This window comes from Symsagittifera roscoffensis, unplaced genomic scaffold, assembly GCF_963678635.1.
Source record: "Symsagittifera roscoffensis unplaced genomic scaffold, txSymRosc1.1 SCAFFOLD_394, whole genome shotgun sequence".
Lineage (NCBI taxonomy): Eukaryota > Metazoa > Xenacoelomorpha > Acoela > Convolutidae > Symsagittifera > Symsagittifera roscoffensis.
In genome coordinates, this window is record NW_026971213.1 from 1 (window position 1) to 53002 (window position 53002).

General features: G+C 41.1%; 1 protein-coding gene across 2 annotated transcripts; it reads right to left on the reverse strand.

The window, feature by feature from the left end:
- Positions 1 to 3887: 3887 nt before the first annotated feature.
- LOC134856258 (patronin-like) lies at positions 3888 to 30178 on the reverse strand. Of its 2 annotated transcripts, none has more exons than XM_063872603.1 (22): positions 29975 to 30178; positions 29588 to 29806; positions 29414 to 29496; positions 29032 to 29306; positions 24174 to 24431; positions 20758 to 20848; positions 20340 to 20380; positions 19168 to 19414; positions 18448 to 18952; positions 17846 to 18007; positions 16954 to 17127; positions 13109 to 13677; positions 11662 to 12890; positions 10503 to 10802; positions 10016 to 10185; positions 9441 to 9563; positions 7097 to 7264; positions 6549 to 6726; positions 6125 to 6205; positions 5720 to 5838; positions 4930 to 5144; positions 3888 to 4627 (listed from the first exon to the last, which is right to left on the reverse strand). In XM_063872603.1, exons 1-22 carry the CDS (start codon positions 30152 to 30154, stop codon positions 4525 to 4527), a joined length of 5490 nt encoding a protein of 1829 aa, XP_063728673.1. In that variant the 5' UTR covers positions 30155 to 30178; the 3' UTR covers positions 3888 to 4524. The 2 variants fall into 2 exon arrangements, with proteins under 2 accessions (XP_063728673.1, XP_063728672.1); XM_063872602.1 differs by having other exon boundaries at positions 6549 to 6729.
- Between the last annotated feature and the right edge of the window lie 22824 nt (positions 30179 to 53002).

Genomic DNA, 53002 nt, shown 5'->3' on the forward strand with positions numbered 1-53002 from the left:
CACTGTTCAGACCATATGAAGCTTCTAATTCAAGAACGTAACTTGATTTTGAATAAAAATTTAAAAATATATCAAACCGCTGAAAAGCAAGCGACCCAATTAGATGTTTTCAATTTGTTCACCAAAAATGAAAAGTTTACAGAAAACGCCGGTGCAAAGTAAGTTTGTAAAACCCAATCGGAATTGGATCTGATAGTACACCCAAAACTGGACCAAATATATGATTATTAAACTGCGATATTGATTCGAAAGAAGATTTGATCTTCCATTTGTTGCTTGTGAATTTTTTCACGAAGTCTCAAACAACTAACCCGCATAATTAACAACATCAAAACAATTGATGAAAGATAGATCCAGCAATCTAACATTGATTGAAAATAGACTGGTATTTCAACCTGCGATTTTTCAAGACTTAATTGGATAAGCCAGTTTGTTGCAGAACAAAAATTGATGCACGTAGAAATGAATCGCAAATACTCATTACCTCCAAACTATTGTTTTTCAAAATACCTTCACTTATACATTTCTATAAAAATATCAGCGCTTTTCAAACTTTTTGAGCACTTTTTATAGTTAAAACAGATTTTATAAACTGAGCGATTGGGAAACCGGAAGAGATATTTTTACGATCACAAATCTGCAAAAACGAAACGTGAACTCCGCAGACACGATTATCAGACAGTTTGAAAAAAAAATTTGCTGAACCCAAACACACAAGATTCTATGACTGCTTTTTTCCTTGAAGCTACAAAATCGAGAGTTGTGAAAAAATGTAATTTGACGCGGTTTGAATTTCGAATTTTTGCTATTTAGTCAACTCTGGGCAATTTGAATATTATGACTGTTTTTTTTTCAAAACAATGAATCAGATCATATGAAGCTTCTCATTCGAGAACGTAACTTGATTTTGAATTGATATGTAAGACATAATATCAAATTGGTGAAAAACAAGCTACCCAATTAGTTGTTTTTATTTCGTTCCTCAACAATGAGAATAGCACAGAAAACGCCTGCGCAAGGTAAGTTTGTTAATTTTAGATCGTACATATTTGATGGAGATTCCAGAAAAATCTGAACTTGAGAAACCAAGAGTCAAAACGCAAAAAAATTTACTTCGTGTCCTAAAAAAATATCACTAAAAATTACACCGACCGTAATACGTGTCTTCATTACGTTCAATGACACCTAAAAAATATCCCAACACTTGGTTGCGTGTGAGTTGACGATTTTTACAGAGGCGAAGCGGTGTTTTTCATCACTTGCGATACAACATTAACATAAAAAAACATTAGCCGAAAAAAAAATTATGAATGTTGAAAAAACTAGGTGAACCAAATTTTTCATATAACTCGATAAAAAAAAACAACTAAAAGCCCAGCTGAAACTGGAAGTACGTACTTGATATTGAATGAGTTTGACATACTGATTCGGCACGGAAATTGTGATTGCAAAAATTGGACTTTGAAAAAAAAACTTAATTATTTCTCTTCTTAATAAAAGTGAAAAGTAAAAAATTTTGAGAGAATAAATTTTCCCAACGAGATGTCATTTCACTAACAGAAATTATCGCAAAAACAATTAATAATTATCGCAACCGGTTCTTTCAATTGAACTTTTTATCTCAGATTTGTTTGGGTAAATTTACAAAAATTCAGAAAGTTTCTGAAAAACGAACGAAAGAATTTCCAAAATCAACCATTTTTTTCTGCAAAAGGCAGGTTGTGGCCGCTTAAGGAAAGAAGATGTCCAAAACCGGATTTCTCAATTGAACACAACCTGAGAATTGGTCCGGTAGTTTCGCTGAAAGTCAGAAGTTTCCAAAAAACTTTATCTTATTTGAAGACCATAAATGTTTTCGTAAACTAACTGGGCACAGCCAATTATATAAGTACGCTTTCAGTAACCTGTTCATCCGATTAAAACTATGATATCAGATTTAGAAGAAAAGTTAGCAAAAAAAAAGTCCAAGAAATGGTCAACAAAAAAACTTAGACAAAGACAATCATAGCTTTTTGTGGAAACTTACGGCGAAGCCGGTTATGCAGGAGGGATTCAAGCAACCTGTAAGTTCGATTGATTCCAAAATTTCATATTTGGGAGGTTAGTTCTCGAGAAAAGTGAAAAACTTCAAAAACAACGGTCGAAATATCAAATTTCAGACTTTTCCACGGGCCCTATTTCTTGGTGTCCAAAAAATTTGGTCGCATTGGCAAATGAGGTTCCAACAACACGTTCTTTGAATTGGAACTAAAATCTAAGATATTGCAGGGTAGTTTTCAAAAAAATTTAAAACGGTCAAATCAAAATTTCGACTTTTGCCAGGGCAAAAACTTTTTGTGTAAAATCTTTTTTGTGACAGCTAGGACAGGGTAATTTTCCATTACCCGTTATCTCCATTGAACCAAAAATACCCGATTTGAACGTGAGTTTCCGAAAAATGTTTAAAAGTTTTACAAAACAGTCTAAGAACAAAAAAATAGACTATTATGAGGGCCATAACTTTATGTGTAAAAAATTTGGGCGGAGCTGCTTGTGCAGTGAGCCTTTCAAAACAGTTCAATTCATTGGAATCAAAAACCCATACTCGAGAGGGATACTTTTGGAGAAAAAAAATTATGGGTCAAATATACCCCAACAGACTTTTTCGAAGGCCGTAGACAGAAGGGTCAAGGAAAAAGACTCTACTAGAATATGCAGGCAGACAGTGGAGTAGACGGTTTTTCAATTGACACCTTTAAAAAAACAGAAGCTTTAGAAAAATTGAAGCTTTGCAAAAAGTTAAATTTCCAAAACCAAAAAAATATAAATTTCAACAAACCGATTGGTTAACATACAACCAGCTTGAAAAATGTGGAGAGGAGCGTTTAAATTGCGTTTCTCTTGAATTGAAATTTCCTCTAGACGACCCAAATTTAGGTCATTAAGCCGATGAAAAAAGCCGAAATAATTTGGGCCTGGGAACTTTTCTAAGAAATAAAAAACAAAAGAAATACGAGGTCAAGGTAAGGTCAACAATTTTTAGGAGTAAATCAAACACTGAAAACAAGCTGAAAGAAAAATGTGCGCAAAAAAAATCAATTCCAAGATGTGAATCTTACGCCGACAACAGATAAGCAGACAAATAATTGGCTGACAATTTTATTTGAAACAGAATAAATCCGGTTTGAAAAAAAAACAAATGCTGGTCAGATTAGAACCCAGGACCTTTGCCGTCCCATTCGTTACCTCCAGGATAAGTTGGCCGAAACCCTCAAAATTTTGAATAGATTATGAAACAAGGTACCTAGAGATGGGTCGAGACAAGTCTTGTGAACACAGCTGTTTAGGAGAAAAACAGTCTTGTACCCGATTTCAAAACCCTTGCTTCTCGCAAGCGTAAAACTGAACTTTCTTTTGCCACAACTACATGACATACATAGCCGAGCAGTTAAGATAACTCGGAGCCCTGACACCAGCAACCTTGTTTTTCATTAGAATCCAGTATTACGTCTTTTCACGTTTTTTCTTGCAATCGACTTTTTTTTCTTAGTTCGACCAAATTGATTTTCTGAGCTCTCCTAAATCACTCTAAAGACCCCATTTTGATCATAATTTTGAAAAAAAAAACACGCCAAAAAAAGGCTTTTTAGGCAATTTTTTCTGAATTACGCCACCAGAACAAAAATTCTGAGTTACGCCACCAAAAATGGATATCTCAAAATAATACAAAAGGAGGACCCTTTGGGTCGGCAGGGGGTCCAATTCCTGAGGGGGGGGGGGGGGGGGGGGGACGTCCGCAACCTCCTCGCCTAAATCCGCTGGTGATCAACACGATTGTTTCTCAGAGATAGGCAAATTATAGAAGTACGACAACTAATACACATCAAGTTTAAAAACGCTTTCACGGGAACTTAATTCATCAAAATTGATAAAAGACTGGAAATGACAAGAAAAGACTTTCAACCATAAATAGAAAAGGGAGTTTTCAAATGCTGTTATTGAACTACATCTAAAACGAAACAACACGATTTACAGATGAAATTATAACACATTCTTTAATGATACATTTATTCGCATTTCGAAGTGCTTGGCATTAAAATGCCTCAAATGCTCAATAATAAAGATTATTAAATTTTCAATTTGATAGATTATTTACAATTTAGGACAGGGAAAGAGCAAGATTATTGCACATCAATTTAAAATTCACAAAAGCGTATTTGTGCGATATAAAGATATGGCATGTTTATTCTGCACCTTAAGAAACGCAAATTGTAGCATTGAAAACTTTCAACGCAATGCAAAAACAAGGCATGAAAAAAGCATTCCACTTTTCGAGTTAACAGTTTCTATTCAAACTAAAGCTGAATTTTTTCCAGTTAATTCCGACTGGATGTCAAACTCTTGTAGCCGTTCATTACTCTATAGGTCAAAGAACATTGGAGAGTGGTTTTCATTTCTCGGGCTTAACATTCCACGTGCAGCAAAGCTCCTAGGACTAACTACAACTTTTTCTACTTTCTGCCGTTAATGTTGTTTTGACTGTTTTTACTTCTTTTTCCAGAGCTGGTTCTGGATGGTGAAAGCATCCACAGATACAGACATGGTCTTGGAGGGGATTTGCAGGAACCGCTTGCCCCCACTGTCGTATCTTGAAAGAAATATCCAGTAAACCGTTGATAACTTTTCATCTCTTTTCAATTACCACAAATGCTGGTTAATTTTTTCATTTAACGATCAGAAGAAAGCAAATTTAAGCTGACTTGCGACCAAATCAGAAAGCTTGAAAAATCCCGAACAAAAAAATCCCTTAGTAGAACCACTTTTTTTCAAATTTTAACAACAAAAAATCACACAAAAACATTTCCTTATAACTTAAAACTACTTTTCCCCAATTTTAGTTTCAAAATTAGAAAACTCTCCTTAAGTACTATTTCTATTTTCAAGACTAACTTGTACAGATCCTGTATCATATGTAGTTTCACATTCTGCGGTCCCATGCCTGTCACTTTTGTAATCACCCCCTCCTCACAGTCTCCCTCGCACAGGTAGATGGCTCTAAATTTGAGGGCGTGATCTCGAAACAGAATCAGAAAGTGCTTCCCGCCACTTGCGTCTACCACTATGTTCGGATCACCAGATGATATTGAAGTGCACGAGTCGATTTGCTGAAACATAATAGAAGTTTTAACATCTGCGCAAACTTAAGAAAACTGTTTTTTAGACTTGTTTCCATCTGATCCGTACACACTCACATGTATTAAAGTTTATCTAAATTTACGAAGCTCATTACGAGTTAGATAGGGAATAGAGCGGTTAACCGGTAATGAAACTTAAACCCCGGTTAAACTATTGTAACCGATGAAAATGTTACTGAAACGTTACTGCAAGTAAACAGTCGGTTCTCTTAATGAACACTCAATGAAATTAACGATTGAAAGACATCTCCATCTGCTTCCTCTTTCTTATCAAAAAATTTGTTAAAAAACATCAAAATTAACAAGCATCCAAATATCGAAATATCATCTAAAAGTTCGAAAGACTTAAAAAACTATCAGTAGTCGAAACAATCATATTTTATAAATTTCTTTGTGGTCGGAACTTTCTGTGCTGGCAACTGGTTATTTTATTCCTAGGAATTCAACCAAACTGCTCAATCTATTGGTTCCTTCTACCATTCTCTTTTCTTCTAAAGTATGCCGTCCATCTAAACTCTTACCAACTGTAAGTAAATATCTCTTACCTGCAGTATTTTGTTCTTCATGTCGCTGTTGACTGCCCCGGGGAACACAGACTGAGTGATTGCATTCTGGATCTTCAGTTTGTTGCTCTTCGAAGTAGGCTTCACAAACAACTTTGGACCTTAACAATCAATAACTTGACATATGAAAAACTTCTTTTCAGAAAATCTCTAATTAAACAAAAATTGCTGCTACTGAGCAGCCTCTTATTAGTCAGTTTCCAATGACTTTAATGATTTTTGATCAAACGGTTTTTTCGACACTCTTTAACGGTTCAAATGAATAAACATTGAGTTCAGACTTGCAAATGGGCTGATTTAGTTAATTTAAATTCGATTGGATTACATGACTTAAAAGGATATTAGCAACAATTTTGCATTGATTATTGTTCGAGTTGGATGTCTTACCGTTGTACTCGCTGAACTCGGATCTTACTTCCCAAGTGTCCATGGCAGACGAAACAAGAGACTCACCACCGTCACTCAACACTGAAATTAGACTTAATTAACTTTTTAAAAATAAGACTAAAAAACAGAATAAGACTAAATTGAGTTTTCAGACTCTATTAATTGTGGACACTGTTAGGATGAGTAATACAAAACACCTCAGCAGACAGTTGAAAAACTTATTAACTCAAAAACTTCAACTTCTTTTATATTTAGTGGAACAAAATACTTTTTCGGTGTCAATTCAAAAAATTTCAAAAGACATCAGCAGAATCAGCATAAATGAACACTGTAACACTATTTTACTTCGCTCATTGCCACGTATCAAAAAGAAAAGAAAGACTGGGAGTTTTATGATAAGGTTTGAGTTGTGACTTTAACTCACAGTTCTCGACAGAGTTCTTCCTACTTCTTGTCAATTTGAAGCCACTGTCTCCATTTCTACTGCTAGTACTTCCGCGTCTGCTCCTTGGCAACTGCTGTTGTTGTTGTTGTTGACTCTTGTTCGTTGGTTTGGCTGTAGTAGATTTGGATCTGGGTTTAGAAGCAGGGCCGCTTTTTGCCTGCTAACATTTTTTTCAAGCGCCTCAATGAAAGAAACATAGCCAACATACAGGCGAAAAAAAGCCAATGAACTCAAGGAAACCGAAAAAAATATATAACTCAAATGTCAAAAAAAAACAGCATTCTATGAATTTCATGAATCTTTTATAATTGAATCTTTTTGATAAAATTTATTTTGAAAATACAAAGCCTAACCGGTTATTTGTGGAGCAACAGTAAAGATGAATTTCGCTCACTATGGGACTTTATTTTATAAAAGCAGCCGGATATTAATTATTAATGTTTGATCACAATATGGCTTACTTGCCAGAGCAACAAACATTGCGCAAGCAACAACACCAGATTAAACTGGTTTTCTCCTACACTAACTTGCTGTGCTCTCCCTGTAGCCCCTCCCCCTCCGCCCACAAGTCCTCTGGCTTGCGGTGTTTTCGGTGGGGCTCTCCCACTTTCCTCCAACTCCTTCTCTGCTTTTTTCTGCAGATACTGAGCCATGATTCTCTCGCGTCTCGCCTGGGCCTCCAGTTTCTTCTGCTCCTGAAACAGCTTAAGATTGCAGATGTGTTTTCTTATCAATCAGAAATTCCGGTGAATTTGCAAGACGCACAAACAGGCCCGTCCGAAGTCATCATAGCGGATAACAATAAAACTTCAACGATTCACTTTCCATTCTAGAAATAAACTATTGTTTTGTTTATTCGAGGACAAGGTGATAGCTATTAATATAAATAACAATAATTTCGTTTCTGCAAATCACAAATCCTTATTTAATAGCTTGAAAGAAGCAATAAAATATGATTTGGTTTCAGAACTATTTGACCCAGGAAAACGGCCAAATGACAACTTTCCCTGTACTAAATTGCCCCACATGACATCTGTATCGTTTTCCCTCAAAATTAACACGGTAGTGGAATCTTTCATGTACTATTTAGTCCTATCGAGTACTATTTAGGATCAGTAAAGGCTAATGATAAGCTCGAATTTTTTTACTTACGAAAATACTAATTGAAAATGATTCAAATTGTTGAGACTATAATATAAATTGAAACATCTTTTTGAGAATTAAGCGCAATATGATGACAAAAATTCACAACTAGCGCCAATGAAACAACGAATCATAGCATTTGTTATCTTAGATGATTAGATGAATGCTAACGCAAATTTTATTTCAACTTTAATTACAATGAGACAAATAACGTTGACGTACACGATTCTACAAAACAGCGAGCGAGAAAAACTACCAGGCACTGGTGATGCTCAAGATACCGTCCACACAAACATCGAATGCTTGCCGTCACAGCTGGAGAGGAACAAGAGCCACCAAAAGTGAGCACAGCATGATGTTTCGACCAGAAAATTTGAGACAGAATATCAGACCAACACAGAAGTCAAGCAGCAAATCACACATATCAATAGCAATTTCCTTATGTTTGCCGAAAACGAAAAAAAAAACGAGAAATCTGTCCAGCCATCCTTGCCTAGTCGGAAGCACTGAGAAACAAAACTTGTCTACTTCCGCACCATTTAATGAAGAAAAGAATTTCAATTCCATATGTATATACTGAACATTCTTCTATCTACAGGGGGTTATGAACACGGAGCGAAATTTAGTATTTGCTGACAGGGATATCGTGCAATCCCTTCAGGTTGACAATTCTCTATAGATAGGCGATAAAATGTTTCCAATAGGCCGGATGCAGTTTCTATGGAAGCTTTTAACAATATACATTCAAACTGACTACTTTTAGATACCTTGTAATAATGCTATACCGCCTAATCAAATTGAAGAGACATTCTAAAAATCCTCAAGTACTTCTGTACTGTCTCGAAAAATCCGCAGCCATTAGGGATTCTTCTTGATTTTGAGCCAACCGCCTCTAACCACTTCAAAAGTGTAAAATCAAACTCTCCCATCAAACGCAAACAGAATGCAAACAAGAAAATTTCAACGATTATTATAGTGACTCTTTATGATGTATATGAAAAAAGTAGTGTAACGCCACTGTCGCTTTTCTCCTAACGCAAAACCAAATCCAATGTTCTTCCCCATATTCGCCCGTTTAACAACAATAAGCTTGAGCTAGTAAGCCGATAAAATTATCAGTCTGTTATTTTATTCTATACGGCTACTTGTTTATCAATTCAGATACCAGACCTTTAGAAAAAACGTTTAACTGTTTAAAATAAGAAAATTAGTCCATTTTATTTATCAAGTTAGTAAGAAAGACTCTGTTTAGTATAAATAAAGGACTTAACTCACAAAGGTTGCGCAACAGCCCTACTCTACAAGGGTTTTGACACCGCTATTAGTGGAACATTGAAGAAAGTTAGCAGCTGAAGTTTCTTTTACTGTTCAAAGACCAAACCAGGTAACATTTCAATAACTCATAATTCGATTAAACATGTTTTGTAAGGTAAAAAAATTTTCTTTTCCTAATGCTTTTTCTAATGCAAGTATTTATTGGCAATCTAAAACGCTTCCAAGAAACCCAGGCGCTTAAAAACCCCTGAATGAAACCATCTGAACTTCAACAGTTTGGCGTTAAGCTGAAAAGCACAATAGCGACTCTTTATATAGGCGTTGACACTAGAATTCTTAAAAGTCTTTTTAGAAGTCTCAAAAACCCAAACACAAAGAAGAAAAACACAGATACCCCAAAAAGAGAACGAGGGTTGAACACATTTAGAAGTTATGCAAAAAAATTATGCACACCTGGGCTTGTGCTTCCATGGTCTGTCTGCGGACACTCTCTGCATTGGCATCTTCAGTCGCCTTCCTCCTCTTTTCCAGATCCCTCTGCTGCTTCTCACGTTGACGCCTCAGAAACTCCTCCGCCTACGTACAATTAAAATTACACTATCAGTAAACAAAAACTTCAATCATTCTTCAGAAACTACAAATTTGACAACAAGTAACTGTTTCAGTTGTAAGCTAGTTTTATCCGCAACTAGTTCTGTGACTCCGAAGTTTGATAAAACAATGAAGTGTTTCTCTTTCAATTCAGCGATAGGATTAGAAGAATCGGATGAATCCTTTTTTAAACTAAATTAGAATAAATTTCAACGGTTTAAACGAATTTCTGATTAACGTCTTCCTTCATTCTCTTCATTCTTATTCGAAGCTTTGGTACCAGATATCTACCAAGAAAACTACACAGAAAATTTTCGCCCACACAGCTTCCGTGTTGCGCTACATTTCGTAATAAGGCATTAGCAAGTAGCGACAGCTTGCTCTGCTGCGCTTACAGTTGCACGTAAGCTTAATGGTAATATTAATATATTTTTTACCTTTTCTCGTCTCTTTCTCTCCTCTTCGTCCTCTGATTGGCTGATCTGTTTGCTCTGTCTTTGATTGTCTCCCATTACATCTGCAGATGGTGAGTCTATTTTATCCACATCTATCACTAGAGCCACGCCACCCATTCTTTTTTTGGATATAGGGGAGTGGTAGTCACATTCTGAAACAGTCCACCGAATCACCTTTTGCTATACAAATATCTGCCATCATGGTTCATGATTGTACGAAAAAAAAAATATTTTTTTTGTCGCAATTTAGACAATTTTTTTTTACAGAAATGACCATTTTCTCTTCTATGGCATTGGTAACAAAACTCTTTCAAAATGACTTAAAAAAGCAATTACAGCCGAATATTGAATATAGTCACCACACATCCTCCCTCTGTACTCCTATTTTACAAAAGACAAAAATATATCCTAACTTTCATTTACCGATATTATTTTTGTCATGCTATCACTATCATACAAATTCGCGTACCTTGTACAATTTTCAGAGCCTCGTCCACAGTTGTGCTCGAATTTGCACTTGAACTACTTGATTCTATATTCGGATTTGAAGCCACACTCTTTACTTTTCGACTGTTACTTGACATCGGTTCACTGCTTTTCGCAGCCGATAACTTAACACCGCCATTATTTCTCGTATTTGGCGTCGATGAAGAGCTTGTAGGCGTTCTCTTGTTTGTGGTTAGACGAGGTTTCGGCGGCGCGAACTCCTTGCTGTTGGTGTTCGCAGATGCGAAAAAATTGACAGAGAAAGCTTCGGCTTTCTTGGGAACTGAAACAAAATTGAATTAACATCGATTTGCTTGTCGTAGAGTAGACGATTTTATGAGTTCGTAAGCTTTGTAACAAAAAACATTAAATTACTACTGAAAAAAAATTAAAAATTATATCGAGACCGGTCATCTTTTTTATTCTTGGGTCTTTTCACTCACCCTCCCCCAAATTTGAATTTCAGTGTTTAAACATAGCCAATAGACATGCAAAGGCTACAGACATCAACCCAGCTGCACTTCGCAAACAAGTGAAAACATGAAGTTTTCTCGGTGACAGCCCTGCACAACTGTGCCATTGACGCTTACAGACACCAAACACTGAATAATAAATAGGAGAATACATGCTATTGAACTGTCAAAACTATGCAAAAAGTGGCACTTAAATGAACACTTTAATTTGCGAGTTAGGTTGGCAACAGTGCAACAGAATTCCAGTGCAACAGATCAAGATTATAGATGAGCAATTTATGCACCAAATAAGCACTTTCATTTGCGTTTTAGATTTTAAAAAAGTACATTACGCTGGCTTTTCAAACTAAAATTCGTTCACGTTTTTCTGCGCAATCTCTGCTTTCATTATCGAAGAGCGTAATCTGCCTTCCTTTTAGCTAATGAATTTGAACTGAACTTGAAAAAACCACTTCAATGTTCATTGGCACTTAAAAATTATTCTGTCCTTGCAATGAAATTTTGCATGCTGAACAAACGGAGTACTGTGAACGTATTATTGTTTTCACAATATTTATCATCGTATCTTCACGAATTTAGCCACATTATCCTTGCTTGTCATTGAAAAGTACAGCACAACCATAAGCCTGAATAAATCTTTCTGAATTTAATTCTATTCAAGTAACTTACAATTTGAGGTATCGATTAGCGGAGGATCCTTTCCACTTTTCTGCTGAGAGGGACTTGTAGCACCACTTTTGTCAATTGCGTCTCTTTTTGAATCCACTTCATCCGAGGTCATTACGTCATTCTTATTTGACCTTTTGGACTTAACGTGAACTGGACTATTTTCGGGCGTGACCTCTACACTTGAACTTATTTGAACTTCTGGATCCAGGGGCGAGATTGCACACGATGACTCAAATGTATCTTTCTTTTCAACATTCTTTCCCCGGGTTCGCATTTTGGACGTTTCCTCGGTTTTAGAATCCTTCTCATTCTGAGATTCCATTGATAGTGTTTGCGGTCTTTTTGGGGGATTACTACTTGATGATACTTTTCTTCCCTCGCTACGAGGTGAACTTTGGATGAAATTATCATTACTACAATTCAAATTTTCATTTTTGATAGTTGGTTTAGGACTGACAACAATCGGCCTTAGACTTTCATCTGGATTCAAGTTATTTCCCTTCGAAGTCTGACTATGTACACTAAATTTACGTTCACTACTTGGAATGTTACTTTGCGAATCGACCATTTGTAAGTTTTGATGACTCTGATTATCCGAACTACTAGTCGGTAAATTTTGGTTTTGATTGTAGGGCAAACTTTGCTGGTAATAATTATGATGAGATCCGTGCAGTGTTTCATAATGATACTCTTGCTTATGTGTTGTCTCATAGTTGTGATACAATTCTTGTTCATGCACTGCGTAAGGCGGTTGCAAAGCTTGGCCTTGAAAACTTCTCATCTGACCTTGATTTGGGATGTTATTACTCATTTGACCCTGATGATGAAGGTTATTTAATTGCACGGATTGGCCCATTGGAATACTGCTACCATAAGGATTAAAAACTCCTTGCTGTTGTTGGTTTTGGTGTACCGGATACTGCTGTATATGACTGAAAGGCTGATGACGGTTTATAAGGGAAGCATTCGGTTGCTGGCCAATTTGGTTATGATTTATAACCTGTGGTAACCTGTTAGTGTTACTATTAATCAAATCTGGATGACTACTGTTGTTATGCCATAAATTCATTTGGTGTGGTTGGAATGTGTTTGGGTTTCCGAAACTGTTCAATTGTTCTCGGCTACTGTTTCTGCTTATACTTTGCCCATACTGTTGGCGCTGTAGTTCCATTTGCATCTCTCGTTCTGAATGTAGTTTTCGTGTTTCCATTTCGGTTATGAATTTGTGTCTAAAAATCCTCATGGTTAAATTCCATAACACATACGTAAAATAATTATTTCGTAAAATAACTTACCAATGAACAAAAAATGACTAAAAGTCCGCAAAATAACTTTCATTCGATCAAAATGGTGAACAAAAATTTCGGCGAATAACTGATTGAGCAGAAAAATTAAAATTTCCATCGAGTAATTAGATGGCCTTAGAGAAAGAAATATATATACTCACTTTAGAGTTTGCAGCTCCCTCGCTAGTATCTGATTCTGTTCAATCAACATATCTCTCTCGAGCGAACTCGTCAAGTCCACTGAGCTCCCAGCCCCTCCCCTTTTTTCATCCCCTCTCCGCGCCCCTCTTATTTCCCCATCTTCCATCTGGTTATTATGATAGCCTTGCATCTGATTTTCAACAAACATATGTTCTCCCCTCGCAGTCGAAGGCCGACTTAACGCTTTTGTTCTTCTTAACGTACTTTGATTTGAACCAATTCCACTCGACAAACTATCTAACTCGTCTCGCTCCATGTAATAACTCATTGGCCGATTACCATTACTTCTACTGTTCAAATTGCGAGTACTAAATTGCGATATCGGAGATGAATCGTAATACGAATTGTGATTTTGATTGTGTGTTTGAAGATCGATTGAAGTTTGAACTTCAGCTGAAATCTTACGAGTCAGGGGTGGATCTTGGTTAGTATACTGAAAGTCGGAGTTGTCGAGATTTGTACTGCGTGCTCGTTGTCTGCGATTCGCGAAGTTCTGACGTTCGTTCGGAGTTCGCTGTCTGCGAACGACCTAAAACATAGTCACAGAAGCGTTTAATTAGATCCAACCGGAAGTAGGCAGTGTCAATGAAATTAAGACGAGCGGTGGTGAAGTGGTTGTTCGAGTACCACCACCTAGATCAGTGCACTTTCGAAAGCAGAGCTGACCTCCATACACCGAAACGCAGGGGCGGATTTAGGGGGGGGGCGGACGCCCCCCCCCCTCAGGGATTCGACCCCCTGCCGACCCAAAGGGTACCCCCTTTGATACTTTTTCAGAAATCCATTTTTGGCGGACCGACCCTAAAATTTTTCTAAAGGCGCCTTCGGCGCCAATATATACTAACTTTGAGGGGGAGCGCGCGCCAAAAAAACGCAATTTTTTGCCAAAATTTTTCAAAAAGTGCCCAAAAACGGCTTTTTTGACTGTTTTTTCAAAAATTTGCCTGCGGCGCAGAAAATTTTGCCAAAATAAGGGCAAAAACAGTGCTTTGGGAGAGCTCGAAAAATCAATTTGGTCGACCTAAAAAAAAAAAAAAAAGGTCGTCAAAATTTTGGAAAATTTTTCGAAAATCCGCCCCCCCCTCGAGAAAATCCTAGATCCGCCCCTGCCGAAACGGCTAATCATACAGTTCAATAATTTGGTAGAGCAAAACAATTCAAGTTAGAAATTGAAAAGACCTAAAATGTTTTTTTTTTTTCATTTTTCTATCGCAAAATCAATTCTGTACTCATTTCTAAACTCAACAAATAATTTCCAAAAAAATTTGCATGCAAAATTTTTATTTTTTGTCTCTTATGTAGTAGAGTTGCTCAAATTTTGAGAATTTGCATCATACAGTCAGCATAATCTTAATTTGTTTGTTTCTATCGGTACCAGACGCTTCGTCTATTTCAAAAATACGCATAATTAACGTACGGCAAAAAAACGCATCAGTTTTTGAGCGCCCATTGTAAGAAGTAATTTTATGATATTATTTCATGATCTATTTTTACTACATGGCAATCTCTTCATGCAATTTTCCTGAGATTTTAAAATGACGTTGTAATCTAAGCAGGGTGACCACTTTTTTTAGAGAAAAATAGTTACTATGAAAATTTTCGAATTTTTTGCCGACCTTTTTTTTTAGGTCGACCAAATTAATTTTTCAAGCTCTGCCAAAGCGCTAAAAAGTCCGTTTTGGCCAAAATTTCTGCGCCGCAAGCATAATTTTGAATAAACAGGCTGAAAAAATGCGTTTTTTTTTCGGCGCGCGCTCCCCCCTCAATATTAGTATATATTGGCGCCAAAGGCGCCTTTAGAAAAATTTTAGGGTCCGTCACCAAAAACGGATATCTCAAAATAGTGCAAAGAGGGGACCCTTTAAAAATATTAAAAAACAGAAAGCTTTGTTGTAAATAGTGACCATTAAAAACTAGTGACCAATAGTGACTGGTCACTAAAATAGTGACCAAGTGGTCACCCTGAATCTAAGGGTATTTATTGCAGAGCATTAGTGCTTGGAAACAAACACAAATTAATTTTAAAAGAATAAAAATTGACAATTTTGTATTTTATCGGAAAAAGCTAAGCATACAATTCCTACAATAAATAAAGACAACATAAGATTGGAAAAAAGTATAAGAAAAAAACTTGAAAAAATTTGTAGAATTTTATGAACATTTTTCAACTTTAGAACTTCGAAGAAAAAATATTTCAAGCTGAAGCTCTCTGAAATTAAAAAACAGTTTATGATTGATACATTTTTGATGAAAGTAACCCAATTTAAGAAAACTGGATCAAAGGGTAAATTTTAGCAGATATATTCTAATTGAAATCAAAAATTGCATATATACCTAAGTTCACTCAAAAAATCATTAATATGTATAAATGCACTTCTGGTACTTATTAGTGCATTTTAAAATTTTTTCTTTAGAAAAAAAAACAAAACAAAAATCATCAAAATCTATGTCAGTGAAAATCACTTCGTTTTCTTTATACTTAGAAAAAAGCTGGTCATACAGTTGTCATATATCATTAAAGAGGCGAAGTTTTGCTTTGCAAACACTTGCGAGAACACGACAAAAAGCAGCTATAAAGAGTGCAATAATAAAGATTAGAAATAAGTCTCGAAAGAGTAAAAATTCGGCTACCTCTGAGATTCGAACCTGCGACCAAGAAATTAAGAGTCCTACACACTAACCACTCAGCCACGGAGTGTTAATAGCCACAACAAATAAAGCAGACAACAGAAACTATGCAAAATCCAATGCTACAGTGAAAATTGTGAAGTAGCCGAATTTGAATACTATAAGTGATCACTTTTATATGCTAGTTAGGTTAGGAAAAAAAAGAATGTTCGTAATAAAACACATTGCTGATCGCAAGTGTAAAAATGCTAATCATAGCTTTCTGATATGAAAAAAAGCTGGTCACATAATTTTTGATACATTTTTTAAATGTATGGGAAATTGTATGAGAATCGTATGACTACCATTTTTGTCCGCCCGGGAACTTAAAGTATTTCAAATTTTTAGACCGATTTTACCTTTCGTATTTGAAGAGCGTAATTTGCAAACGAATTTGAATTGAAATTTTAAAAAGATCTTAAGTCAAAGCGCAATTTTTGAGCGACAAACATTTAAAAACGAAAAAAGAAACTTCATTCTTGATTGGAAAGCTCTATTATACACAGTGGCGATACACCACTTGCGATACAACAAACATTAAAACAAGAAACCGAAAAAAAATATGAAAAAATTTTGTCTTTTTAAAAGTTCATTTTAGGCAAACACGACAAGCAAAACATTGGAATATTATATTAACAACGGAACAAATTTTACGAAGAGGAAACAAAGCCGACAATCTTTGAGCAGACATCAGTTGAGCCGAAAAAATGATTTAGTATCAGAAAAATTTAAGTCCCCTGAAACTACAATGAACAACACTTGCAACTACAAATTGCTAACAGCAAAAGAAAAATCCGTGATGTGGCAACTATGCTGACAAAACTTAAGCAGACAAACAAAAAACCAATAATTTAAATTTTACGGAAAAAAATTCAAAAATTCGATTACAAACATACTGGAAAAAAACAAAACCGGCCGGGACTAAAACCCCAGGAAAAAATCTAGTTCCCGATTACAAGACACTTGCTCTCGCATGTGTAATTTGGAAAGAACTACTTCAGGTATGCAAGTATTTCACTTGTCGTGATACAAAAGATACGCGTTTTCTAATTACACCCATTACCAAACCTTCTGCCATAAAAAATGAATTAGGTGTTTTTTAAGTGGGCGAAAAACAATCATGCGACTTCTTTCTTACCTCTGATCCATATGATTCGTACCCCCCTTCTGTCGTCCCTGCCCTTCTACAATCCACTAATGATCCATCACTCTCTTCCATCGGACTCCCACTCTTATCTTCCTCCTCGTCTTCTTCACTTTCATTCACATTCTGATCACGCTTATCACCACTGCCACTTCTGTTGTCGTTCGCCTAAAATTACAATTTATTTATATTTATAAGGCACAAAATCTTAAAACCTAACCTATGAACTACAATGGAAGCTAGCCAACAGACCTTGGATACAAACTACGAAATAAAGGAACTGCAAAAATAAACAAACTTCTCAATTCTAGATCAAATTTTATCAAGCTGAAACTGATTCAGAAATAGTTATTAATTATTAGTTGATAAAAACTGATAGAAGTGTACGCCATAGAACTTCACGGCAAGGTTAGCTACTGACCATTTTTTCAAGCGAATTGAATTTCTGCAATTTAAATAAAAACTGCAAAACTATTCAAAAAATGAAGTTTATAAAAAATGAAAACATGTCAAGAACAGATTATTCTGATTTGTGCCGGATTTTATGATTTCATTGACTACTACTATACACATTTCTCCACGAGTGTTTCAAAAATGGCTTTTCTTGTTTTTTTTTGGCACGTTGGTCTGATATATACAGCTTGAAAAATTTAGTAACAGCCACCGGCCGTAGCGTTAATCCAGGGGGGGGGGGGGGTAAGTTGGAGCAAACAATTGCTTCAGTTCGTTTTATTAATTGATTACATGGTGAAATTTTATAGGGAGCGAACGAGAAATTTTATAAAATTTCACATGTTGAAATTTCATAAGGAGCGAAATAATTTAAATCAGGAGCGAATGAGTAGTAAAAAGATAAGCAGTCGTAGATTAAGTCATAGATTCTCACCTTGATCACGCGCATGAATGCGGTCTTGCCTATCTCCTGGCGATGTTTGGACCTAGCAGCCTCCAGTTTGGCCCTCTCTTTCTGGATGCACCTTCTCCGCTCCTCCATCTTCAGTTTGATTGCACTCATTTTAGCACTGCTGCTCACGCCGTACTCATTAGCCTAAGACATCAAGCAAACGTAGTTGAAAATTAAAAATTAGTGCGAAGAAAAATAGATACAAAATTAGTTGAAAATTCGTTAAAAAAATTCAAAGTTTGTTGAACACTCTTTGAAAACGGTTCAGTAACAACGATTGAACTTCCAATACTAGACAAAATAACTCGACTAGATTTTATTCAACTGGCAACTTAAGAAATATTATCTCCCTAAACAAAAGTCGGCATTCAATTCGTTCATCAAATAACACTAGTTAATAGAAAACTACATCAGATTTTAATAAATCTGGATTCGAATTTTATTCAGTGTAATATAGTAGAAAATTTCAGTGTTTATGGTAGAAAAATTACTCTCATGATTTTAGGCAATATACCCAAATCATATTTGGTAATTTCTAGACACTCACTCTGTCTTGCTATTCAGGTAAAAAATAGCTAACTCACCTGTGAGCGTACAGATGACGTCATCATTGACACTTCGGGCTCCGAATTGACATCATCCGAATCATCGCCATGTCCACCTCTGATCGCCGTAAACATCCGTTCATCTAATGCACTTTTCGGCCTTGTTACCCGAACACCGCCATCTCCTTTGTTACTACTCATATTATTACTTCTTAACTTCGACTGGTTTCCAAATGATGTAACATTTCCAGCATTGGCATTATTCCCGCTCAAAGCTCGTGATCTTTGCATATTTTTTGGTATTATTTCAGTCGTTGTTCCAGAATGTTGTTCGTTTTTCATAGCCGAGAGAGGTTTCGCGTCTCGTTCGTACATTTCAGTTAACTCGTGTACTGACGTTCGGGGATTCGATGGTCTCGTATTCCGCTTCGAGTATGTCTTGCCTCCCGATTCAATTTGACTTGAAGACTCCTCCAATTTTCTGGTCTTAGAAGAGTCTTCAGTTTTCGGTCCTCGAAGTTGCAGAATTGTTGACAGATTTGATCTACGATAATTTGAATTAAAGTTATGACAACATAATTTGAGCATCATTTTTAGTGCTCCGTAATCGAACTGAAAAAAAAAAAACACCGGAACACTTTTACGATTCTTCATTTTCAAACAAATTATGATTCAACATACCACGATTTTCAATGAAGTTGATAAAAAAACTGAAAAAAAATTCACTTTCAGCTTTAAAAACTTTTTGCAGCAGTTAACCTCGACGATGTTTGTGAGTTGGAACTCATAGTTCCAAACGCCGAATCTTCCGAAGGTACTCTCGGATTGCGAGGACTTCTCGCATTCTCTACTCTCCTACTTTGAGGTGATATTTTGTGTGACCTCAAATTGACCTCTGAAGGGGGCGACGGTAGAGAGGGTGAGACTGTGTTTGACCTGGAAGGGTTGTTCTGCTTCCATCTGGACTCTAGTTCGAGCAGGGCATCACCAGCCGGATCAGTAGACGCTAAAACAATCAAATTAAGAATCAAATATATTGCTAGTGACAATTTCTGCCTGTTTTCCAATTCACAACAGGGAATTACTCGTCTTCGGTGTAAAAAAAAACCTATTTTAACCAATCAGGAAGCATCTTTCAAACTTGCTGAAAAGTTAAACTACAGTTTTAATGCTACTTTCCGAGCATAAAAAACTTAGCAGGAGCATAAACTTTCAGGAGTATAAGTCACGGGCATTGAAAAGGGTTCTTTTGCCCCTGCACCTAGTAAACGTTCGTATTCTGACCCGATTTCAGATCTTAATTGTGGATCTGAAATGGGTTGAGAAATGCTAAAGTAACGCTTCGATGCTGTACGAATGGGTTAATTTTGACCTAGCTTCAGATCTGAAATTTTGTTTTTCATGGTTATTTCACATCTGAAAAAATCTATTTCAAATCCAAATTCACATCTAAAACTTTGTTTCCGATGGTTATTTCTGATCTGAAGATATCAATGATTCTGACACAATTTTTGCTATTTTGGTTAATTCTTTACTTAATAGTTTCTGCTAGCTACCAACAAAAACTTAGCAAAATCTCTAATCGGAGACTGTTATAAAATGTTTCCCCAAGTGATTTTTTCAGATCTGCAATAGCCAATAAAAATAAAATTTCAAGATCTTAAATAACCGATTCTTTAAGAACCCGAGCGTTATTGTAACATTTCACAACCCATTCAGATCTGAAATTTAAATCTGAAAAAGATGATATCAGATCTGAATTACATTTACTCGGTACAGGTACCAAAAGATAAGTGATTTAAAAAAATCGTAAGAAAACCCAGGAAAAAATCAAGTTATACTGTCGCTGAGAATGGAAAAATTCAATGCTTCATTAATATGTTATAATGTGCTACGAAACTTTCCCTAAAAGTACAAAGCTAAGTAATTACCTGCGTTTCTGACAGCCGCGAAAGAATTCATTGATTTTGACCTGAAGCAAAAGGACATCTTTCATCTATTTTCAGAACTCGCATTATTTTCTTGCTTCAAGAAGCAGATTGTCTCGAAAAAAGTTACAGAGCAAACTGCGGATTATTTTGTTGACTTTTCTAATAATCACAAAAATTCTGTCAAGAAAATGTATATTTTTAATTTTAGATTAAAAAATTATAACATTTCCATACAGAACATAGGAAACAGTTAGGTTATAAATAAAACTATGATTTAGTTTAGAAGCTTCTGTGCACAAACGATGCAAAAAATTTGATCAGTATTATATACAACTGACTTCAAATAAAAGCACTTTTTCATTTTGAATCTTTTTCAATACTGACAGCAAATAACTAAACAGAGATAACTTGATCTTACCTCAGGTTAGCGTTGAACCCATTAACAAAATCTGAATTTTCTTCAGCCTTCTTTTCTTCCCAAGGTTCGTTCTCTGGGCTACTTTTCAAACCTGCAAATAACCCGATATAATAACTAAACAATCACTAAAAATAGCTAGGAAACAAAAATTTATAACCACAATAATGAAAAACTGCCAACTTTTTTAACTGATATGCAATAGAAAAGACTTCATATTCACATGGTATTACACGGTATGGAAAAAAATCTCACACAGCTAAGTATGTTTCGCATACAAGATGTATTTCAAACCATTAAGTTGAAACAGCAAAATTAAAAGCAAGCTGCCGCGCTTTTACTTGGCTCAACTTTTCACTTATACCATTTCAAAAGCATATTTATTCACACCAACCAGAAATGAAACTTAGGAAGCACTTTTAACTCATGGTTAAAGTTTTGCAGTAAGTTTTATCTTTCAACTGATCCAAAGAATGGACTGCAAATGTAGATTTGAGTTGGTAAACGCCAGACCATTTCATGAAACAACAACCTTTTTATTCATAAGACTTGCAGACTGCAAACAGAAACAAAGCTTTAAATACACGAAGTTTTGGATTTAAAATGCTCAGATTTGAATATTCTAATTGCAAAAATTATCGATGCAATTGAACGTTTAAAAAGTTCCACTCCAATGGCAGTTTTGTTAACAGTTTGACGCAATTCTTGAATATAGCGAATGGTCCGTGAAAAAAAATTATCTTGAGAGCAAGATAAAAAGAAATGTCTTCCAAAAGTGAAAAAGCAAAACGTGTCTTTTTTTTACACAGAGGCTGAGCGAAGCTTCGCAACACTGCACTACAACACAAACACAGCATTGCGAGCTAGCAGACATAAAATGAGACGAAAGCCACAAATTTCAAACAATTGCGTCGAACGATGTTCAATTACAGGCAAGACAAGAAACTAAAAAAACTTTGAGCTATAAAAATTTTTAACACACAATCCCTTAAAACACAAAAAAAATCTAATTTTGCTTGAGCCAAAAAATATTTCAAAAAAAAATAGTAAAGTTGGTAAACTTACATATTACAGATTGAATTTCATTTAAAATTTAAACAAGTTTGAATCTAAAGAAAGATTTTCACAATATCAAACTCAATCAACTTCAAAGAAACTAAAACCCCGTGAAAACATAGCCAACGAACATTTGAAAAGTGTTCTTGAGCTCGAAAAATAGAAAAAAAAACGAGAATTTTCAACGATGACTAGGGAAAATCTTCATAAAACCAAAAAGTCGAAAAAATGACTACTAATGTAGAACGAATTTTAAAAGATTTTTTTAATGCACTTTTTCAGGTTTTTGTGAAAAATTCACGTTTGTTACTGAAGAACGAGTTTTGCCTTAATTTCAGCAAACTAATTTAAATTGAAATTAATAGAACCCAAAAGTCAAGCTGCGAAAAATCGAAATTGAGCAAGAACAAAACAAAGTCAATATAAGTGTCTTTACTGGGTTCATCGATGCTTAAACGCCAAAAAAATGTTAAATATTAAGTTAAAATTGCTCTGAGATTGAGATATACTTAATCTTTTTCGTTTAAATCAAAAACAGTCACCTTTACTAAAAACAACTACAACAAGCTCATTTTTAAAGGCTCTTAAGATTTTGTAAACCACAGAAGAGACTGATCTGTTGTTTGTTGCGCGTCCGGCATGCTCTCGCCGAGTTCGAGTCACGTTGGGACCTTCTTCGGCCGAAGCCCCAAATCTACTGGGATCAATTTTGTTCTGTTTTGGGGACAACTAAACAAGTGTAGCGCAGTGTGGGGAGCAGGGCATCAGGAGCAGTTAAGAGGGACATTTGGCTCTATCCTATTCATGTAAGTATTAAAGTAGGGGTTGCATCCTTATCTTATTTGGGCGAGGGTGTGCCTAGTCGAGTGAGGAAGGGTCTGTTCAGTTTTCGAAACTTCTGGGGGTTTAAGGGGAGAACTTAAGGCGGGGGGGGGGGGGGGGGGGGTCTTCGTTTATGGCTTTTTGCGCTCGGTTTGTGTGTATATTCTTTATAACTGTTTTAAAACTGCTGTTTATGAACGGTTTCAAGTGGCTAAAATCAGTAAAAATAGTCACACTCGTTTGCTTCAAGTTCCTCTTTAAAAGAGTTTAAGATGTTCACGCGTTACTGACCGAGCGGTTGAAAATGAGTACGGTAGAAATGTAGGGGACTTATTGGCAAGTAGGTCCTGAGGACGAATTGTGAGGCAAGGAATTTGTGGCGATTTTTGACGTTAATTAGTCAGCACTCTGAATGTAGGTGGTCAATGGGGCTAATATTAGTACAACCAGTCACTATCCGCAGAGCCGCATTTTGCACTGTTTGCATTTAAAGTATGGATGTATCGTCCGCGGCGTGAGACCAAGCTATAGCGGCGTAGTCCAGGATTGGTCTGATTTTAGTTTTGTCGGTAATATTTAAAGTCTCTTTCAATTGACCCCAGTTTGAACCAGATAGAGCCTCAGGACCGATATCCTGCGTTTTCTTGCTCCATGGCTTTCCTTGCTGTGCGTTTGCAGTTTTCGGCAAAATTTAGTGAAGGGTCAAAAAGGACATCAAGATTTTGGGGTGCTATACACCGGGCAATATTGTTTCGCACATTGTAACCTGAGGTTCAGAGTTAAACTCTTTATTATGCGACGTATAAAGACTTAAAGAGCCCTTTGTGGAAGAAAGTTAGAGCGATCTGCTTGTAAAAAAAAGTCGCGCAGAAAAGTCGTAAGATAATTACTTAAGGTATCAGAGGCATGTTTTATGTCGCGTTATTGGACGAAGGGGTGTAAATCATCGACATATGTCTGAACTTTGACTTCTGGAGCGAAGTTAGGGCATCGTGCAGGTAAAAATTTGAAAAAAAGTGGGCCAGAGAACCAGTTTAAACCAGACAGCGCCTTCAGGACCGATATCCTGCGACTGCTTGCTCCATGGCTTTGCTTGCTGTGCGTTTGCTTTGCTTGCTGTGCGAAACAAATAGACTTTTTTCGGCTCATTTAATGGATCAAAATTGCATCAACTTTCATAAATTATTGCTCATCAAATGTCAAAGCACATGCTATCAAAAAGCCGTAAAGGTGTCCCAAAAGTAGTACCATTTGTGTGATTAAAGTTGAAGAAAGAACCCTCGCACTATTACACTACTCTATCATGTGTTAACAGTACGGAAAATTAAAGTGGCCATGTTTAAGTTACATCTGTTAATCAGATATGTCTCCTGGTGAAATGATTCAATGATTTTGTTCTATTAGTTGTCTTCCTGAAAAAAAAGTCCTGATTAAAAAGGTCCAATTTTTGTTTGTCAAGTTCTTCTCCGGAAAAGAAATTATTCATTTTTGATTTGATAACACCTACTATTCGCAAGCGCAATGGCAGAAAAAACACTAACTTGTTTGTGACAAATACTGTGATCCACTAAGCGTCTCATTAGGTGGCGTCCCTTTCACTGCTAAATACAACTGCACCAATGCATTAACCACATGCACTCTCAAGGACAAATTAGGGTAGACTAGATCTTCCACAGTTAGTAGCCACGGCTGCACGTTTGAATAGTTCTCAGTGTATAACGGGCTCGAGATGAAATCACAGACTAGTGATAAATTGTGTACACAGTCTGAGAAACTCATCAAATCGCAGAATCTCCCAGCTGAAACAGTTTAGAGAATTAATTAATGGTTGCGTAATTCTCATTGATAGCGTAATGTTCATCAGTTTTCTTTGTCCATATCTTATCAGCTGCTCTCAAATAGTTATTTAAACTTAAGCGTCAAAGATAGCATCAAGGGCAGATATTAGGCAATCATTGACCAAGAAAAAAAAGACGCTGATTTTAGTCCCTTCTCCAGAGATCGCGGCTACTATCAAGAATTTCGCGTTCTTGGAAAATACGAGCCTGTTAATCGCAGCCATTGGAAAACTTCACGCGCTCTCAAGAAATATTTCTTGATCCACGTTACTTTTATTTTGTATAAAGAAATAATTTTCATCAAGTAGCTTAAAAGTGTGAGCCATGTCGGCTCTTCAACCAACCTCATCAACTGAGACATGACCAATTACGCTTGAAATGAAGTACTGGGTCAATTTGCAAGATTTCATAACTACTAGCGTGTAACGCACCTCCGGTGCTTCGAATTTTCAACAACCCCAAAAACTATTGTTTGAGTGTACTCTGACAGCACCCAATTACAGGGTTCGTAATTACAAATTTTGCAAAGTTTTTTATTCAAGTTTTTTATACAAATTTTGAAGAACCATAAAATTTTGTGAAGTTTTAAATAAGTTCTTCAAAAAATTTAAAAATAACTAAGAAACGTCACATCTAGTATAACTGCAAGCATTTGATCAGTCGCATTTGGACGCAAGATTTGCAACTCCTGAGAGTACCCTTAAAGTACCCAACTACAACGTTGGGAAATTCAAATTTTGAGAAATTCCACCTCAAATTTTCTAAAAAAAAAGTATTCACATGTCGAATTCTACCAAAATTTGCGCAGTTTTTTTTTGATGGCAATATTCGCAATCTTTGGAAAAACACAACTACAGAGTTAGGAATTTCACTTAAACGAATTATTTTGTAATATGAGTTTTCTGAAAATTTCCAAACAAATCACAAAAAGCGTCTTATCTCTTTAACAAAAAAGATTTGGGCATTCTTAACTGGAAGCCAAATTTGCAACCCCTGAGATTACTCTGACAGTCCCCCCCCCCCTCCCCCACTACAGGTTAGGAAATAAAAATTAGTTTAGTTTTCATGAAATTTTTTTTTGAAAAAATCACAAAAATCTTCATATCGGAAAAACTACAAGGATTTGGGCAGTCTAATTGGGTGGCAAAACCCGCAACTCCTGAGCGTACCCTGACAAAGCCTCCTTACAGAGATGAAAATTTCAAGTTTTGTGAAATTCTTATACCTAAGTTTTCTGAAAAACTTTGAAAAAAGCAAAAAAAAACGTCATATCTCGAAAACTACACGGATTTGAGCAGCCATAATCAGACGCAAGATTCGCAACTCTTGAGGGTACCCTCACAATATCGAACAATAGGATTGAGATCTTCAACGTTTAGGAAATTTTTAAAATTTAAGTTTGTGAAAATTTTTTGAAAAAATCATGAAAACGTCATATCTCGAAAACTACAAGGATTTGAGAAGTGAGTATTGGAGGCAAGCTTCGCAACCCCTTAGTGTACCCTGACAGCACCCAACTACAGGGTGAGAAACTCAAAAATAGGAAAATTTTTAAATTAAATTTTCTAGAAACTTTTGAAAAACCTCGAAAATTGCCTATCTCGTAAACTGAAAGGATTTGGTTATTCATATATGGAGGCCAGAATCGCAAAATCTGGGAAAACTCTATCAATATCCTACTATTGGGTTGCTAATTTCACATTTGATGAAATAAACACTGAATTTAATTAGGAAAATCGGAAAAAAACCTCAACCATTGCAATATACGATATAGCTTAAACGTGAAAAAATTCTGTTGTTAAACATGCAAAAATAATACGTTGAAAAAGCTTAAACATGGTGAGATAGTGAAGCCCGCATTTAAATATATAATAGATAGATAGATAATAGATGAAAAATAAAAAAAATTAGGCGACGGTTAGACAGACAATCAAATTAATTAAAAAAGCAGGTATACAGACAGACAGACAGACTTAATTTGGCCTCGAAAAAAAATACTGAAATATTAAAGACTTTGCGGAAAACTAATTGAAAACTTTTTAAGCATTGCAATATATGATATATCTTAAACATGCAAAAATTCTTTCAAAAAACATGCAAAATTATTATGCTTAAACATGGGAGATAGCTGTCACTCGCATTTAAATATAGTATAGATAGATATAGATATCGATGGATAGATAGATATAGATTACACAGAGGCGAAGAACACGACTAAAAAGCAGCTCTATCAAGTGACCTAAGAAAAAAGTAGCAATAAGCCTCGAGTTTGCAAAAAATCTAGGCTTAGCAAAAACTCGAATTAGCAAAAATCTGCGATCTAGCAAATTTGAGTCTCACGCACTAACCATTCAGCCAAAAAAACTAGCCATCAAAAACTAGCCATCAGCAGCTACATATGCTAATTAAGTGCCAATTCGATGCAGCAAAATTAATACCAAAAACAAAAGATACAATTTTTCATGAAATAAATTGCAAATCATAAAGCCACATAAAAAATTATGCACAAATTAAGCATTTCAAAAAATTGCGAGATAGATTGAGTTAGAAAATTTCTGGGTGATATATTAAAATAGGTGGTAATTTTGAGTGTAGTACATGTATTAAAATTGAGAACTATAATGCATCATATAGTCATTTCATTTTTCATCAATTATACTACTACTACTAAGATAGTTTTTTAAATACAATATTCTGCCATATGAAATGCTATTATTTACACTTCAGTTTTACACTTCTTTTTTTTTTGCGTCAAAATAATGTGATTCGACTTCGGCCCTCACTTCCAACGAAAATCAAGTGGCAGAAATCATTTGCCATTAATTAGCCATTGGAACCTAGGCAATCAAAAATGATTACCATTCTAGTCACATTTAAAAACTAAATATAAACAAACTAGGCAAACAAAAATACATTATCAGTCATATAGTGAAAACCAAGAGGTCCGTAATCGCAAACAGCACAAGCCAAAAACTATTGCTCCTGATGGCAGACACTAAAGTGGTATATTGTCTATATGGTTACGCTGATGGGTCGCCTCCAATTGATAATTCCATTCGACCTGCCGTTATTTGTCCACCTCTCGACAGCATTGCCTACGCGTTCGACCGCATTAATAGGCAGCTGAGCCGAGTGTAAATGGCGTTCTTCATCTCCGGCGTGCTGGTTGCTGTTTGCATGGCCACACGAGATGCAAGGCGGTCTAGGAATGCGATGGCCTCGCTTCCCCACTCGCCATAGCAAGTGACTACCATAGGAAGGCACTCCCAGCCAAGTTCCCGGCACTTCGCGTCGTTATTGCCGTGCTTTCTTGATGCCGCGGCCGCTGCTGCTGAACCCCTAATAGCGATCGCTCCGTCAATGTTGGTGTCGTTGAGCGGATTCACAACTGTGATGTCCAGGGCTGCATCCTTCCCGAGATTCCACGTTGGCACGAGCACGTCTGCAGGGCGCGTTTGATCGCGAAACCCTGCTCCCGCTTCTAGAATGGGATTCAGTTGTGCTCTGCGACAGTAGTCGGCAATAGAGTTGCGCAGGCCATTGTGTCGTCTGCAAACATCTGGGCCCCGTTTACATGTTAAGGCGTGCTGGGCAAACTGGTCAAGTGTCTCGTTTGGGCAAAGAGGGCACGTTGAGTTAGATGGAAAAATTTCCAGTCCTAGCCGCCATTTGGTGAGAACATTAAACTCGTTGGGTGATAAGCCTAAGCCTAGCGCTTCTGAGGGCTGCGCGCGGATCCAGTCTCCATTGTGAGGTTCAGTCAAGGATGTTAACTTCACTTTTTCAGCAAGCGTGCACGTTTCTTCTAATTCGTGGAAACTGTGCTCGTCAATCAAGTCGGATAACGGTTTCTGGCGAATGAGCTCTGAAGTCGAACTGAGGGGTTCATGGTCTCCTATTCTGCTGTTGAAAATTTCAAGTGCGCTTTCCAGTTTCTGAGCGTCAAATGCGGCACCCATTGAGAATTTGTGTGAGGCTATGAATGCAGGGCTGCAGTGGTTTTCAAGCGACCGCAGGCCGAATCCTCCGAATCGTATCGGTAGTTGTGCTTGTGTCCATGCTCGATCCGTTGCGTTTATGACCACGCTCTCTTCGAAACATTTCCTGACACTTCTTTTGGAAAAAAATGGCTTTTGAAATAAATCTAAATAATGTGCGAAGTATAACAAAAAGCGATCGAGCTATTCAAATTAAACCTACCACTTATTGTAATATATCACCAATTTCTGAAATCGAGTTTTTATTATTGTTATGTTTTTTGAAACAAATAGCTTTTTCGGTTCACTTGTTATATTAAAAATGCATCAATTGCGTAAACTTATAAATATTCGAATGTCAAAGCACATTTTATCAATAAGCTGTGAAGGTTCAACAAATTGCCAACTCGATGCAGCAAAATTTGTTGCTTTAAGTCGCATCAATATTTGCGTCCTAGGTTGGAAAACAAAGAAAATTCGTACTATAACACTTTGCTTCGCAAGTGTAAATAATCGGACAGGTGCCGAAGTCGAATTCGCTGGTGGGAGGGGACTGTAATAGTGTCATTTATTTAGCAACTCACCACTGAGAGGGACCACATTCGGGAAGTAAAAACAAATCACAGCTAGCAAACTTTGACCATCCGATATCCCATGGACTACGTCATCAATCAAAGCCACCCCTCCCCTTCCAGCACCTTCATCTCCAGTTGTCAGTTCGTCTAATTCATCAAATTCACTCCAGTGTTTCTCAAGATACTCATTCACACCTGTGGCTGATTCGTTCAGCCAGTGGAGAATTGTAAAATCGACTTGCTGCCAGGGTAATAGCAAATGGCAATTCGAAAGAACCTGGAATCTGAAATGAAAATTTTCATAATAAAAGATTGTTCTAAAAACTTTTCAGCCTCTCGAAAAAATAATCTCGTCGAGACAAAACTGCACATCGATGCATTTAATCTTTACCTGGACGCTGATATCTTTTCACATGTTAGGCTGATTCGAATATCCAGTCCCATCAGAGATTCAATCAACACACAATGTGAGGTCTGAAATTGACAATGCAGCATAGTGAATGAGAACAAAAAAAAACAGTTAAAACAATCAAATGTCCATTATACTCAAATTTAATGAGAATACCTGATCTAATGGCACGTGCGTAAGCGATTGGACATTAAAGTTTGCCTGTAGCGATACGCCTCGGTTGATTAGGAATCGACATAGACCTTGAAAACCACTCTGATTCCAATGAGACGGCGACAGACCGAACAGAGATTCACACGCCGCACCGTATATTTGACCACTCACAAACGCATGGCTGAATTCATCAGTGAAAACACAAGGCAGAGAAGAGCCTTCCTGTAATCATAATTAAGCTAGGTATATTTTGAAGGCTACTTGAGCGTACTTTCATATTGAACGAAACCACCACGCATTACTGGGTCAAGCTAATTTCATTCTTCAACTTTTTTCACCCAGTAGTTATCTTGATGCACTTAGAAGAACTGATAGGCGTTCAAAACTTACTTCTATGTATATGATGAATTCATTCAACTCATCTGTTAGGTGACTGAAACACGCATCTGCATCTAATTTTCCAAAAAGCCAAGTGAAAGCCAATGCAGAACGCCTGCATGCCTCATTGTAGCGCGATCTTCTCGAAACAGTTTGCTTTCCTTGCTTGTTACTTTTGCTGTTCACATTCATCACATAGATGTAAAAACATTTGCATGGCCTGAAAACACGCAGAAGAGATGGGTGAAGGTGTGCCATTCTGCCAGATGACACAGCACAACCTTCCCGCGACAGAAAAAAAAGTGACTAAAGGCCTTATGAACAAAAAAGTGTTGCGACGGAGGGTCAGAATGTTCTAGAATTTTTTTTTTTTTAATTTCGATCGGAAGAAATAGAAAAAAGACGGCCATTTTGAATGAAAAGACGAAAATCAGAACCACGATAGAGATTGTGAAGAACAGTCGTGCAAGAAAATTACGAAGCCTCTTATCGTGGCAATAACACACGATAAGAACCTTAGCGACGGATATTTGTGGAGACGGAGGCTTCAGTGGGGGGAAGAGAAATACCACGGAACCCTCCCGGGACACGAAATATAGGAGATAAGAGTGTTATCTCAAGAAAATCACGGGAGCGGAGGCTTGGTCCCCCAGAGACTGTTATATGTGAAGGGACGGGGTAAACTAACTTCAACAGTTGCTGTAATGTCCTAGATCTTAATTAACACCGTTATTATTTAATATTTCAGAGCATGAGTAGATAGAAAAAGGGAAAGGGTCAATCCATCTCCAATGGATTTAATATAGAACTGTCACACAAAAACATATAAAAATAGGTTGTTCGAGCCGTGTTTTTAATGACAATCACGTAGTCTGAGGATCCGAGACTCAGCTATGTGGTTGTGTTCGCATGTAAAACGTAAAACCAAACAAAAATAGTGTATAACCAAGAAAAAGCCAAAAATAAATTTATTTAAAAACAAAAAAAGTACAAAAAACAGTAAAAAATCCAAAAAAGACCAAAAACAGTAAAAAACATAAAGTGACAGTTTATATGTTATTTCCGGACGAGATGTGATCTGACCTTCCTATTTGTTGTTGTTTCAGATTGATTTATATCGTTTCTGATAGAAAGATTGTGTGTTTTGGTGAAGGGTTGGGTACCCTCCCTCGAGTGTAATTTGAGTGTTTAAGCACGTTAATGGTGATTTTGCCGGTGACCGGAGGGTAGAGTGGCAGGCTGATCAACGTGTTCCACACTCAACAGGCACATCAAGGACAACATCCGCAACGACTGTTGGGTATCGTTGAAGCAATTTTAGTATCGTTCGGGTACTATTTCCTTACAACTTAAGTGGTGGGGGGCACGATTGGCGCGGTCCGATTGTACCCTCCATCGATTACAAATTTCCGAGTTAAGGGTCTTAATTCGGATATTTTGGTGCAAAGGAGGGTATAGTACTATTCATTAACGACTATTAATAGATTATTATCCTTATTATATATTACTTATCTCCTATTTAGACCCAAGAAACACCCATTTTTTGTCGAAAATTACCAATTTTTGACAAAACTGTAGAACCCCAAATTTTCGGATATCCGAGCTTTTCCGATAGGCAAAAAGCTTTTATATAGAGAGTAACTACGTAGTTCGATCCCCTTCACTAAAGAAACCGCGTGAGCAAAGACTCAGGAGAAGTTAGAAAAACGAAAATTTTTCGATCAAAATTTTGATAATTTTCTGTATTTTGTCAATCTGTTTTGGGGATCGAGTTTTTGAGTTTTTAGAGTTAGAGCAATAAAATTTTTTGCGTTAGGAGCGTGCTAGCATAACGTGCTCGGTTACTAGAGAAATTTTTGGGCAACCCTCCGAGTAGCTCCGTGGATAGAGCTAACGACTTAAGGTTTGGAAAAGGAAGGAATCGGAGGGTCCAAATTTGATAGTTTTTGGCCAAATTTTTGTTTCTAAACCAATTTTGGTCCGGTTTTTTGTATTATTCCAGTGCCGTACAGGGCTGCTACGCTCATTTCAAGTAGTTTTAGGCACTTTCGACCGGAATTGCGGAAAAAGTCTTTCAGAACCTATATAGGTGGTAAAAAAAGGCCATTTTGTTGAACGCGTTTTTGGCGATTTCTCAAAGACTAGTGATCCGATCGGGATAATTTTGGTACCATAAGTCGACGTTTTTGACCACTTTTCCGAATCGCAACCGTTTTTTGGTTGATTATTTCGGAAAAGAAAAATTTTTTTAGAATTTGTTGGTTCGGAGGGTCCAAATCACGGGCAACCCTCCGAGCGGCAGAAAATTTTATCAAAACATCTTTTTATTCAACTGGGAAGGTTGACCGTGTCAGCCAACCTAGCTTTAAGTCAGGTAGACCGCTTTCAGAGGCTTTACTGCGGTGATATTACCCTTTTTTTTGATTTTGGGGGAACCCTCCGAAGTGACCCTCCGGAGTCAGCTAAACCCTTTAGCAACCCTCCTTAGTGGAAAATTTCCACGAGATCACCCTAAGAAGTTATAACAGCTCCCCTTAGAGATCTTACCTTGTTTTGACGCTTTTTGAAGGTAGTAGGAGAACCTTCTAAGCGAGATCAAAAAATTTGAAAATTTTGGAGGTACCCTCCGAAGTAACCCTCCGGAGCATATTAAGCATCTTATTGACCCTCCTTAGTAAATTTAGGGGGACCCTCCGAAGTAACTTGGGTGATTAAGGTACCCTCCGAAGTAACTTGGGTGATCAAGGTACCCTCCGAGGTAACCCTCCGGAGTGTCTTAAACCTTCTAACGATCTTCCTTGTTAGAGACTTGAGTAAAATTTCTGTGGCAATTTGGGAAACGGAAAATATCCATTTAATTAAGATCATATTAGGATATTAGGCGTGCTTATCAGGATCATAAGAACCCATTCTGACCCGGAAATTTGTGATCAACTTTGGATTCTACATTGGGTGTATCAGAAGTACCCGAACAAAGAAATTTTTTTTGATTGTGATTTTGGTTGTGTGGTTGCCTTGAGCTACTTAATAGGAAAGTTCGGGCAATCCGGGAACAAATAAAAGAAGACCTCGGTGAGTGTATTAGGCAAATACACACTCACTTGAGAAGAAAAGTTGTTCCCTGCTCTCGTGCACTTGGAGCGTTCCGGGTGTGGGGGAGCTTTTTCATAGACTTTAGAAATTTTCGATCAGAGGTTGCCTTGAGCTACTTGGTAGGACAGCTCGGGCAATCGCAGGACACCTAAAAGAAGACCTCGGTGGGTGTAATAGGCAGACACACACCCACTTGAGAAGACTGTGTCCTGGGCTTCGTTCTTTCGGATCGTTCCGATTGGGGGAAGTCTTTTTCTTTAAGACTAAGTTTTAATTATCTATTTCTGAATCATCACTGCTTTTTATCAAAGATTGTTTAATTTTAACAAAGCAGTGACTTGATAAATTGTGTGGCAATAAATTGATACTGACAAAAGGTCGCTGTCACCTGTAGGATATTCTTATCTGATTATCGATTGTGTTTTGTGTGTCGATTATATCTTGTGGAAACTTAGTGATACTGTTATACTATACAACCGGGTTGAGTTTGCATTATATCAATACTGGGTAGACCCTGTGTGTAACTTTAGCTGAGTCACTAATTTAGTCGTGAGAGATCTAAGAGACATTTTGATACTGACGGAATCGAGTAGGCAGCGTTAAGTGATTTAACTAAATCTTGTTTGTGGTACGTTTGCATTGCCATCGAATTACGAATACTTTCATTTTGTTAAAAACTATGCAGCGCAGGGACTCGCTAGGATCGACTACTAAAATTCCCAAGCTAAGCAAGGGAAGCACGCGGAAGTTTAGAACTAGGCGTAGCCAAACCTCGTTTAGCAGCGCTTCCGACGCGTTTGCTGAAGACGAATCGACTAAAGGTCAACCTGATCTTTCAGTGAGCGAAATGAAACTAAGGAGCGAGAAAAACCTCGATGGCAATCAAAGGCGGAGCGCCGAGGCCGAGCCTGCGAGCGAAACGCTGGTGGATCCCTTTGACGAAGGGGAGCGAACGCTCATTCGACCCGACTTTGAGCCAGACGAGGTCCTCGAACGGGAGGAAGCCGAGAGGACAGAGGAGACCTCGGAGCGTCCCGAGGTCGAACCTCGGGAGGAAGTGTTGTACAGGGGAATGTCCAAATCGGAGACCAAGAGTCACAGGTGGAGGGGAGAATACTCACATTCGGCTAGTACCCACTCATCTCTGGCCAAGCAGAGCAACAACGCGATGATGTCGAGTATAAGCCCGAGTGGAGAACAAACGGGTTCGAAGGCCAAGAAGATTTGGAAGTCCTTGTACGACGAACGCATGGCGTCACTACCAACTGTAGGTTTGACTTCCAGTGATGACTACCCGGAGATAACCCATCCGGATGTGAACTTCACACCGTGCCCAAGGAATGATATGAGCAGGAAGGCGTCATCAACCTCGCCGACCAGGCCCATGTCAGATGGGATAACGATGGGAGCGTCGTCAATCTTCGACAGATTAATGACGTCGATGAGCAAGCAAAGAGGCGGTGCGTCATCAAGCACCAGGCTGCAGCCGCCGTTGACCTCATCTTCTATGGGACTAACCCCGTCAATTGGGGCCACTGGCGACATAAGTGACATGTTCGCTGGCGTAATGAATGGTCTGGAGGAACTGAGACGGGACATGACTAAAAGAATAGATCAGGTGGATGAGAGAGCTCACAAGGGTCAAGAGAATCTGAGAGATGAACTAACGCACGTGAAATCGCAGGCGAGGAATGATCTAGCTCAGTTGATTCGCAACACCGATCAATGCCTGGCGGAGAGCCTGGCACAGGCAAACAAAGAGTCAGAGGAAAGAGAGGCTAGGATGACAAGAGAGATCGAGCGGTTATTGAATGATCATGATAATACCTACGCCCAAACGATGACTGGCCTGGAGAAGAGGTTGGACGCCAAATCTGACTTGATGATGCGGAAGCTTGACGCGATCCTGAATGGGAGAAGTTGGCAGGAGCATTCCAACTCAAGGGAGCGCTCACAGTGCCAGAACCCAGCAAGGCTCGAGAACGAACTACGAACATAGAAACAAGGAGCGGCCAAGGGCAGCCCCGCAGAGGCCTGGCTGGATGAATCCAGTCCCGCCGGAGGCAGATGCCACCCCGGAGACAAGATTGCCAACCGTGCCACAAGTCAGTTCAGTACCAGATCTGACTACAGTCTCGCAAGACACAACGATGTATGCCTCGATGTTTGAGCCTCTGAACAGATCTCTTGAAACATTCATCACCAAGCTCTCGAAGTCAACCGAGAGAGGAGAGAGGTCAAGAAGAACACTGAAAAAGCCGAAGTCATATAAAGACGAGTCAGACGGCTGCATTGATACTTGGATAGAGGTGATGAAGTTACACTTTGAGGAAGAGAATCTCTCCAAGAAACAAGAGTGCAGCGCGCTGACGAGCAACCTGGAGGGTACTGCATTAAATTGTGTAATGGCGAAAAGAGCCAATGAGCGAGACAGCGCTCGCAAGATATTCGACATCCTGCTGAATTGTTTCGGCTCTGGAGTACAAGGGCACCAGGCTATGGTGAAGTTCGAGAAGAGGCGTCAGAGAGATGAAGAATCAATAGATAAATTCTTGGACGACCTTGAATTGCTCAGGAGGAGAAGCAACCCGGATGAGAGAATATCCGAGCGAAACTTGGCGATTGCTTCGAAGTTCATGGATGGAGTAAGGAGTGAGGAGTTGAAGACGATGTTGGCCACTCACTTCACCCTGTCGCTTGACCAGGTACCCACGCCTGACGACTTGCGTATGAAGTCACGCGAGTATTTACTCATAAAACCGAGGGCGCAAAACCGATACAGCAATTATGGCAACTATAGCGGGACAAACACTGGTGCGAATTCCAGTTGGTACAAACCTCGCGATGACATGGACAAGAGGAGGTCGTGTGCGAATTGTGGTTCGATGGACCATCACGTTTCTGCGTGTTCTGCGTACAAACAGAACATGAAGGCCATAGGCTACTTTCTCGAGGACGCCGACGCGACCGACGAGGATCATGAGGAGTACGTCAGAGGGCTCATCATGAAATATGGTCCGAGGTGTTTCTTCTGTAATTTGGAGGGACACTTCAAGTCGGATTGTACTCAATTTTGGGACGCAGTAGCGGACGCGAAACATCCCCGCCACGAAGAGGCGCTTTCGGGTGTCAAGGCCAGTCGAGCACGTCTGATGAACGAGGCTGAATATCGGATAAAGGAGACGACACCGAGCACCTTCACGACCAAGAAGGTTAAGACATGGCCTGACGAGGTGGTAGCCTCGAACCTCGAAGCAGAGTCGTCTAGTCCACTCAAGGTGGATTACGGCCTGGCGGCAAGGACGGCGCTGCAGAATGTCAAACAGGACCTTGCCACGAAAGAAGTGGAGCAATGGGTAAGGTCGGATCTTCGGGAGAGTCTTAATGTCCTCGGTAAAGCGACAAAAGTAGAAGACAAAGAGGAGCCCAAGAAACAGGGACTAAAACTGAACGTTATATCTGGCAAGACTTTCGGCATGACGAAGGCGGGGACCAAAATAATGTCCATCATCTCAGTCGCAGGGCACCAGGTGGTCAAGAACTTGAGTGAACCATCCGAGATTACACTAATCCACCTGGACATCTATGCCGACTACCTGAAGGAGAAGGATCCCAAACTGGACTCCAGGGCAGTGCGAGCGCTGCTCACAACGGGAGGTCCGAGGCTGATGAAAGTGGACGGACATTATATCGATGTCTATGGCCCTTACCCGATTCTGATGAATGTGGATGGCATCAATATCTACACGAAAGCTCACATAACTGATGCGAACGATCAGGTTGGCCGGATATACATTGGTCAAGAGGAGCTGAAGGTCAGACGAATCGGACACAACGCGATGCTCGAACAAGATGCGGTGCATATTGGTTGCGAGGCCGATCTGGCCGCACACGTTCTGGACGTGCAAGGCAGACAACTTTCAGTAAAGGGACTGCTAGACACGGGAGCAGTGGTTAGTGTCATGCCAGTCAAAACTTGGACCGACATGGGTTTCGAAAGATCGGATCTCATACCGACAAACATCAGGTTGGCAGCTGCCAATCAGGGAGCGATCTATGTCGCCGGACGAACCCCGATCATCTCACTGCAGCTCGGAGGAAGACATCTTTGGATGAGCTTCCTAGTAGTAGAGAATTTGGATGAATCCGACCAGTTCATCCTAGGAAGGGATTTCGTTCGCAACTTTGACGTCACGATTGATCTCAATGACGGATTGATTAGGATCAAGGATCCTGAAAGAAAGTATGAGAAAAGACCCCTTAATAAGATCTTAATTAATCAGGCCAAGGTGCCGATTTTTCTGGATCGAAAAGTTAGATTAAAACCGAACCAAGCCGTAGTAGCGACGTTTAGGATGAGGAACTTGAATGAACTCAGCAATGACAGACAGGTGTGTCTGGTAGCAAATCCAAACAGTAAAAGCTCGGCTATTTTAGGAAGAAGCTTCTCACTCACTCAGAGCGGACTGTGTGTGAGTGTGTTATTGAACACAGAAGCAACAACAGTGACAATACAGAGGGGAAAGAAACTTGGCTACACTTTGCCTCTGAACACAGACTTTCTGAGTGTGGAGAACTTGAAGAAGTTTGATGTAACTAAATGTCCATTACATGCGAACCAAGAATGTATAATGAAAAGAGTAATTGAATTGAAATCTTCTAGGAAATTGTTTTCAATGAAGTCGGAAACAGATGATGGGCTGTCTAGTTGTTCCAACTTTCCTGAGAGGCCGACGGAAGCAGAGTTAGCAGCGAATAGGCCTGTCCTACCTGAGATAGAACATCTGAAGGGTAAAATATCTGACAAGGAACTAGATTCGCTCAGGGCGGTGCTAGATCGGAACGCAGACGTTTTTTCAAAGCATAAGGCCGATATAGGTTGTTGCAATTTTGTAGAGCACGAGATTGAGATAGAAGAGGGCTCGGTACCTCATAGGGAAGGGGCGAGAAGAATGACCCCAAACAAGTCAGAAGCGTGTAGGAAGGAAATTGAAATGTTAATGGAGTACGACATGATTGAGCCGTCGAAGTCCCCATGGGCTTGTGGCGTGGTCATGGCGAAAAAGAAAGGGGGACAACTCAGATTTTGTTGTGATTTCCGTTATCTGAACGCAGTGACTATAAAGGACGCATACCCGATTCCCCGCATCGATGAGAGCCTATCCAAGCTGGGAGACGCTAAGTTCTTCACGACGTTGGATTTGGGCTCCGCATTCTGGCAAGTGCCACTCAGAAAGCAAGATCGAGAGAAAACAGGTTTCGCGTGTGAGCTGGGACTGTTCCAGTGGAAGAGGATGCCATTCGGATTGTGCAACGCGACGGCCACATTCCAGCGACTGATGGCCCAGGCACTCACGAGCGTCACTAAGAAATACGGGAACCTCATTATGTGTTATGTCGATGATGTCGTGATTGCAACACCAACCTTAGAAGACCACATAGAAAGGTTGGAGGAGGTGTTTTCTTGCATGAAGAAGGCGGGTCTGAAATGCAAACCCTCTAAGTGTGAAATCCTCAGGGATTCCATAAAGTATCTGGGCCGCCTGGTTGACAAACATGGAGTGAGACCAGATCCCGAAGCGGTTGAAGCGGTGCTGACCTGGAAGGCACCTAAAACAGATACACAGCTGATGAGTTTTCTGGGATTCGCAAATTATTATCGAGAGTTCATCAAGGGGTATGCTGACAAGATATACCCCATGCAGAGGCTGATGAGAAACAAGGGCAAAAAGTTCACCTGGACTGATGAGGCACAAGTTTCATTTGAAAACATCAAGCGTGAACTTTGCGAGGCACCGGTCCTCGGCATGCCAACAGAGAAGGGAATGTTCGTGCTGGACACGGATGCATCAGTGGTTGCGATATCGGGCATACTTCACCAGGAGCAGGAGTGGAACGGGAGAACGGTTCTTCGTCCGATAGCCTACGGGAGTAAAGTCCTGAGTGATACTGAAATGAAGTACGGCGCACCAAAAGCGGAGATGTTTGCGGTGATCACTTTCGTGGAAAAATACAGTGCCTACTTGGGGAGTGCTCCCTTCAAGTTACGTGTGGATAATCGTGCCCTTGCCTGGCTGAAAACCTATTCGATGGACCAAAGCTATATTGGTCGTTGGATTGTGCGCCTGGATGGATACCACATGATCATAGAGCACCGTACCCGTGACAAGCACCAGAACGCAGATAGCCTCAGTAAAAAGAATTTTATGAGCGCCTCGAGGAGAAGCAAGCTAACCAATCAGAGATCAAAGACGGGTTTTCCTTTCTGGACAAAGAAACCTACGACAAGCTGCCACTTACTAGGTGGTTAGACAAGTCAGGACATCCTATACCTGGACACCCTGACCTTCCAGTGGAGACGGCCGCGGAGATAAAGCTTTTAGCCAGAGGCGAGCCCGTTCCGTTGGATCTGCTAGTCCGATCCAACTTGGTACAGCAAGAACTGACCAGGCTGGGTATAAACAGCATCGCTTTATTGAACAAGACGGTGAACGTGGCGCCGGAGGTCATGGGAAAACTCCGCGACTTGTTGGATAGGGAAGTGGATAGGCATGATCGTGAATGGATGGAGACCATGCAGCGGTTGACTGTCACCGAGAGAACAGCGAAGAGGCCAGTGTCCATTCGCAGCCGAGGCGTTGAACGGGATTGCAGGTCGATCGTCAACCAGCTGGTGACCTCGATGCCGAAAGAAGTATTGTTGAGAACTTCGTTCACTGAATATGGAACATCGAATCAAAACCAAGCTACTGAGGAAGTCAGGATCAGGTCGAAAGCTAGCTTCACGAGGAGAGTGCACTTCACGGATGCAAAGGAGGAATACGAGCCAAGCCCAGATTGTTCGTCCGTGGACGAGACAATGTCCGGGGAGTCTGACACCTTCGAGCCAGTCAAGGACGACTTGTCTGAGGAGTCAGACACCTGTGAGCTCGTGCAGGACAACTTGTCCGGGGAGAGGTTGACTAGACCACCTAGGGGCAGAATTCTGTCCGGGGAGTCGGGTTCAAAGCGACCAATGGACAGAGTTTTGTCCGGGGAGTCGAGAAACATCTCAGGCAACTTGGGGTATGATGTTGGAGAATCAGTTGACTCAAGTGTTGACTCGGGACCCCAGTCCTGGGACAACACGTCTGAAACAACTTCCAATTCCGATGTGTCAGAGATCGCAATCCACTCCTTGTTGGTAGACTGGAAGCAGCGTGGGCTGGACCGAGAAACACATCAGGATCCAGACAGGGACAGATACACCTCAGATGAAGAGGGCACTGTGATAGATAATGCCGCGGACGAGCTCGAGCTGATAGCAGTTTCAAAACGCCCAACCAGATTGCTGCCACATGGTACGGTCATCCGTACCAATCTGGAACCATCTGTGCAAGAAGCGACGCCTTTGAAAAAGATATGGTGTGTCAAGTTGATGGACGATGCTCATGCTCCGGAGAAAATTTGTATGACAGCAACGGGTTATAATCAGGTGCTGGTAATGATCGACCATTTTACAAAGTATGCGGAGGCAGCACCCTGCATGACAGCATCGGCAGAAGAAACATGCGATCATTTGATAAATGTGTGGATGGCAAGGCATGGCTGCCCCATCACGTTCCAATCGGACAATGGCAAAGCATTCGTAGGTGATCTCACAAAAGAGTTAATGAAAAGGTCGCAAGTAGCGCAGGCCCACTCGACCACTTATCACCCGCAAACGAATGGCCTAGTCGAGAGGCAGAATCGCACTCTGGTATCCATGTTGAGAGTCTACTGCTCACGCTACATGGATGACTGGGACAAGCACTTGCCGCAAGTGATGGGTGCTTACAACAGCACGGAGCACTCCACCACGGGAATAAGTCCGCATATGATGCTGACGGGTCACGAAAAAGCACTCCCGTTAACGTTCTTCTACCCTGAATATGAAGGGAAGAGTACAGCACCGCAAACGTACGTGCGGGACGTTATTAGAAGACAACAGGACCTCAATGACTTATGCAGGAGGAATACGCAACAGGCGCAAATTAGACAAAAAAGGAGGTTTGATAAAAGGACAGCCGATGCAAAAGCCTACTCAGTTGGCGATTACGTCTGGGTGTTCCAGGAAGTGGTTCCACCAAAAGGAACCAAGAAACTATTAAAGAAATGGCGTGGTCCATTTCAGATAACAGAGGTGCATCAAGGAGGTCGTTTTTATCGGCTGAGCACAGGAAGAGCAGCTCATTACGAGAATATCAAACCACACAACGCCTCGTCCGAGGATTGGTGCATTCCAGCGGACATGCAAGAGGGAGACTATTTAATAGTGGATCCTGCTTGTGAAGTGAATGAAAGGGGTACTCGCGACAAGAACGACGGGAATGAGGTGGGGGACGATTGTGATCTACCACTGGATCTCGAGTTGACTGAGCGAGTAGAGGTGGATGATGAAACTCTACCCTATGCCGAAGAAGACTGGGATTGCCCGGAACAAACCGAAATTGACAAAGGAATACAGCCTGACTTTCCGCTCACTATGGAGACACGCCAAAGTAAGAGAGGAAAAAACCAGAAGAAATACAATCCGTATGGCGAGGACTTCGTTGTAGACCGGATAGTAGTGAGTGATGTCATAGACTCGCTGGTGGGGCTGGACGAGGTAGCGATGCTAGAAGAAATCGACCTTGTGAACGATATGGATCAAGATTGGATCGACGATCGATCAGAACCGGAAGTGGAGTTCGAACCAGAAGCGGAACAGACTCATGAGCAAGAACTAACAAACTTGGGCGTGCTCGAATGGCTCCATGATCTGCCGACAGATCCAAAAGAGACGATCCTGACGATTCAGGACGTCGATAGAGACGGCGTCAAATACTTCAGTCATGATAATACCGAGTCCAACTGGGTCGCCCCAGATGGTCCTCTACGTGTTCCACAATCCAACCTCGGTCTCCTAGAGTTTAGGCGATCGACGGGGACGTCGATGGATATTTTTGTCCGGGGAGTGGGGGTAGGACTCACCCACACCGAAAATCTCATAATAAAAAAATTGAAATCGGCAAGGGAAACCGGAGAACTAGAGACAGAGGGCGAGAATGCTAAGAAACCACATTTTGGACGAATCTTTGAATCGTATTTTGATCTCCCGAACCACTATTCGAACAATATCGTTATAACGGACAGCGATTTCATACTCACGGAACGCACGTGCGCCATAGCGATAACTGCGGACGTAAGCTTCAAAACAGCACTAGCGGCCGACTTTAAAAGAGAGTACAAGAATATCGAGTTTTTGTGGAAACAGAGGCCGGGTGTAGGAGGAATGATAGCGTTGCCCCTTGTTGCATCACAGATACCAGGGAAATATTTGTGTTTTTTGGTTACGAAAGCTACTGATAGGCAACACGTGAATCCGGAGAGCTTGGTATTGGCCTTGACTCGACTTAGGGATTTCCTGGTTGAGAGAGGTGTGACCTCTCTCTCGTTGCCAGTTTATGATCCCAATAGAGGGAAGCTACACCCGAGGGAGTTGTACGCTCTTGTGCATGTGATATTTTCAGAGACTGACATAGAGGTTTACTTACATAAAAAATACTATCTGAGCATATGCTAAGAATTGCGCTCGTCGATAAGTGGTTTTTATTAAGTTGCTCGATAAGAATTAGAGTCAAGTTTTAGGTTAGGTTTTAGGTACAGTATTAGGGATTAGGTTTTTATATGATAGTATAGGTGTGTGATGTTTATGTGTTTATGTTATGTTATTGTTATGATATGTTTTATGTTTGTGTCATCAAGGTGACAGCGCTTATTCGTGCTACTCTGACAAAGATAAAGGTGGACGATCCACCTTGGTGCTAAATTTTAAATCAGAATTGTGAAGAGAATTTCAATGGAGAGTTTTAAAGAATTGATTGATGTTGCATCCAAAAATGATGGTTCTAAGTCGCGACCTGTTTTTTTAGATCTTGATTGATCGAAAATTGTTTACTGAACACTGAATCAGAGGAGACAGAAAGAAATTACACGACACGACAACAAGAATCAACACGAAAAGAAATGGGTGACACGAACGAACTCATGGAATTCCTCTCAGCGAGTCTAGGAGCGACTCTAGACGAGATCTATCAGCGGCTGATCGATTGTGATTTTACACGAGAAGACCCGGGGTTGGCGATGTTTGTGGTCGCACTCCTCAATGCACTGGGAAGAGAAGGTCGAGGGAATCGCCCTACAGAAGTCGTGTTGATGTTGGCCTTCGGTGAGTCCGGGACCGCCGAGAGAGGCCGAAACTGATTGATGAGATGGAGGCGCGGAGAGATGTCTGGCCACGACCTGGCTCGTGAGCCAGGACTAGGCGAGCAAAGGGACCACCGGCTAGGTGAGATGCCCTTACCCGTCCAACCTGTGCAGCCACTCATTGGAGCGAAGAGGCCCGTCACACTCGGTCGACTCTCCAACAGCTGCTCCTCCCCTGAAGAGAGTGAGAGTGAGCGAGATAGAGATCCAGACGTCGGAAACGATTGAGACACTGGAGAAGAAGGAGAGAGATCAGAGTGAGCTGTGTGCCAAACTTCAGGAGTACAGGGCCATAGCTCGGGAGAGAGACGAATGGAAAAAGAAATTTGAAGATCTGCAGGTGGCCTACAAGGAGGATGAGATAAAGCACCTGAAGGAGCTGTATATGGCGAAGGTGAGCCAAGCGTCACCGGAAATTCTGGCGAGCATGAGAGCCTCGGAGGGATCTAACGACACACGCCCCAGGACAACAGCGCAGGAGCTGTGCGCATCGAGAGGACCTGAGGTTCTGGATTTGCGTGCATCAAGGGGGCCCGAGGCTCCTCAGCAGACGCGACCGTCTGCTTCGAATCAGAGGTTCACGATACCAGACCCTTCTGACACCTATCTAGCTCCTCAATTCCAGGAGTCATTTAACCAAGTGGCCAGAGCCGCAATGGATGAAATCAACAGAGGCACTGAGCGGACACTGGCTACGATCGTTCCTTCCCAGCGTCGTGATCATTCATCAAATAGCTCGGAGCGAGCAACCCGCACGATAGCGTGTTCTGCGCCTGGTGGAGTCTTTGAGAAGTCTCGCGTGGTAGACATCAGGAAGAATCTGATGACACGTCTTCAGTTCACGCAAGTGCCAGCCGAGCATCCTCGAGCCTGCTTGACTGACATGAGCTGGAACCCCGCCACGAACGACCAAATAATTCCCCCAGGGAGTCGCCATTTGATCATTGGAGACAGTTTGGTGAGAGATCTGAATGAGATCTTCGTCTATGGTCAGACTACCATTCTGTCCTTTGGAGGAGCCTCAGTGGCTCAAGTTATCAAAATGATGGAGTTCCAGAGCGAGGATCATCTGGATACATTAGTAATAATGCTGGGGACCAATGACGTCTCGAGAGCCCCCGTGACTCCAGAGAACAAGTGGGAACCTCTATTGGTGTGTCTATTGAACGAATTGAAAGAAAAGTATAGACCCAAGCTCGTGATCCGGTGTACGATACCACCAAATCCTTTGGTGGGCACTATAGCTGCAGATTTTATGAATGGCAACGTGACGCGGTGGAATGAAATGACCCGCAGTCTGGTGAGAAACAATCCTGGCGAGTTGCGACTCCTGGATCTCGAAAATATGCTGCGCATGACTGACCACATCGCGCTCACTAAGGATGGAGTGCACTTCAATACCCAACGAGGGAGGCATTGGATTAACGATGTGTTTCAGACGCAATTGAGAGAAGTGGAGCAAGAGTCGAGGGCGACCGGTTCTTTGGCTCGGACCAATTTGACCGGAGGGAGTAGAATAAGGGCAACCGTGCCCGAATCCCTCGCCAACCGTCTAGGGCCCTTGGCAACGGAGACGGTTGGAGCCGTAACCGTCGCTCCGAGCTCAAACGTGAGAGACAGGCTGGGGACTGCTCCTCCTCCCAGGCCGCAGTCGATTGGAAGCCGACTCGGCAGATCGGTGGAACAGAATAACAGAAATAACTCCCAGACCGCGTCTTAGGGGAACGATTCGCCTGCCACGACAAATCCTGCTTCGACTGCGGGACCGTCTACAAGTACCGTGCCAGCGGAGGGAATCGAATCAGGCAGCAGGCTGCTTTGGAATAGATCAGATCCTAGTCATTGGGGTCAGTATAAGACGGACATGTCGGCGAAGTTGAATATGAATACCTTGACGTGTCGGGAGGATGCGATGAGAATGACTGGCGGTGAAAGTCCCACAGTGTCGCGACTTTATCGGATACCGGGCGTGGATTGGCTGCTAGCAGAGCAGGAGAAATTCAGCTCCTCGACCTCACTCCGACATGTAGACCTGGATGGATTACCTCATGACAATACCTTTGGACCTTTAAACACCCGGTCGCTCACCGACGTTCGAGATAGGACCCGGGAAAGGACACCACCTGTGCGCAAGGGCAAGTTCCAGACGGAGAACAAGCCCAATAACAAACATCACAAGATGTACAGACAATTCGCTAAACCACCCGGTCAGACGCCGGGCGAGTATTCGAGGGATTACCCCCGAACTACAACAGTGGTTGGAGACGATAAGAGATACGGGAACCTGAAGGCCCCAATAGGCGATGGCCTTTTTGCAGCTTATGACCCCTTGGACATGAAGGCTGCCAAATATCTGGTTGTGGCCGGCTCCGATTATCTCTACACGCCCCGTTCTCTATTCTGGCCCGATGTGATTTTCTTAACGGCGCCTAAAGTGTACGGAGAGTGGTCAGCATTGAGCCGCAGGTGATAGTGATTGCCGGCTCGAATAACCACCTGCAGAGCAGAGGGTTATTGTCCGGTCTGACGGATGGATCGATCCCGAGTAACGAAGTTATAGGGGAGGCGATAATGACACTGCTCTCGGCGATGGCCGAGGTAGAGGCAGCAGCAAGACAACGTTTCACCATGAATGTGGTGAAGGTGATCTTCGTATTGTCACCAGGCTACGCTGCGTTGCCTGAACCCCTTCAATTTGTGTACACAATGGTCACGACGATAGCAGAGGGGATATTTAACGTGATAATTCCTGCCCCAAACAGAGTGGTGGACCCGGACAATTACTATCCGTCCCGATCTGAGCTTCCCGCCGTTTGGGCTGACATTTCGAATGCCATACAGGGGCTCAGAGATTGTAGCACAACTCGGTTGGTGCTAGATGAAGTTCTGGGGTTGGAGCTGTCCAACTTCGCAAGATTACTGAAGCTAAGACCAGGGGTAGGTGACGATCATCTGTTAGTACAACAGGTGGCTGATGATCTCTGGTTCAGACAGATGGATCATGCAGAGAATGAGCAGGGAAGGATGATCAGAAAGAATATGACGTCAGCAGAGGAGGACCTCATGGCAATGGCTTTGCGTACGAAGCCACACAACAACATATGGTTGTATCTGTCACCGAGGCGGTGCACCTTGGGTGAGGACGCGTTTGAGCATGCGCCGGCAATAATTAAAGAGATACACGCGTATCTGAAGAATCTACTTAATGCCCGGGAGTTGGCTGGAGGCAAGATGTTGAAACTGATGCAAGACGTAAACACGATGTCGCTGGACAAGTTCCAAGCTGACGTGCTGGCCACGAAGGCACAGTATGAACGATCAGATGCTATCTTGGGTGGAATGGGAGTGGGATGGACGCCATCTTTCCTATCGACGTGCTATCCGAAGGCATCTAGGAACCTGATCGCGAGCTTCGTCAAAGACATCAGGAAGTTGTCGATTGGCCTGGTGCTAGCCTTATACGTGACATTTGGTCATGAAAACTTTGTGAAAGGACCGGCAAACCTCTTTACCCAAGCGTTGGCAGATTTGAGATTGGACGGACTCCTGACTCTGATTGCCATGACCTATGGTCGACTGGGAGATTTGCTTGTGCTATTACGTTACCCTGAACAACTACAGGGACCCAGTCGTGAGTTCAATGCACAGTTGGAAACCGCCTCGCTCAAGAAGATGAAAGACTGGAGGACTCTCCTGCTTCAATACCTCTTGCAACAGAACAGAAGCGTCACAGGAGAGGACAAGGTGGCGACGAACGCAGGCGAATGTAAGCAGTATTGTGGCATGCCCTTACTAACAGACTTAGCTGTCATGATGCGGATTGATCCGTTGGCTCTGGTCCACGGACTGAGGGAATTCGTCACAGTGGTGTATGGACCGGTGATGTCTTTTGCGTTCCCGGATGTGCAAGTTAAAGCGTACAGGAATTCAGTGTTGTACGTCAACCTGGTCTCAGTAGTGGATTGTTCCGTGCTGAATTGGGTAGAACAGAGTGAACTGAGGAAGCTGGCTAGCGACGATAGGCTGTTCGGAAGAATAGCAGAGCCAGGCTGGGTGTTGATGGACTTCAACAACCACTTCAAATGCAGAATGGGCCGTGAGGATCTGTCCCACATCCAGTTTAACCCAAAACTCTGGAATTTGAGACCAGTGGTGAAAGATACAGGAGAGGCTGTGGGAGTACCTCAATTGCCGGGAGCCTATGCCCATGCGAAATAGAATCAACAAACATGGCTTCCTGGGTCCAGGCCGCTGCCGGACCAATGCCATCGATATCCACCGATAAGGAGGATGTTGTTGGGAGTCACATCTCCCATCACTGCCCCTCGTATCGGAGCAGCTCGTGACGCAGAGAAGAGAATGCTGAAGTGGAGTGGAGGGATGGAGCCGCGCTTCATCAGCTGGAACGTTGCTGCCGCGCATACGTTCGACTTCTCATTCCCCGATGCTTGGAGCAGGAAAAAGATCAAAGCACTACCCTCCAGGAGACCAGAGGTCTCGGCTGAAACGTGGAACGAAGTATATTCTCCCGCGGATGACTTATCGAGACTGAAGTGGTCAGGAGAAGCGAAAGTGGTGATGCTGGAGGTGGCAAGGGAGAGCAGAGGAGGCTCATATATAACGATAGAGGACCTGGCCCCACATGGCGAGGAGTTGGTAGAGTTCCTGGTCGATGATGAATTGTTTTATCATGCAGGAGACATGGCCGTACCGGCTCGGCCGGATTCGGGCACAGACGCGCGACAAGGACCCTCGGGACCTAGGCCGAAACCTGATGCGGACGACGATGAAGTGATGGATCAGGACGATAACGATGATGGGACCGGAAGTAAGACGGAGAAAACGGGAGAGACCGATCTAGGAGCGTTGGAAAGGGACTTGCTAGAGTACCGGTTCAGTGAAGATGACGATGGGGAAGTCGATGGGAGTTTATTGTTAATGGCACCATCGTCCTTCATGTCTCCTACAAAGGAGGCGTCGGCCGATCTATCTCCGATAGACCCAATAAGCCAGGCTAGAGAGTGCCGAAGCAGGGATCCGCAGAAACTGCTTTATGAATCACCAAGGAGGAGGAAAATCGAAGAGTCAATGAAGATATCGTTCCTCAGCACATTACCAGAAGAAGAATGGGAAAGATATCAAATGGAGTTGGAAGGCAAGACAGGAGCAATCTGGAGCCGAGTAAACTTCATGGAGAAATCTTGGGACGTGATAAGGCGATATGGGACGCAGTCCATAATGAAGGTGGGATTGAACCAACCCATCATGCGTGAGGTCCTAGAAAAAATAGTGAGCTCCATGGAGTCGGATGTTCTGACCGAGTCAGTAACAGAAGACAGTGCCGATGATCAGCATGTTGCAAAGAAATTACCTGTCAGACGAGCCAGGAAAGGGCTGAAGCGACTAAAAGGGAAAACAGGAAGTCGAGCCATGAACCCGAGAGTGGTGAAGTCAAGAGCCAGCGCAGTGGTGACCTCTTTAACGAGCGCAGGTCGTTCAGGCGAGAGCGGGCAGGGAGATAGTACAACGCTGACAGGGGGAGAAAAAGAGAATCTGATACCCCCTATGCTCTTGGCAGGTCTGACCGTAACCGCCACAAGGTCAAAGAAGACGGCGCGAACCCTGGCAGACACTAAGTTAGAAATGGAAATAATCAGTCAATGTGGATCTGGAGGACTTGAAGATTATAGGCCCTCGCGAATCAACATGGCCAAGTTGAAACTGGAAGGACAACTCGACGTGGTCGAGTACAGTCGAATAACTGTGCCGGAATCGGTCCACATGGGAGATCCGGCAGGGGGTTATGTGGAGATGTTGAAAGCGAGGAACTCCGCGAGAGGGCACCTGATGGCTTGGAGCGAGAAGAGAGCCATGCAAGAATACTTGAAGGGGCTTACGGAGAACTCTAACTTCAATCGAAGAGAGTATGGCACAGTAATGTCATCAGAAGCGAACGAAATTGGATTGGAAAAACTGCTAGAGATTTCTTGGAGGGCGGCCCTCCAGAAATACTTCGATGAGACGATGAATGCACCTGCGACGGTAGCAGCATACCTGGCTCATCCTTGCGTGAGAACTGATCTGCAAGTACGGTTGGCTTGGTGCTTGATGGGCATCAAAAAGGCGGAGTATGAAGCCAGTAATGACTCGAAATCACGAGAACAGGAGCTAGAGTTAATGGAAGCTCTACGAGCATTGATTTCGAAAGACGATTCTAAGCGTAAGGATGCCCTTTGCTTTGTCAGGTTCGTGGTGGATCGCATCCCCACTCCTGTGTTGGGAGAATGTATAAAGATCATTCGGCAAAAGGGAGTTGATTGCGAAAGGAACTTCCTTAGGGCACTCCTAGAGCTATATCAGGACATGCCATTGACCGTGCCAAGCAAGGAGTCGAATGATATGGAAAGCTATCGCAAGTTGGAAGAGGTGAGAAGATACTCCAACAAAGAATTGAGAGTGAGCAGAGACTTGATTGAAGCGGCCAGAGGACAAAAGGAGTTTGCAACGTGAAGATGAGTCGTGAATTGGATCTTTTCAGAACCACCTGCAAGGCTCTGAGAATACCTAAAGCCATTGAAAGGATATGGTCAAGGCAGAGATTGATGCCTTGGTTCCGTGCAGTGATGACATCATGGATGTATGAACGCGCGAAGCGTCACATGTCAAGGAACACGGAAGCCTATCAATCTTTCCAGCTAGATATAGGACCGGGAGCCTATAAGAGAGCTTTCTTGACGCACAGAAACGCGGTCACCACAGCGGTGAAGCGGGTAGCTGGAGCGCCTTGTGTTACTGAAGATGAGAAGAAAGAGGTCTTAAGAGCTGACCTAGAACGAAACGTGAGCCTATGTCTTCACAACAGCTTTTGCAGGAACCGGGAGCAGAAGGTGAATGTGGACTTGCTACCTTGTTGCAAACCGAGGCTGTTGGAACAGGAGGGTTGGGGCACGGCCCGCAACTCTCTGGACATGTTAGAGAAAGTTCTGGAAGACAGTGACGCTGAACATCAGGATGGAGAAATGATGGAGTGAAGATGACCAAAGAAGAGAAGAGAAGGAGAGAAAAACTTGATTGTCTTTGTGTGTAAAAACTTAAACCAATCAACCAAGTTTTGATTATTGAACTTGTTAAACTTTTTGTTTTGATCTAGTTTGGTCAGACCAAACTTTGAAAATGTTGCAATTGTTAAAATTGTTGAAATTGTTGATTTTAGTTGCTACTATCTATGTATGTATATAAGGAACATAGGTGAGTATATTTACCTATTTATTCACGACTGAAGTTTTTAACCTGTGTAAGACACAAATTCACTGTGTGGCGACATGGTAAGTTTGAGTAAACTCGCTCGGGAAGGGTGGGTAACTCAAGAACTTTCCTAGCCACAGAGTTTCTTAGTTTTAATATTGAAAGGACCGCATAAATGACTGATTATACTTGGTGAGTGAAGTTAAGTTAATTTTAACGGGTGCGTGGCCGTGCCACGTCCCACTTTTTAATCAGAGGCGAAAAGAAGTTTTATGGCGAGATGACGTAAGTAGTCAGAAAAGAAATTTTATCTAGGACACTCCTCATGGTGCAAATTTTGTGAAAATGTTGAAAGGCAGTGAGATATAGTACGATGCCATTTGTGAACACGTAGTGAGTTGAGGTGGAGTAGATAGATTTCATTTTCTTATGCGATTTGTAAGATTGATTGTAGAAAACTGGATAACTACTTGACGATAACCCGGTGTTATGCGATCAATAGGGATATTGATGGAGACTTGTCCGGGGAGTATGTGCCATTCTGCCAGATGACACAGCACAACCTTCCCGCGACAGAAAAAAAAGTGACTAAAGGCCTTATGAACAAAAAAGTGTTGCGACGGAGGGTCAGAATGTTCTAGAATTTTTATTTTTAAAATTACGATCGGAAGAAGAACATTTCTGAGAAATAGAAAAAAGACGGCCATTTTGAATGAAAAGACGAAAATCAGAACCACGATAGAGATTGTGAAGAACAGTCGTGCAAGAAAATTACGAAGCCTCTTATCGTGGCAATAACACACGATAAGAACCTTAGCGACGGATATTTGTGGAGACGGAGGCTTCAGTGGGGGGAAGAGAAATACCACGGAACCCTCCCGGGACACGAAATATAGGAGATAAGAGTGTTATCTCAAGAAAATCACGGGAGCGGAGGCTTGGTCCCCCAGAGACTGTTATATGTGAAGGGACGGGGTAAACTAACTTCAACAGTTGCTGTAATGTCCTAGATGTTAATTAACACCGTTATTATTTAATATTTCAGAGCATGACTAGATAGAAAAAGGGAAAGGGTCAATCCATCTCCAATGGATTTAATATAGAACTGTCACACAAAAACATATAAAAATAGGTTGTTCGAGCCGTGTTTTTAATGACAATCACGTAGTCTGAGGATCCGAGACTCAGCTATGTGGTTGTGTTCGCATGTGAACGAAAGCTGATCAAAAGTCGTTTGACTGATGGCCTAAAAATGGTAACTTTTTACTTTGCCCTAGACAGACCAGAAAATCAACTGGCAAGGTCGAGACGGTGAAAAACGAGTAGAATTAAGGTAACTGACGCCTGCCAGTCGTTAATAGGTACTTTTTCTACGCTCCGTCGCTGTGTGATATTTGGGCGAATGTTACAAGGCGAACTGAAAATTTAGAGTTGCAAAAAGATCGGATAGACAGAATTAATTGAAAAAAATCAATCGAACCATTTTGACAAATGTTTTTATACAATTGATTTTTTTTTCAGACAACTTGGAGCCATGATAAGTTAGGTTTAGCATGCAAAATTTGTGCAAATAAGGTCAATTGCTCTTTTTTTATAATCAAAATGTCAAAAGTATCATAGTAACTGAAGATACATTCAGGAGTCCATTCATCACATTACCCAGTCAAAATCCTCGGAATTTTCTAGATATGGAAGAGGAAAGTATAACGTGAACAGAAGTAAAGAGAGTCAAATGGTTGGGAACCATGCCAACCGTATTAAGAAAACTAACACCTGCACAGAACAAACCGGAGTTGAAAAGGATTACCTGATATGACACCGACGACTTGGCATTGTTAGAATTTGAAATTTGGCTTTTTATAAATTTATCACACGACTTGTAAATACACATCAAGTTAGAACATTTCAATACACAAAATGGTTGTGTGGCAGGACGTGGTGAAAAACACCATTAGCAGCCACAGAACAAACAACTATCGCCCAGCCAGTGTCGATGAGCTGGCAAACTATTTCAAGTCGAAACAGCAGCAGATATTGGCGATCGTCTATTGCAGAAGGGAAGGAACGCCCGACTTGTTGAGTCAGCTTCTCGGCACAGGAAAGATCATTATTCCAGCAACAAAACGGCTTGACCCTTGATTGACCAAATGGATTGACCCTTTCCTTTTTCTAGCTACTCATGCTCTGAAATATCAAACAATAACGGTGTTGATTAAGATCTATGACATTCCAGCAGCTATAAAGTTAGTTTTACGCAGTCCCTTCACATAGACAGTCTCTGGGAGACCAAGCCTCCGCTCCCGTAATTTTCTTGAGACAACGCTCTTATCTCCTATAATTCGTGTCCCGGGAGGGTTCCGTGGTATCTTTCTTCCCCCACTGAAGCCTCCTTCTCCACCAATATCTGTTGACAAGTGTCTTATCGTGCGTTGTTGC

Coding starts and splice junctions, on each gene's coding strand:
- LOC134856258 (XM_063872602.1), bottom strand. CDS start 30,154: ATGAATGTGAACAGCAAAAGTAACAAGCAAGGAAAGCAAACTGTTTCG. Junction 24,432..29,031: donor GAATGTGGTCCCTCTCAGTG/GTGAGTTGCTAA, acceptor AAACTGTTTCAG/CTGGGAGATTCTGCGATTTG. Junction 20,381..20,757: donor GGGTTCAACGCTAACCTGAG/GTAAGATCAAGT, acceptor CTTTTGCTTCAG/GTCAAAATCAATGAATTCTT.